General features: G+C 39.8%; 8 protein-coding genes and 1 pseudogene across 8 annotated transcripts in view; 1 reads left to right on the forward strand and 8 right to left on the reverse strand.

Annotated features, from left to right (window-relative positions):
- LOC113011768 (uncharacterized) overlaps positions 1–1,725 on the reverse strand; it is a 4,188-nt gene extending 2,463 nt beyond the window's left edge. Inside the window, exons 1-3 of the mRNA XM_026151503.1 lie at positions 1,683–1,725; positions 1,262–1,606; positions 839–1,171 (exon numbers count right to left, since the gene is read on the reverse strand). Coding sequence (XP_026007288.1) covers positions 839–1,171; positions 1,262–1,606; positions 1,683–1,725 — 721 coding nt within the window. The remainder of the gene's footprint in view (positions 1–838; positions 1,172–1,261; positions 1,607–1,682) is intronic.
- Positions 1,726–14,702: 12,977 nt separating this feature from the next.
- LOC113018472 (uncharacterized) lies at positions 14,703–15,567 on the forward strand. The gene is made up of 3 exons (XM_026161540.1): positions 14,703–14,745; positions 14,822–15,166; positions 15,257–15,567. The coding sequence occupies exons 1-3, from the start codon at positions 14,703–14,705 to the stop codon at positions 15,550–15,552; spliced, it is 684 nt and encodes a 227-aa protein (XP_026017325.1). The 3' UTR covers positions 15,553–15,567.
- A 4,030-nt stretch (positions 15,568–19,597) lies between these two features.
- Positions 19,598–20,510, reverse strand: LOC113011792 (uncharacterized). Its single transcript, XM_026151543.1, has 3 exons — positions 20,468–20,510; positions 20,047–20,391; positions 19,598–19,956 (listed from the first exon to the last, which is right to left on the reverse strand). Exons 1-3 carry the CDS (start codon positions 20,508–20,510, stop codon positions 19,598–19,600), a joined length of 747 nt encoding a protein of 248 aa, XP_026007328.1.
- A 7,813-nt stretch (positions 20,511–28,323) lies between these two features.
- On the reverse strand, positions 28,324–29,917 carry LOC113018464 (uncharacterized). The gene is made up of 6 exons (XM_026161528.1): positions 29,859–29,917; positions 29,438–29,782; positions 29,021–29,347; positions 28,724–28,831; positions 28,593–28,624; positions 28,324–28,497 (listed from the first exon to the last, which is right to left on the reverse strand). The coding sequence occupies exons 1-6, from the start codon at positions 29,899–29,901 to the stop codon at positions 28,402–28,404; spliced, it is 951 nt and encodes a 316-aa protein (XP_026017313.1). The 5' UTR covers positions 29,902–29,917; the 3' UTR covers positions 28,324–28,401.
- A 2,437-nt stretch (positions 29,918–32,354) lies between these two features.
- Positions 32,355–36,061, reverse strand: LOC113018481 (uncharacterized; the record flags this gene model as incomplete). Its single annotated transcript, XM_026161553.1, has 3 exons — positions 32,355–32,458; positions 33,713–34,391; positions 36,032–36,061. Coding segments are annotated over 3 exons (813 nt in total), but the record flags the coding sequence as incomplete, so codon positions are not given.
- Positions 36,062–37,351: 1,290 nt separating this feature from the next.
- Positions 37,352–38,905, reverse strand: LOC113018445 (immunoglobulin kappa light chain-like). Its single transcript, XM_026161513.1, has 4 exons — positions 38,801–38,905; positions 37,977–38,678; positions 37,607–37,650; positions 37,352–37,497 (listed from the first exon to the last, which is right to left on the reverse strand). Exons 1-4 carry the CDS (start codon positions 38,898–38,900, stop codon positions 37,381–37,383), a joined length of 963 nt encoding a protein of 320 aa, XP_026017298.1. The 5' UTR covers positions 38,901–38,905; the 3' UTR covers positions 37,352–37,380.
- A 6,812-nt stretch (positions 38,906–45,717) lies between these two features.
- Positions 45,718–47,641, reverse strand: LOC113018419 (immunoglobulin kappa light chain-like). Its single transcript, XM_026161487.1, has 5 exons — positions 47,376–47,641; positions 46,557–47,258; positions 46,337–46,459; positions 46,200–46,243; positions 45,718–46,113 (listed from the first exon to the last, which is right to left on the reverse strand). Exons 1-5 carry the CDS (start codon positions 47,473–47,475, stop codon positions 46,018–46,020), a joined length of 1,065 nt encoding a protein of 354 aa, XP_026017272.1. The 5' UTR covers positions 47,476–47,641; the 3' UTR covers positions 45,718–46,017.
- A 425-nt stretch (positions 47,642–48,066) lies between these two features.
- On the reverse strand, positions 48,067–50,241 carry LOC113018428 (uncharacterized; annotated as a pseudogene).
- A 5,297-nt stretch (positions 50,242–55,538) lies between these two features.
- On the reverse strand, positions 55,539–57,816 carry LOC113018436 (uncharacterized). Its single transcript, XM_026161505.1, has 5 exons — positions 57,715–57,816; positions 56,935–57,627; positions 56,722–56,847; positions 56,593–56,636; positions 55,539–56,468 (listed from the first exon to the last, which is right to left on the reverse strand). Exons 1-5 carry the CDS (start codon positions 57,767–57,769, stop codon positions 56,349–56,351), a joined length of 1,038 nt encoding a protein of 345 aa, XP_026017290.1. The 5' UTR covers positions 57,770–57,816; the 3' UTR covers positions 55,539–56,348.
- Positions 57,817–69,796: the final 11,980 nt, after the last annotated feature.

Here is a 69,796-nt window from a genome sequence, read left to right on the forward strand (position 1 = left end):
TGCTCTTTGATGACTGGGATAGGCCATCATGGGGCTGATGGATGGATTAAGACAAACTCTCACCTGATCGCCTTCATCGGCCGCTTCTGTGAAAAACAAAAGCATTAAAAGATACCAATAGTTAGTAGTTACTGCAGAATAACAGAATGTGGATATCGTCCTGCATAAAGTTTTACACACCTGCAGATTTTTTCATTCTTGTCTTGCAAAATGTCACTGCAAGGAGGAGCGTCACAGTTCCAAGACCCATGTTTGACAGCATCAGTGCAATAACGGTCAGACTCAGTGATATGCTTTCAGTGTCTGCTGTAAACATGATACATGATTTAACATTTAAAATTTGATTTAGAGAAAACTAATTGTGACAAATTGGATTTTTGTAAGTTTAGCTACTTACTCTGACCACAGGCATTTCTTTTTCTACACAAATGAGCCAAATTCAAACAGCAGAGAAACAGATAAAAATGAATAAATAAATAAATTAAACACCATATTTAGAATTCCCTTTATAACGTTCTCTGTGATAACCTGGTGGCAAGTGAAAACCTTATCTCATCTCTGATCTCTTCAAAGCTACCACATTTCTTTGACGAACACTTATCTCGGAGAGGAGGATCTGCCACTTGACTGAGCGGTTTGTGGGGTTTGGGGTTATTTTTAAAGGGTTTAATTTGATCTGACATTCTGATAAAAAGGACAAATCTGGCAAAGTTTCACAGACTTGTTGTCTTTGGATCTAATCTACTGGAAACTACACTTTAAAGAAACACATTTAAAAACCGTTGAACCTTAAAGTGGAAGCCTTAAAAAGTTGAAAAAAGCACTGCAAGTGTCTTACCATTATTGATTGTTGTCCCATTTCCAAGCAGTATTTGTCCACATGCATTGACAGCACAGTAGTAGACCCCAGCGTCATCCAGGCTCCTGACGACAAAGTTGTACACGCAGGTAGTTCGTCCTCTGTCAGTTCTCTGGGAGATGTTGTTCTTATTGTCAGAGCAATAAATCATCTCTGGAGCAGAACCATCCGAGTTTTTCAGCCACATGAAACTAGTGAGTTCTGCTGTGCATTGAGCAGAGTGAACAGAACAGCTGAGAGTCACAGAGTCTCCGGACCTCACTGACTTTGATTCTGGCTGCTGGACGACAGAGTCGCTGATTGTCTTTGCACCTTGGAAAACAAACCATTTGGACTGTGATTGTTAGCATTGTGTTCATATTCAGTTGAAATTATGTGAAATGCAAACATGTCCAAACATACCTGTCAACATCAGAAATGTTCCTGACCCAAACTGAACCTCACTTATGTGTAAGACTCCACAGAAGTATGTTCCAACATCTTCCCATGATGTTTTATTTATGGTCAGATGATTGTTAGTCATGTCAAATTTAACTGAAGAACGGTTAACAAATTCTTCACTGAACTCTCTCACATTATACTGAGAATTAGTTTTTACCACCAGCTGTAGTTTCCTCCCTGTAGTCACCTTGTACCACACGGTTTTCTTTGATGCGCTCTTTATGAAGCATTTAATAGTAGCTGAGTCGCCAATCTTCACTGTTTTCAAAGATTCAGGCTGAGAGATGTCACTTAACTGTGCTGCACCTGAAATAATTCAGACAGACTCAGTTTCACACAAATGAAGATCAAAAGTTTACACAAGTAAATTTCTTTTACTTACATAATGAGCAGATCAGGAAAACGTTCACAAAGAACATCTTCATCTTGTCTCCTTCTTCAGTACAGCAGTCCACACCTAATGAAGCAGCAGTATACTTCTCAGATTTAAAAACGCCAGCTTGTCCTACATTTTGCCACATCTGACAGGTCTGATTGGTTCATCACCATCACACTGCAGAACATGATTGGCTCTGTCGAGTAACGTGGCGTAATGAGAGAGATTGAGGTCCCCCTGGCCGCCCCCTGCCTTCAAAGCTGAGGGGGTTAAAGGACTTGGCATTCAGCCTTGTGTGTTAAAAAAGATCAGAGTGCTAAAACAGAGCTTTTTCCTACAGTTTTTTGATCATCTTCATTCGTAATCAAAGACAAATCACAAATGTAAGTGATCAATGTGCAGAGAAATGCAGTTTGAGTTTTGGAAATGTCTCTTCTAATGTTTAGAGTTTTGTGTGTAGACATGAGCCATAATCAACCTTTTGTATTCATCTGTTGGACTGAGAAGATAAGAACTGTGTCACCAACCCATCATTATACTTTTGAACGAGTGTCAAACACAGGTTGATGGTTCATGTGGTTTTTCCGGGATTGTATTGAGTAAATTGTGCTTGAAAAACACAGTTTTAAAGAGAAAAAGTATTTGGATTAAAAGTGAATTTACTAATGAAATCTAAAATGAATGAAACTTGAAGTGAAGAATGATACGGTGTGGTGGAAGATCAGTTGACCTGATTGATTGACTATATATTAGAGAGAGAGAGAGATGTGGCGAGTCAGCACTTGACAAAGTCTAAACTGGGATGGATGGAGGTGTTGTGGGTCAGTTCTCAGCGGTCCTGTGAGATTAACAGCAAAGAGGTAGCAGACTGCCCACAATCTGGACTTCCTGTGATGTCAATAATCCAGTCATTCATAACACAAAGAAAATCCAGGCATATCTTGAGTATTTTTGAGTATTTTTACTGAGCACATTACATACTCCAGCTGTTGTTTGTGTATACTGAGGTGTAATAAAGCATTTGATTTTTTTCCCCATGTTTTTTACACTTAATGTTTCAGTTTGTACTTAACTGTACTGCACCTGAAATGCGATCCACATTCGTACGTATATACGCAGCTAATCAAGTGGTTGACAGGCTATGACAGCGTCCTTATGTGCCGACACCAGTGTTTTAGCTAGCAAAGCGGTGTAGCTGATGTGGAGTGAAGCCGCGTTAATGACGACGTGTACAACCATTGGAGATGTGAGCAGGACAGACGGAAATTGAAGGAAAAATTGTGGACTTTATACCAGTTTTTAAATTGTGTTGATAGACCACGTAAAACCAGAGTTATGATAAAAATATGCAATGTTTTGTTTTCTTCCTGAATACTATCGTTGTTTATATTTACTGCAGGAAGAAACGGTAAAAATGGCGTTTTATAAGGAAAATGCTCGAAAGCGCTCTCCACCCGTGAGCAAAAACAAAAACAAAAAAACCCGACCCTTTCCTATTGGTGGAAAAATGTACCATGTTGACCAATCAAAAAATGATATGGCAACATGGCATTTAGTTGTTTAGGAAGGGGGAAGTTTTAGGAGTGATGGCGGTGTTTTGAGATGTGAGAGATTTGCGACGTTTAGCGCAAATCTTGTGTAGTTAGTGTGTAGTGTAGTCAATAGTTTTGTTGTGTGTGTCAGAACAATGAGGCGACTGCTGAATGTTACAGGTGTTACAGGAGTGATACATCTCCTGCTGTCAGGCCTGCAGGTATCAGGCTGTTGTTCTCCTTTATCTCATAGTGGACAGAAATTATTTTTGGAGTGGCACAAATAATTTGTGTGGCAGCAAATTTGATGCAGAACACCTGATTGTTCTGTAAATAGTTTGAAATGTTTATTTAAAAATGCCTTGGCTGCATTTTCAGGTAAACAGCTGCAAAACACTTTGTTTGCATAACTCAGTTACTTTTTTGAAGAAGTAACTATAGAATTAATTGCCCAACATTGGTCACTATATACTGTATTTTGCAGACAGTTACAGGAATCTCTCCCAGACCACAGACTCATAATACAATTCATATATATATATATATATATATATATATATATATATATATATATATATATATATATATATATATATATTAGGGGTGCAACGATACACAAAATTCACGGTTCGGTTCAATACTTTGGTGTCACGGTTCGATATTTTTTCGATACAAAAAAAAATGTTCATGCCTTTTTAATTTGTCATTTATTAAAATTATAAATATATATTTTAACTCAAAAGGTACAGTTTTTAAATTTAATGTTGCTGACACAACAAAGTAATAAAAAATAAATAAATCTATCTGATCGAGAAATCACTCATGTTTGGAAAAGAGAGTTTATTACAGAGAAATGGCTCTTTCCAAAATAAAAGCTATACTATACGCTTCTTCTGGGCTATATTCTCAGCAGCATATTAAACATATCAGGTCCCCATAAGGAGAATCATGTGCTAACGGCTGTCTAAATGACTCGGGTAAAGTTTGTAGCATGCGTGCTTGTTGTTTTTGTCTGCTTCCACTTGTCTTCGCACTAGGATGATGTCAGAGTAAATGTGCAGTCATATTCGTTTTGTTCCCTCTAGTGCTGTCAGCGTTAATCTCGTTGAAATGACGTTAACGCCACAACACAGCAAATCTCTGTTAACGAGCTACCGCGGATCGCCCCATTCGTGGGGCTGGACGGCGTCAACACGTTAATGAGCTAACTGCGCTAACGCAGTAGTTCCCACCAATGTAATTGAGCATTGCATGGCACATCCAACATACTGTTTTACTTTTGTCCATGACCCGCTTACCTTCAGGGTCATACGTCACATGAAAACCAAAATAATTCCAAACGCCAGATCTGAATGAGGGTGGGGGAGGTTCAATTTGCCATGTTGGAAGGAGAGCTTAACTTCTGTCTCGCTAGCTTGCCCTGCGCTCAGTGAATCTGCGTTCGACTACTGCGCCTAGGCTGCACTGTCGAGCGCAGATCCACTGAGCGCTCAACACAGACAGCATCATCAGAAGAAAAGTTGATAAAATAAATTAAAAATTTTGTATTGTTCGATACATATGCGTACCGAACCGAAAGCACTGTATCGAACGGTTCAATATCGATACGAGTATCGTTGCACCCCTAATATATATATATATATATATATATATATATATATATATATATATATATATATATATATATATATCCTATTTCAGGTCAGTTCCTCTCGCACTCAACGATCCTTCTCCTATCGCACTTGGGGCTATGTACCCAATCTGTTAATGCAGCACTACAGACAATACCTACAACCACGATTACCGACACTAAGAAGCTGATCTACAATATGGCAGCAGTGATCAGTGAGATGCTTGGCTACAAGTTGAACAGCCACAAGGGGCAGTACCCTCCATGGAGAAGGAGGCTAGAGGGCAAGATCAAAGTAGCACGGAGGGAGGTTAGCCAACTAACGGAGTTGCAGAAAGGTGCGACAAAGAAGGTGCATAAGAAATACAGCAAGCTGTCCATACCTGAGGCCTTGGAAACTGCCAAGCAAAGACTCACAGCCTTGGCCAGCCACTTGAGGAGGTACACCAGGGAGATAGAAGGCAGGGGAATAAACCAGCTGTTCTCCACAGAACCAGCAAAGGTGTACTCTCAGTGGCAAGGGAACAATAATAATAAGAGAACAGCACCACCAAGGCTGGAGACGGAGCAATACTGGAAGAGCATATGGGAGAAGGACGCAACCCATAACGGCAATGCTCAGTGGCTAGTGGATCTGAGGGCAGACCACAGCGACCTCCCTGAACAGGGTCCAGTAACCATCACAGTGGCAGATATCCAAGAAAGGGTCTCCAGTATGAAGAGTTGGACAGCACCAGGGCCTGACATGGTTCACGCCTACTGGCTGAAGAAGCTGACTGCACTCCACGAGCGTCTGGCAGCACAAATGAACCAGCTGCTAGTTAACGAGAGACACCCGGAATGGCTAACCGAAGGTCGGACGGTCCTGATCCCCAAGGACCCCAAGAAGGGACCGGTCCCCTCCAACTACCGACCAATAACCTGCCTCAGTACTACATGGAAGCTCCTGTCAGGCATCATATCGGCTAAGATGAACAGGCACATGGATCAATACATGAGTGGGACACAGAAAGGAATTGGCAAAAATACCACAGGCGCAAAACACCAGCTACTGATAGACAGAACAGTCAGCCGAGACTGCAAGACCAGACTGACCAACCTGTGCACTGCCTGGATTGATTACAAGAAGGCCTATGACTCAATGTCCCACAGCTGGATACTGGAATGCCTAGAATTGTACAAGATCAATGGGACCCTAAGAGCCTTCATCAGGAACTCAATGGGGATGTGGCGTACAACACTAGAGGCCAACTCCAAGCCCATAGCACAAGTCACCATCAAGTGTGGGATCTACCAAGGAGATGCTCTGTCCCCACTGCTGTTCTGCATAGGCCTGAACCCCCTCAGTGAGATCATTAACAAGACTGGCTACGGATACCGACTACGGAACGGAGCAGTTGTCAGCCACCTCCTGTACATGGATGACATCAAGCTGTATGCCAAGAGTGAACGAGACATCAGTTCACTGATCCACACTACCAGGCTATACAGCAATGACATTGGAATGTCGTTCGGACTGGAGAAGTGTAGTCGGATGGTAACAAAGAGAGGGAAGGTAGTCAGAACTGAGGGGATTGAACTACCAGAAGGCAACATTGCAGACATAGAGGACAGTTACAAGTACCTGGGGATCCCGCAGGAAAATGGGAACCATGAAGAGGCCGCTAGCAAGGCTGCAACCACCAAGTACCTGCAGAGGGTCAGGCAAGTCCTGAGGAGTCAGCTGAATGGTAAGAACAAGATCCGGTCCATCAACACGTACGCCCTGCCCGTGATTGCTAAGAACTACAGGTTGATGTTTAACGTACTGTGCGCGTCTAAAGCAAGAGGCTTTTGATAAGAACTCAGGTTGATGTTTAGCGCCCCGTGAGGACATCTCGGTGCGTTAACGCAGGAGACGTTTGTTATGGATTAATAGAATCGGTGTTTCATCCGTGGCGGTGTTTGATCCGTCTTAGTTATTAAAAAAAAAAAAAGTGGCGGTGTTTGATCCGTTTTAGTTATTAGAAAAAGTGGCGGTGTTTGATCCGTTTTAGTTATTAGAAAAGTGGCGGTGTGTGATCCGTCCCCGTGCATTAAAGCAGGAAATGTGTGTTACTATTAGTTAGAAAGCGGGGTTTAAGGTTTTGTGGCGGCTGAGGGCCGTGTATATGTTCTGAGTTTGGCAACTCAACCCATCTTCGGACGCGTCGTTGGGTCCTGTGGGACAGGAGCCAGGTTGGTAACCTGGGCACTGGGGACGCCTTAAATAACTAAAGCTAGGTGTTGGATCCTAGTCGTGGTTGATAACGTGCATGAGAGTGGGGGCGAGTGGCTTTGTTTAGTGAGAGAATGACTGCTTGGCTAGGCCCATTAATTGCAGTGTGTGTTGACTGTGTAGTGTGTGTGAAAGCGCCGTTAGAGTCGGTGTCTCGTCTGAAGTACGGGAGTCAATTAAAGTAACAAAAGAATTCGTGTCTAAAAGTGTGTGTTTGTGGTGTGCAGAAATCGCGGCAGGGGGGCCGTGTCGCGAATTGTTACAAACTATGAAGTCAATTGGGGGTTTAATTTGGTTTTATATTTTTTAGGGGAAAAGAAACCGCGGTATCAAGTCCGTGGCGCAGTTTGAATAATTTGTGAGGTGCGCGAGCGGACGGCACCCCGCTCTGTGTGCCGCTTAGAGCGTTCTCCTGAATCAGCAGAAGTGTCTCGCAGAAAGTTTGAATGGGACTGCGAGAAGCATGAGGTGTGTGTGAGCCAGCCTCGAGAGGCGGGATCACAGGTGGAACGAACGAAGAGTAAAATGTGCGTGTGTGTGAGAGAGAAAGAAAAGGTGGGGGCTAGTGACCAGCCTGTGAGTGTGTGTGAATTCCTTGATGACAAAAAGGGAGACAAAGTAGATTAGTTGATTTTTGTGAAATAATAAATAGTCAAGAAATCGTAGTGATCAAATAGGAGAAAGTGAACTGAAAATAAAGAAAGAAAATAAACAGTGGATTAGTGTTAAAGTAATGATAAACAAATTGATAAAATTAACAGTGACATTTAAAGGTGACCAAGTACTCAAGGATGAATGGAGAATTTGATTGCTGACTGTATGAGAGCTGTTGGGGTGAAAGGAAGATGAGGTTGGAGGAGTGAGTTAACAGGTTAATGTGTGGGTGTAAAACAATGGGGTAATAAAAAAAAAAGAAAATGATGAAAACAAAGAAAATAAAAAGTGTGGAAGTGTGAGTGGGAAATTGTCTCCAATTGGGGGAAGCAGTGACGCTACAGGTCACCTTCTTCCCCTGCTGGACACAAAAGAAAACATAATTTGGAGTGTGGTGGATGAAAATAATTAACAACAACATCAAGAAGATTTTTGTGTTTGCAGTTAAGAACAAAAATAAATTTCATTTTTGGGGTTTAAAGTCAGTAGAGTTCAAAACAAAATAAGCAGAGATGTGTTGCTTTAGGAGTGATGAAAACATATGCAGTCACAGTGATTAATGAAAGTCTCTCAGTCTGTCGATTACAGGTGGGGAACGGACCTGGATCAATTCTCCACGGGCAGCAGTCGGAAGAAAATTATAGGTTAAAATCATTAAAAAATAGAACCGCCCGGCCAGAATTTTTTGGCTGAATTGTTTTGCAGCTTCCCGTCCTCATCCTGAACAAGCAGGCTCCAAGGAAGCTAATCTCTCCCTGAAGACACCGAGTGCATTTCCAGAAGCACGAGCATGAACATCAACAGTGGACAGAAGTCCAAGAGACAATACCAGAGTCCTGAGCAGAGAGGTCCAGCAGCGCTGTGGGCAAACGGCATCAGAAAGAGAAGAACCACCATCTGGATTGGATGGATGGAGATGCGTTTCCAGCAAGCTGGAACCTCGCTTCAGGAGGATCAGAGATCATCTTCAGCATAGCAGACATCACACAGAGAGCTGTGCTACTGAGCTTCCAGGAGATCAAGAGGAGACTTCCCACAGCAAAATCTTAAATAAAATGAGAGACTCAACGTTGACGCTGAGGAAGACAACTAAGGTGTACGACGTGCTCTGCCTTAAATCTTCAGCAGCGTTGGAACATGAAAACTCGAGGGATGGAGAGAGCGTGCCAAGCTCTAAAAGTGACAGCGAAGAGGAAGTCCAGTGATGGAATTGTGATTCTGTGTGAGGCACAAATACTAGGAGACTGGGAAATAGTTGACACCATTTTTCCCAAGGATGAAGATCACCTGAAGTGTCTCACTTTGCCATGCAGATTTGATGCTCTGCAGGGAAGCCTTCTGTGAGGGAGAGATGTAAACAGACGAGCCTTTTATCTACAGTTAAATCATGTCAACTTCTCTAGGCTGGTTGAGGGGGAATTGGAGAGAAAAGGTAGTGTTAGGTGTGACTGTTGTTATTTTAACTGTGATTTTTTATAAGTGAATTGCCCAGAGACAGACCTGAATCCATTCCAGCGACTCCACTATCACAGGCCACGGTGAAGCGAACCAAACGTAGTGAAACAGGTAAATCAGATGAGCGTTTTGATTATTATGGCAGTGCAGAGTTGGACTACGTTAAAGGGTCCAAAATCTCGCGTACAAAAACGGATGGCGTTAGATATGTTGTTGGGATAAAAAGGGGGCGTTTGTGCGATGTTTGGGGATATGTATGGTATTTTTATTTCAAATAACACAGTTCCTGACGGCTCTGTGATCTGAGTTCTGGAAGGCCTAAAGACGTCCACCGCAATGTAGGAGCATTCGGGATTAGATGACCCGCTGGAAGCGTCGATGACCTCTGTCTTTGGGCAATGGAAAGGTTTTATTATGTTAATTATGGTTTCTTTGTCTGTTTTTATTGCAGTATTAGTGACATGTTGGTGTTGTTGTGTGCCTTGTATCAGAGCTTTGCTTGTAAGACTCATCAATCGTGCTGTGGGAGACTCTGATACAAAGGCACACACCATGATGCCACTTTTGGGAAATGGGGAGTCACAGTATGGAAACATTTTGGTGAAAGATTTAGTTTAGTTTTATCTGCCATAGAGCAGATAAAAAAGGGGGACTTGTAGAATATTTAGCTGGTTTAGAGTTTAGAAATGTGTTAACATAGAATGTAGAGACACTGCCCTCAATATAATAAAGGCTGACTGTGTCGTGAACTTAGGAGTAGATTGTACCCCTCCCCCACTTGAACTGTGAAAGTAGAACAAAGAGAGAGTTTTATGACCTCTAGGGAGTACCTACACCCACAGTGTTTTAACTGTTACGCACACACATCCACACGCACACTCACTCGTGAGCACTCACACATACACACAGGTATGCGCACACAGTCACACACGAGCACTCACATAGACACAAGGGAGCGCGCACAGGTAGGCATTCATGTGCTCGTGCACATAGACACAGACAAAGAGTTTGCAGCACACCGTGGGGGTTTTATGATAGGGGATAGATTATAAAGCTAGCTGCAACGAACAAAGGGTTGAAGATTTTAGGAGAGGGACAACACCGGCCTCGTCTTCCCTTCTAGAAGTGCATGCTTAAATGAAGATGAAGAAAGATGAATAAAGTTTTGTGAAAATGACTACTGAGTTCCGGTGCCATCTCTGGAAGATTCGACGAAGAAAAGAACCGGGGAGAAACTGATATCGTAACAATACCTCAGGCAGCAGAAACCCAAGAAAGAGGAGGGAGACGAGGAACCATCATGGAAGGACAGGCCCCTGCACGGTATGTACCACCGGCAGATAGAGGAGGTGGCTGATATCCAGAAATCCTACCAGTGGCTGGACAAAGCTGGACTGAAAGACAGAGGCACTAATCATGGCAGCACAAGAACAAGCTCTGAGTACAAGATCCATAGAGGCTGGGGTCTATCACACCAGGCAAGACCCCAGGTGCAGGCTGTGTAAAGATGCCCCAGAGACAATCCAGCACATAACAGCAGGGTGCAAGATGCTAGCAGGCAAGGCATACATGGAACGCCATAACCAGGTGGCCGCCATAGTGTACAGGAACATCTGTGCCGAGTATAACCTGGAAGTCCCGAGGTCAAAATGGGAGATGCCCCCAAGGGTGGTGGAGAATGACCGAGCTAAGATCCTGTGGGACTTCCAGATACAGACGGACAAAATGGTGGTGGCTAACCAACCGGACATAGTGGTGGTAGACAAACAGAAGAAGACGGCCGTAGTGATCGATGTAGCGGTTCCGAATGACAGGAATATCAGGAAGAAGGAACACGAGAAGCTGGAGAAATACCAAGGGCTCAGAGAAGAGCTCGAGAGGATGTGGAGGGTGAAGGTAACGGTGGTCTCCGTGGTAATCGGAGCACTAGGTGCGGTGACTCCCAAGCTAGGCGAGTGGCTCCAGCAGATCCCGGGAACAACATCGGAGATCTCTGTCCAGAAGAGCGCAGTCCTGGGAACAGCTAAGATACTGCGCAGGACCCTCAAGCTCCCAGGCCTCTGGTAGAGGACCCGAGTTTGAAGGATAAACCGCCTGCAGGGGCGTGCTGGGTGTTTTATATATGAAGAAAGACAGTTGGGTTTTCAAAATTGGAGTTTCATGTAAGTGGGCTAAAGCAGTTAATTAAAAGTAGTCTAACATAAATGTAAATGCTGTAATTTGATTATTTTAATAAACCATGTAACTTGGATGGATTCGATGCTGCCGTGACCACAGCGTACACGTCTAATGTTGCTCACAGTGGTCCAAGAGACCGCTCAGGGAGTTTGTGTGTTTGCTCAGACACATGAAAAATTAGAGGGAACATTTCTGAACATTGCCCCCCACCCCCCAATTTCCTGATTTCTAATGTTTTTATTTTGTCAAATTTAAATTTACGAGATCATGAGACGAATTTAAATGTTTGACTTATGTTTAACATAACATAAGTAAAGATTACATGCAATTTCTAAATGATCGTGTTTATTATCAGGGCAAAAAACCCTACATGACCCTGTGTGAAAAGGTGATTACCCCTAAACCTAATAACTGTTTGGGGAACCCTTAACAGCAACAACTGTATTTATGTGATAACTGGCTGTCATGGTCCTGAGGCTGACTCAGTGTTTGTTTTTTGAATTATTAGTATTGTTTGTGTCTGTGAATATCTGGTTGTATTTTAGTGATTTTTTTCTTTGTTTCTTTGCCTGTCCTGTGTTACATGTTTCTCGTCTAGTCTCCTCCGTGCCTCCTGGTAAAGTCTGTGTCTCCATGCCTATTTTGTGTTTCCTGTTTTACTTTGGTAGTCTTGCGTCCTGGAGAGACCAAACAGCCACTTCACAAGCGCATGGCACAACATAGAAGAGCCACCTCCACGGGACAAGACTCAGCAGTCCATCTGCATCTAAAGGACACAGGACACTCTTTCGAGGACGCCAATGTTCACATTTTGGACAGAGAAGACAGATGGTTTGAAAGAAGCCATTTATGTCCACTGTGAGCGACCATCTTTGAACAGAGGTGGTGGCTTACGACACCAACTGTCATCTGACATCGAGAAATCACATGATAGGGTGGGGCCAGGTTTCACAATGAGCTCACCCGAAACCCTGGCTGATTGTGACCCACACCTGTTTTCACACCTTGGCTCATGTGATTAGGTCGAGGATCATCAGGGGGTCCTTTGTCCCTCTTTGGGGGGAAACTCCCACTGGGTTTAAATCTGGAACTCTCCACCATTTGACCTTAGAACTGAAGAAGCTTCTCGGATGAGAGGTGAAACGTCTTCAAGTAACATGAAGAAGTCCAGACGCTTTTCTTTCCAAGCTCCTTAGACTACGATGACCTGGATGACTGAGAACCTTCACAGACATCTTGTGTCCTGTGTTCAGTGGTGTGTTTTGCTTCCCCATCGTCTCATTAAGTCAGATTGGTCCCAGCTGTGTTTCCCATTCCCTTTTTACTTCCTTGTGTATTTTAGCCCTGTGTTTTCCTCTGCCCTTTGTCATGTCGTACCCTCACAGTGCTGTGTTTTTCCCTTTGTGTTCCTGGCCAATTCTACTCTGAGTTTCTTGTTTTTGGTCATGTGTCAAGTTTAGTTTCATTTTTGATGTTACAGTTTTTTCCCAGCAAATAAAGCTAGAATAGAGCTGTTGAGTTCACCTGTTTGTGTTCGAGTCCTGCACTCCGGTCCTATATTCTATATTGTCTAATGTTGAAAATTTTTTGATGATCTGAAACATTTAAGTGTGAAGAACATAAAACATTAAAAACTTCTTATTTAATTAACCCACTCCGTGCTAATGATGATTGTGTTCATATCTTTGAGGGAGAGAGAGGTTGGTGGTGATAGGGACTTCCAGCACTGAAGATGTGTTCCACTTTAATGCTCTGTGTTCATTGATATAATGGGAAAAGAAGGACTTCTTGATAGATCCCACAACTTCTCAAAGTTTTAATCCACAGGGAAGGCCTTGGAAGTCTAGAGAAGCTGCAATCCACCTGGAAATGATCCAAGCCACTGAATTGCTAACCTCACAGGCTGTTGGAGACCGACCCAGAACACCTCCAGGCATCCCAATTTATGCTGTCTATTCTTGTGTAAAGCAGAAGAGTGGACAAGCTTTTGGTCTCAGTGTAGAAACACAGGACCTTATGAGGATCTCTTTGAACCCCCAAAACCAAATTAAAATTATTTCAAATTTTCTGATGTTTGTGTGTTTAGCTCAGAACGTGAGTGGAGTGTGTATACAGTGGTTTGAAAAAGTGCCCGCCCCCTTCCCTTACACAGCACTGTAAAAGACTGGTTGCCAGCGAACGCTCGACTGCAGTTGTTGTTGTTGTTAAGGGTGGCCCAACCAGTTATTAGGTTCATTAGGTTATTAGGGGCAAAGGCGTTTTCACACAGGAGCATGTAGGTTTTCTGTTCTTATAAATAAACACCTTCATTTGGAAAAGGCATTTTTTGAAGTTTGTGTTATCTAAAGTTTTTGATGATCTGAAACATTTAAGTGTGACAAACATAAAAAAACCCATAAAAAATAAAAGAAACCACAGATGGAGTATGTAATTAGCTAAAAGTACTCAAGATATGCCTGGATTTGCTTTGTGTCATGAATGACTGGATTACTGACATAACAGCAAATCCAGATTGTGGGCAGTCTCCTGCCTCTGAGCATCTCTGCTGAACTTCTGAGATCTAATTGTCTGAACTGTTAACCTCTTAACATCGACAGTTCTGTTACATTTGAACATTCAGTCATATATGAATAAGCTTTGCTTTATATTTCATTCATTTTATATTTCATTAGAGCATTCACCTTAGCATATTCCTTTAATCTAAATACTTTCTCTTTTTAAAATTGTGTTTGCCAATCAGAGTTTACTCAATACAATCTCCTTTTTAACGAAATCATGAACTTGAAATGTCAGATATTCAGAGATCAGAATATACAGTGTGCAGTCTCATGTAGTGTCTCTCTCCTCTTTCTTCATATTCATATTCAGCACATGAATACAAAAGATTAATTATGGCTCATGTCTACACAGAAAACTCTAAACATTAGACATATGCACTACTTAAACTGCATTTCTCTGCATGATCACTTACGTTTTTGATTTATTGTTGATTAAAAAGAAAGATGATTGCCATACTAGTAGATCAGGAAAGGCTCTGTTTTAGCACTCTGAACTTTAAAAAAAATGTTTTTAACACATAAGGCTGAATGCCAAGTCCTTTAACCCCCTCAGCTTTGATGGCAGGGGGCGGCCAGGGGGACCTCAATCTCTCTCTACGCCACGTTACTCGAGAGAGCCAATCATGTTCTGCAGTGTGATGGTGATGAACCAATCAGACCTGTCAGATGTGGCAAAATGTAGGACAAGCTGGTGTTTTTAAATCTGAGAAGTATACTGCTGCTTCATTAGGTGTGGACTTCTGTACTGAAGAAGGAGACAAGATGAAGATGTTCTTTGTGACCATTTTCCTGATCTGCTCTTTATGTAAGTAAAACAAATTTACTTGTGTAAACTTTTGATCTTCATTTGTGTGAAACTGAGTCTGTCTGAATTATTTCAGGTGCAGCACAGTTAAGTGACGTCTCTCAGCCTGAATCTTTGAAAACAGTGAAGATTGGCGACTCAGCTACTATTAAATGCTTCATAAAGAGCGCATCAAAGAAAACCGTGTGGTACAAGGTGACTACAGGGAGGAAACTACAGCTGGTGGTAAAAACTAATTCTCAGTATAATGTGAGAGAGTTCAGTGATGAATTTGTTAACCGTTCTTCAGTTAAATTTGACATGACTAACAATCATCTGACCATAAATAAAACATCATGGGAAGATGTTGGAACATACTTCTGTGGAGTCTTACACATAAGTGAGGTTCAGTTTGGGTCAGGAACATTTCTGATGTTGACAGGTATGTTTGGACATGTTTGCATTTCAAATAATTTCAATTGAATGTGAACACAGTGCTAACAATCTCACTCCAAATGGTTTGTTTTCCAAGGTGCAAAGACAATCAGCGACTCTGTCGTCCAGCAGCCAGAATCAAAGTCAGTGAGGTCCGGAGACTCTGTGACTCTCAGCTGTTCTCTTCACTCTGCTCAATGCACAGCAGAACTCACTAGTTTCATGTGGCTGAAAAACTCGGATGGTTCTGCTCCAGAGATGATTTATTGCTCTGACAATAAGAACAACATCTCCCAGAGAACTGACAGAGGACGAACTACCTGCGTGTACAACTTTGTCGTCAGGAGCCGGGATGATGCTGGGGTCTACTACTGTGCTGTCAATGCATGTTGACAAATACTGCTTGGAAATGGGACAACAATCAATAATGGTAAGACACTAGCAGTGCATTTTTAAACTTTTTAAGGCAGGGATAGCTCAGTAGATAGAGTGGTGGCCCCATGATCGGAAGGTCGGGGGTTCGACTCCACTGAACAGCTACCCTGAGGTACCCCTGAGCAAGGTACCGTCCCTACACACTGCTCCCCGGGCGCTGCATTGGTGGCTGCCCACTGCTTCACTGGGTGAATGGGTTAAATGCAGAGGAACTATTTCCTTATGGGGACTAACACGCACACTTTACTTTACACTTTAAGGTTCAACGGTTTTTAAATGTGTTTCTTTAAAGTGTAGTTTCCAGTAGATTAGATCCAAAGACAACAAGTCTGTGAAACTTTGCCAGATTTGTCCTTTTTATCAGAATGTCAGATCTAATTAAACCCTCTAAAAATACCAATATCCCCAAATACAAATTCTGTTTAGAAATGGGACCAAGATTGGTTTTAAGTGTAAGTAACTTTGCAGTAGAAAATCATGCGTTTATAATTTCCAAAATGCACGTATGATGATTAACTTTTTAAGATCTGTTTTGCTTTTTATTTTATACATTAGAAGTTGCTTTGAACTGAACATCTTATGCCTCCTTCTGGTGGTGGTCAGAGGGCCCGGTGGCCCGGTGGCGCCAGTGTCCGGCAGCCTCACCTCTGTCAGTGCGCCCCAGGGTGGCTGTGGCTACAATGTAGCTTGCCATCACCAGTGTGTGAATGTGTGTGTGAATGGGTGGATGACTGGATATGTAAAGCGCTTTGGGGTCCTTAGGGACTAGTAAAGCGCTATATAAATACAGGCCATTCCTTCTGTCTGCATTTGTAGACGGCATCAATTATCATGAGACACCAATACCATGCATCATCATCATCATCATCATGGGTGTTTATCTGGTTTTCGCTGTGTTCATGATCAGTAAGAGAAACCGCTACCACTGTACAGTAACCGATGCTGTTGATCTCTATACTGTGTGTTCCACTGAGCATAACACCAATCACTTTGCCTGCTTTTCAGAGTTTAGCTCAGGACTTTCACCTCTGTCCAAGGTATGTGCTGTTTAGTTGAATATTTATATAATCATTACACCATCCTAAGTGGCTCATAATTTTGATTTCATTCACATTATTGTACTTTTTCTCAGGTTCGATGTGAAGAAAACCTCGAAATCAAGAGATCAAATGAACAGAGAGATGGTATCTGGAGTGAATGTGTGTACTCCAGGGTGAAGCTACACTGAACTGAAGCCGTTCCGACTTTGATGCCACATGTCTAGACATGAACTTATTACTGTAGCTTTGAAATGTTTAGGCTGTTCTCTAGCTCTTTCTAACATTATCCTGCTCGATCGGTTTAAAGCCTGCTCTTTTTTTCTTTGTTTTGTTCTAAATAAAATTTTTGTTATCTATTCTGTAAGACAGAGGAATGTGAGATGAAAGCTGACATGTTGATGTAATCTCTTGCTCACTTTCTTTCTCTTTCTGTCATTTTTATATGACAGACCAGTTTTTTTTTTATCAATAATAAGCACAAACCTTGACTTTTAAAGTAAAGCATTTTCATCTTTTCATGCATCGTATCTCAATTTTTTACTGTTAGCACGGAGGGGGTAAATTGGGTGTTTTTAAACTTTTGGTCTGCATCTGTGGCCTTGTGAAGTCTTTCTTCTCTTTGGGGTTGTCTTTTGATCAATTATTAATTAATTCATGTTCAAACTTAAATTTGAGTTCTCATATGGGAATATTTTCAGTTTTGTTAACTAAAATTTTCAAGCTTTTATGTTACAAAACATTGATCAGCAATAACTGCAGGCTGTATCTTTCTTCTTGCTCAACCTGAACTACTTCCAGTTGATATTTTCTGCAGGCAAGTACGTACAAAATGCTTTACAGAAAGGTTCAAAATTATGATTCCCTGACAATTACAGAAGCCCTGAGCAAATTTAAAGTTCATGTCAGCAGGTAGTAAACAAATGAGCTTCTATTATGGCTGGTCTCCTGGTGGAAACACACGTTTTCCTATATCCTGCTTAAGGGTATACCTCTCATGGCTGTACACACTACATCACTGGATCTCATTACTGTCAAAAACCAGCCAAGGACTGGTCAGGGATACAAACACAGTCCTATCACTGCCATCTTAACCTTCTGTATCTGTTCATGACTCTGTTTAACTTAAAATATTATATTGATTATAGAAGAAGGGTGTTATCGTTGGTGAGTGTAGGGTTTTTCCAAACATGAACATTTTTATTGTAAAACATTTTACAGAAAAGATGCACACTTAAAACATTCATATTAATCTGAAGAGAAAAGAAGGGAGGAATCTACATTTTAATATATTGTCATGTATGATATAAGTCACAACACATTTCTCTGAATTAAAATATTTTTTTTGTTACACTAGTCAGTGTAATTTCTTAACCAATAGCCTTGCTGCCAAATACAAACCTACAGCAAACATCACATAGCAAAGTGTTCTGCAGGACAATTTGTGAAATGGAAAGTATTTCAGTCCAAACATAAAAGTATATCAAAACAGTACATTTGGTTTTCACAGTGCAAAGCAGAGTAAATAACTGAAGACTTATACATGCCATTAGTGAGAAGCTGGTTGTTAAATGTGACAGTCCATGAAAAGCATGCTGGTTTTAAAATCCGAAGGATACAAAAATATGAATTTAGCTTACAAAGAGGTGAAGTTGAGGAAATGTTCTAAACTTCTTTGATTATAGTTTGAATGCTTGTATGCACCACTGAACAGAGATATACTACCTATGAGGGTTGCAAGACATTCGTAATTTGTCATAGCTTGGTCGTATTCCCATGATGAAACTTTGATGTTCTGTTGTCAAGGTTTGAGTGTAGAGTAAATTACAGCGTCTCCATTGGCTTTTACTGTAGGTTGTCTGGGCCTGATACTATTGTGAGCCAAACACACAGATGTATAGACGACTGTATCACCAGTCTGTGAAAAAAGGAATTTCCAATAAATAAATATATAATAAATATAGTCATGTCCTGACGAACAAATTAAAATATGTGAAATAATCTATTGCTGTTTGATGACTGGGATAGGCTGCCATGAGGTGGATGGACTAAGACAAACTCTCACCTGACCGCTTTCATCGGCCGCTTCTGTGGAAAAACAAGCATTAAAAGATACCAATAGTTAGTAGTTACTGCAGAATAACAGAATGTGGATATCATCCTGCATAAAGTTTTACACACCTGCAGATTTCTTCATTCTTGTCTTGCAAAATGTCACTACAAGGAGGAGCGTCACAGTTCCAAGAACCATGTTTGACAGCATCAGTGCAATAACGGTCGGACTCAGTGATATGCCTTCAGTGTCTGCTGTAAACATGATACATGATTTAACATTTAATAAACACACATTTACTGATTTAGACAACACTAATTGCGATTAACTGGATTTAATGTAGAATTTGGCTACTTACTTTTACCACAAGCATTTTGTTTTCTGCACAAATGGGTCAACAAAGTCAGACAGCAGTGAAACAGATAAAGATAAATGAAGTATATGGTATATTTAGATTTTTGTTTTTTTTACCACTTGCTGTGATAACCTGGTGCAAAGTGAAAACCTTATCTCATCTCTGATCTCTTCAAAGCTACCAGATTTTCTTGACAAACACTTACATGAAGAAGATGATCTGCCACTTGACTTGAATGGGTGGTTTGTGGGTTTTTTATTTTTAATGCGTTTAATTAGATCTGACTTTCTGTGGACACCGTACGTACTTCACATTGCCTCAGTTAAAAATAAATAAATTTAAAAAACTGAACTGATCGGTTTTTCACCCTCCCATTTATATATGTTAAGGTAAATACTTTAAAAAATATTTTTTACAAATAATCAGGTGGCAAAATAGTTTTTGTAAATTTGGACTTTCTGTTTCAGTGAAGGTTTTCTAGCTTTTTAACAATTTGTCAACTGCACTTTGAAGAAAAATATTTCAATACCTTTGAACTTTAAAGTGAAAGTAAAAACTTTAAAAATGCACTGCTAGTGTCTTACCATTATTGATTGTTGTCCCATTTCCAAGCAGTATTTGTCCACATGTATTGACAGCACAGTAGTAGACCCCAGCGTCATCACGGTTCCTGACGACAAAGTTGTACTCGCAGGTAGTTCGTCCTCTGTCAGTTCTCTGGGAGATGTTGTTCTTATTGTCAGAGCAATAAATCATCTCTGGAGCAGAACCATCCGAGTTTTTCAGCCACATGAAACTAGTGAGTTCTGCTGTGCATTGAGCAGAGTGAACAGAACAGCTGAGAGTCACAGAGTCTCCGGACCTCACTGACTTTGATTCTGGCTGCTGGACGACAGAGTCGCTGATTGTCTTTGCACCTTGGAAAACAAACCATTTGGACTGTGATTGTTAGCATTGTGTTCATATTCAGTTGAAATTATGTGAAATGCAAACATGTCCAAACATACCTGTCAACATCAGAAATGTTCCTGACCCAAACTGAACCTCACTTATGTGTAAGACTCCACAGAAGTATGTTCCAACATCTTCCCATGATGTTTTATTTATGGTCAGATGATTGTTAGTCATGTCAAATTTAACTGAAGAACGGTTAACAAATTCTTCACTGAACTCTCTCACATTATAGTAAGAATCAGCTTTTACCACCAGCTGTAGTTTCCTCCCTGTAGTCACCTTGTACCACACGATTTTCTTTGATGCGCTCTTTATGAAGCATTTAATAGTAGCTGAGTCGCCAATCTTCACTGTTTTCAAAGATTCAGGCTGAGAGACGTCACTTAACTGTGCTGCACCTGAAATAATTCAGACAGACTCAGTTTCACACAAATGAAGATCAAAAGTTTACACAAGTCAATTTCTTTTACTTACATAAAGAGCAGATCAGGAAAACGTTCACAAAGGACATCTTCATCTTGTCTCCTTCTTCAGTACAGCAGTCAACACATAATTAAGCAGCAGTATACTTCTCAGATTTAAAAACGCCAGCTTGTCCTACATTTTGCCACATCTGACAGGTCTGATTGGTTCATCACCATCACACTGCAGAACATGATTGGCTCTGTCGAGTAAAGTGGCGTAATGAGAGAGATTTAGGTCCCCTTGGCCGTCCCCTGCCATCAAAGCTGAGGGGGTAAAAGGACTTGACATTCAGCCTTCTGAATAGAATAGAATAAACCTTTATTATCCCATCAAATTTGTTGAAAATTGTGTTGTGTAAACATCAGAGAGCTACAACAGAGCTTTTTCCTCCAGTTTGTTGATCATCTTTATTCTTAGTTAAAGACAAATAAAAAATGTAAGTGATCAATATGCAGAGAAATGCAGTTTAAGTTGTGGAAATGTCTGTTCTAATGTTTAGAGTTTTGTGTGTAGACATGAGCCATAATCAATCTTTTGTATTCATGTGCTGGACTGAGAAGATAAGTGCTGTGTTGCCAATCTGTCATTATACTTGTGAACAGGGTTAAACACAAAATTATGGTTGTGCTCAATAGTAATCAGAAAATATTTGGTTAAAGATAATTATGTTTAAGTTGACAATTTTATATTGTGAAAAACTAATTATTATTTTAAGGACAGGCTGTGCTGAAAGCCTGTGTACAAAATGCCTTCAGACATGTTTGTGTGTGTGTGTGTGTGTGTGTGTGTGTGTGTGTGTGTGTGTGTGTGTGAGAGAGAGAGAGAGAGAGAGAGAGAGAGAGAGAGACTAAATGAGAGTGCACACAGGACATTCTGATCTCCGAATGTCTCAACTTTAAAGTGTATGATTTAGTAAAAAGGGGATTATATTGAGTAAATTGTCACTGAGAAACAGTTTTCAAGAGAAAACGTATTTGGATTAAAAAGGATTACGATAAAGTGAATGTTAAAAATGAAAAGTGAAGCTTATTCAGATATGATTGAATGTTCAAAAGTAACTGAACTGTCCATATTAAAAGACATAATAATAATAAAAAATTTTATTTAAGAAAGCATCTTTCAAAAAACTCAAGGACACTGTACACAAGCAATAACAAATAGATAAACAAATAAATAGGGAAATAGAGAGAGAATGATAAGTTGTGGCTGAGGATCAGTTGACCTGATTGGTTGACTAGATATTAGAGAGAGAGAGGTGGGGCGAGGCTAAACCTGGATGTATGGAGGTGTTGTGGGTCTGTTCCCAGTGGTCCTGTAAGATTAACAATTTAGACGATTGGATCGAGAAGAGATGCTCAGAGAGTGCAGACTACATTCTGGACTTGCTCTGATGCCAATTAGCCAGTCATCCATAACACAAAGCAAATCCAGGCATATTTTGAATATTTTTATGGAGCTACATATTCCAGCTGTGGTTTGTATTTACACAGAGCTGTGACAAAGCATTTGGCCACTACCAGATTTCCTGTTATTTTATATATGTCACACTTTATGTTTCAGTTTTTACTTAACCGTGCCGCACCTGAAATAATTCAGGCAGGATACACTCAGCTTCACACAAATGAAGCAGAATACAGTCACACATAGCAAACCTAGGAGCTCCGCCTTACTTTGAAATCTATTTAACATGCACCATGACAGGACGAATTATTAATTAATTCATGTTTAAACTTAACTTAGAGTTTTTATATGGGAATATTTGCACTTCTGTTAAATTAAACTTTTATGTTTCTTTTGTTTAGGAGCAACAGAAAAACAGGAGCACTAGGAGTCCAGAAACAACAAAAACAAAAAAACTAGGCACAAGAGTCAGGGCCAGCTGCGTGAAAAGTGGCAGCACCGACACAGTTCAGCGGGCCGACTGCGTCGAAAGCCACTGTAGCATAGGTGAAGCAGATCCCGACTCAAGCCACATGGAAACCCGCAACGGTGACACAGGTGTGGATGCCGACTGCTTGGAAAGCGCCAACAGTGAGACTGTCCAGGGCACTGGCCGTGAGGACAGTGGCAGCAGTGATGTTACGTAAATGAAGCAGGTCTGGAGGCTGACCGTGGTGGCAACACAGTTCAGGAGGCAGCCCATGACGATCCTAAGCTGATGGCCAGGAAAGTGGCCAGCGACGGTGAGGTGCAGGCCGTGCTGGACGTGCATGTGCAGGCTTGTCTGGACGAGGACGTGGTCATGGCCGTGGGCTCATGGACAGCTTGGCTAACAGCTGGTATGTAGGACCAGACGAGACGGGACCAGAAGAGGCAGGACCAGACGGTAGCATGGTGTTTGCAGGTGGTGGCACGGAAGCCGTGTATGGTGGCGCTGACGGTGGTGCTGATGGCTGGATGGGCTCGCCTGAGCTCCAAGCAGGAACAGAAAACAACTGGGTGGACTCTCCAGAGCCCCCAGTCAACACTGATGGTGGCGTAGAAGTCACGGATGGCTGAACCGACTTCTTGGAGTCCCCACCAGAGACAGAGAGCTGGAGTAGCTCTCCAGAGCCTCCAGCCGGAACAAATGGTTGGACAGACTCTTTGGAATCCACAGCAGAGACAGATGGCTGGTGAGGCTCACCAGAGCCCCCAGCAGAAACAGAAACAGGGCCAGCAGACACAGGGCAAGCAGGTGCAGAGACCCCTGGCTGAGACAAAGCTGGCTGGAGCTGTGCAGGGCATTTGCTCTCCTCAGGCAATGACAGCAAAATGAAGTCCTCAGCTGGCTGAATAAGCTCAGTAGAGCTTCCGGCAGAGGATGGAGGTGGCTGGAGTGGCTCACCAGAGCCAGCGAGAACAGGCAGTGGGCCACAAAGTGCAGAGGCCCCTGCCTGAGGCGAAGCAGAGCCAGCAGGTGTGGAGAACCCTCCCTGAGCTGGCGGCTTAGGAGGTGGATGAGCAGAAGACTGAGCTAGCAACTGAACTGATGACTCAGGTTGTAACAGAGTAGATGTCTGAACTGGTAACAGCGCTGTTGATTGACTCTTAGCTGCTCTTCTCTGGGGAAGTAAATACTGGATAAATACTTATATTTAAGTTTTTATTGTTTCACAAAAGGTTAGAAATGGAATGTCCACAGTTTAGAGTTTATTTGCAGATGTTTTTTTAAATAAGCTTGGCAGAGGCAAAGAAAAAGCAAAAATAGAAAGAATAAAGAAAAGAATAATGAAATCACGTCAATTCTACTTAATTAACTCTGAGCTAATGATGAGTTTGCAGTGAGGTGGAACACATCTTCAGTGCTGAAAGTCCCTATCTCACCACCAACCTCTCTCACTCCAAAAATAGGAACATAGTGCAGATCAATTAAATGCATCACACTTATATCAGAATATATCAGTTCTCCCTGAGCTGCATCTTCTTAATCTAAATTGCGATGCTGTTGTAGAAACCTACAGTGTATCCAGAAAGTATACAGCGCTTCACTTATTCCACATTTTGCCATTACAGCCTTATTCCAAAATTGATTAAATAAAATGTTCACCTCAAATTTCTACACACCTTACCTCATAAGGACTTGTTGGTGAGGAAGTCTTCCCCCTCACAACGACCAGACTCTGTGTCTGACCTCGGCTGATGTGAGGAAAACTCTTCACAGAGTTAACCCAGGGAAAGCTGCTGGTCCAAATAACATCCCTTGGAGAGTACTCCGAGAACGTGCAGACCAGCTGACAGATATCTTCACTGACATCTTCTACCTCTCCCTGAGCACTGCTGTCATCCCAACGTGTCTCAAGACCACCATCATCATTCCTGTCTCAAAGAAGTCTTCAGTGTCCTGCCTCAATGACTACCTTCCAGTTGCACTCACACCCATCATGATGAAATGCTTCAAGAGTCTCCTGATGAGTCACGTTAAGACCAGGCTGCCACCCACACTGGACCCACTGCAGTTCACCTGTCGCCTCAACCGGTCAACAGATGACACCATCGCCACCACTCTACATCTTGCCCTCACCCACCTGGACAATAAAGACACATATGTACAAATGCTGTCCATTGATTTCAGTTCAGCATTCAACAAAATCATTCCTCAGCACCTGATTGGAAAACTGAGCCTGCTGGGCCTGATCACCTCCCTCTGCAACTGGAGTCTGGATCTGTAACAGCATCTCCAACACAGCCACACTGAGCACTGGAGCCTCTCAGGGCTGTGTGCTCAGCCCACTGCTGTTCACTCTGCTGACTCACCACTGTGTAGCAGTGCACAGTTTGAACCACATCATCAATTTTGCTGATGACACGACTGTGGTGGGTCTCATCAGCAAGAACGAGTCAGCATACAGAGACGAGGTGAAACTGCTAACAGACCGGTGTAGAGTCAACAACCTGTCTGTAAATGTGGACAAAACAAAGGAGATGACACTCTTCACCCTGCTGTCTTCTGGAAAGAGGCACCAGAGCATTCATGCCCTCACTGCCAGACTGCGAAACAGCTTCTTCCCCCAGGCAGTGGAGTGTCTAGAAAATTTTTGTTGGTGGGGGCAGATAGGGGCACAGATTTGGAGAAGGGTGGCAGATGTAATTGGCAGATAATGTTAAAAACAATTCTACCAACCGTTAACCATAATTCAATAACCCTGTAAACCTAATAACCGAATGCGCTTTTAACTCCTATTAGAATGAGATTTTAACTACTATGGTGCAAAGTTTTTAGATACTGCGTTGATAAAGTACAAGAGATACAATCAGTCAGTGTTTATTCAGCAAGTAAATACTTTCTATGCTGCCTTATGGTAAACTTTGGTAATATTGATGTATAAAGAACAACACTGGCTGATGATGACATACAGTCAGCTGGCATGGTGACACTGCCAGTATAACCTGCAGGGCTGGACTGGGACAAAAAAAATTGGGCATTTTCACTACAGACCAGCCCACCAGGTATTAAAGCCATAAAGCCTTTGAATGAAAACAAATGCTGTTGTGACAGTGATGTACACTGTCTTTTTGGTATATGGATGATTTCTATACATTTTACGTTAGATAAAAACTTTGTTCGCAAGATTCAGATAATTATTTAATAAAAGCTAGGTATTTGAATTGAGAATAAAAAAAGAAAAGTATTTCTTGGTGCCCCCCTTTCCCTGTTAATGCCCTACCTGGCCCCCTGGCAACACTTTGCCGCCCCTGCACAGTTACCAGCTGTCAGCTACTTAGAAAAGATCCTGGTGTTATTTGTCTCTCAGAAACAGTTAATAACTTCCCTTCAAGTCATTCATGTTAACTAAAAGGTAAATCTGTTTCTCCATCACAGCTCTGATGATTCAGTAAGGACATCTCCTGGTTTCATCTTCACGTTTCCCTCTCACCACATATCCAAACCGACATCATGACCAGCAGCTTTACAGCTGTGGCTCCAGCAAACATCAGCTGATACTAGAAATTAATATTAAATAAATTCTAACAACAGCTGATCAAGCTTAAACGTGCTGCTGTTGTTTACCACAACATCCGCTGGTTTCCTGTTTCTGGCGCAAAGTGGGCGATAAACAAACAAGAGAGAAAAGCCGATCAGCTGATCACTGATCAGTTTCATGATTGAAGTAGCAATAGAAGAGGCAGCTGTAAAGACAGGATAACTCCAGCTTTGTGTCTTTTTCCATTCTAGCTAAAGTCCGGGACAAACTGCGTCTCTTCTCAGCTCAATACGGAACACGTAAATTTTTCTCTGAATGAGGGACCATTCCATTTTTTAAGGAGCTGTTGGCAACTCTACTAACTAACCTTATGAATGAAATAAAGTTCACTATCAGTAACATCATAGCAACCGAACAGCTGTATAGAAACTCGTCATGCTAGCTCACGCAGTATGAGTTATTGTAACTGACTGTAAAAAGTCAGCACAACGAAAATAAACTGCACCTAAACTTGGTTTATATCTGACCCAGATAGACTGCAGGTCGTAACTTCTTACCTGAAGTTCACCTGACACTTGGACCGGCGGCTGCCTCGGCGCTCTCCTCCTGCTTCACCTTCCCTCATCCACCTGTTGCCTCTGTGGAAGCTCCGCCATAGCCACCACCAAACAACTGAGTTATTTTTACACATCGGCCAGCATCTTGCCAATCCACCACCTCTCATTGTTCATGCCGTTACAAAAAAAGTCATCAGCCCACCATGCAAACGTCTGATGGCTAGTCCAGCTATGTTAACTTGTTAATCTTTCGCCGAAAAAATGTTTTCTGCGGTGCCATCTTTCGTGCTTGGCTCTCCTACCTTTGCTAACATGATGCTCATAGTGCAGAAGCCGGTGCTGTATTCACTTACCCTCGGATATCTGAGCTTCACTGTGAAACCATAATCGTACATTTGATATTTCATTAAATTTTATTGTTTTAGCTTCGGGGTGGCACCTGGGGTGGCCAGTCTGGTTGAGCCTGTACCCCCCCAGGCCACCCCGCTGGACACGCCACTGCCCCCAGGCTACACACACACACGTATCGTTCTGTTCTGTCTGGTGTTGAACTTTGTTTTTTCTTGCAATTTTTGCACCTTGCACATTATGTAGTCACGTGTTTATTGTCTGTTATATGCCATATGTAGCGCCATGGTTTTGGAGGAACGTTGTCTCGTTTCATGGTGTACTTTACCACTACACATGGTTGGAATGACAATAAAACCACTTGACTTGACTTGATCACTACCAGCAGCCATGACTGTCGACATGAGGCAAGCTGGATCCATGCATGCAATGCTGAAAATCAGTCAACTCAAAAATAAATTAACTGTTAACAGTCTTTAAATTGTTTGATTTTATTGTCTGATCAACTTTTTTTTATTAACTTTTTTAGTATTTCCGCAATGATTTATAATGTTTCACAACATTTTTTGGCACATGGCTGTGTATTGTAGAACATGAATAACATTACAACAACAGACGGTGCGTTTTTGAAATTATCATTATTGTTTTAGCTTTAGACAGTTCCTTACCTTATCTGATTATAAAATCTGCTTTTAAATATTGTTTTTAAAGGGATATTTATTCTGTTGACCAAATTCAATTTTCCCCCTTTATTTCCATGCAGTACCTGAGGCAATGTTCTTTAACTAGAAATGAAAAAGCAAAAGTCACATCCTCCAGGATTTCATTGAATAATTGAATTTTATCTAACAGTGGAGTGAGTGTGATTGCTATTGTGACAAATGGGACTATTGCTGTGAACCAACAACACGAGGCTGAGAGATCTCAAACCAAGTAACTCTCAGAAGTGTCTGAATCAACAGTTTATTATAACAGTGACACTAATGGATCATTTCTGGATCATCTCTGTGATGAAGAGCCCCTTTACATCAGCCACTGAAATGAAGAAAACTCAGCACGAAACAACAGCAAAGAGTATTACTGAGTATGGATTATAATATATAGGGTCTAACTTACAATACAAAGCACCTTGAGGCATTGTCGTGATTTGGCGCTGTATAAATGGAATCAAATTGAACTGAAAGAGAAGACTTCACAAGGTCACAGATGCAACCTAACAGTTTAATAACACACAATTTATAAACTTACTGCTTACAGTAAAACAGTGAGATATGCTGCATGAAAAGCTGAAAATGCATTTTTTTAAAGGCATGATATGTGTTAATGATAAAAAAGAACTATCATATAGAAATGATGAAAAGAGAGAGAGAGAAAGCAAGCGAAAAATGTCATCAGCGTGTCAGCTTTCCTCTCACATGCCTCTGTCTTACAGAAAAGATGCTAAAATATAAGTAAAATCAGTTAACAAGAAACTTTAGACTTAGAACAAAAAAAACTGGAAAAAAAAGAGCAGGCTTTAAACCGATTGAGCAGAATAATGTTAGGAAGAGCGAGAGAACAGCCTAAACATTTCAAAGCTGCAGTAATAAGTTCATAACTAGACATGTGGCATCAAAGTCGTAACGGCTTCAGTTCAGTGTAGCTTCACCCTGGAGTACACACATTCACTCCAGATACCATCTCTCTGTTCATTTGATCTCTTGATTTCGAGGTTTTCTTCACCTCTAACCTGAGAAACAGTACAATAATGTGAATGAAATCAAAATTATGAGCCACTTAGGATGGTGTAATGATTATATAAATATTCAACTAAACAGCACATACCTTGGACAGAGGTGAAAGTCCTGAGCTAAACTCTGAAAAGCAGGCAAAGTGATTGGTGTTATGCTCAGTGGAACACACAGTATAGAGATCAACAGCATCGGTTACTGTACAGTGGTAGCGGTTTCTCTTACTGATCATGAACACAGCAAAAACCAGATAAACACCCATGATGATGATGATGATGATGCATGACAGGGTTCTCTCACGGACACAAAAACTCTCGTGATCATTGATGTCGTCTGGCAATACAGACAGGAGACATTAGAATTTCATTTCAAACCAATTTCTAATGTATGAATTGAAAAAGCAAGAAAGAGGTTATAAAAAGATAATCATCATATGTGTATTTGGGAAAGTATGAGTTTTAAACACAAGATTTTCTACTGCAAAAAAATCTTAAGTAAATTATACTCCAAAATTACTTATACCAATCTTGGTCCCATTTCCAAGCAGTATTTGTCCACATGCATTGACAGCACAGTAGTAGACCCCAGCATCATCCCGGCTCCTGACGACAAAGTTGTACATGCAGGTAGTTCGTCCTCTGTCAGTTCTCTGGGAGATGTTGTTCTTATTGTCAGAGCAATAAATCATCTCTGGAGCAGAACCATCCGAGTTTTTCAGCCACATGAAACTAGTGAGTTCTGCTGTGCATTGAGCAGAGTGAAGAGAACAGCTGAGAGTCACAGAGTCTCCGGACCTCACTGACTTTGATTCTGGCTGCTGGACGACAGAGTCGCTGATTGTTTTTGCACCTTGGAAAACAAACCATTTGGACTGTGATTGTTAGCATTGTGTTCATATTCAGTTGAAATTATGTGAAATGCAAACATGTCCAAACATACCTGTCAACATCAGAAATGTTCCTGACCCAAACTGAACCTCACTTATGTGTAAGACTCCACAGAAGTATGTTCCAACATCTTCCCATGATGTTTTATTTATGGTCAGATGATTGTTAGTCATGTCAAATTTAACTGAAGAACGGTTAACAAATTCATCACTGAACTCTCTCACATTATAGTAAGAATCAGCTTTTACCACCAGCTGTAGTTTCCTCCCTGTAGTCACCTTGTACCACACGATTTTCTTTGATGCGCTCTTTACGAAGCATTTAATAGTAGCTGAGTCGCCAATCTTCACTGTTTTCAAAGATTCAGGCTGAGAGACATCACTTAACTGTGCTGCACCTGAAATAATTCAGACAGACTCAGTTTCACACAAATGAAGATCAAAAGTTTACACAAGTCAATTTCTTTTACTTACATAAAGAGCAGATCAGGAAAACGTTCACAAAGAACATCTTCATCTTGTCTCCTTCTTCAGTACAGCAGTCCACACCTAATGAAGCAGCAGTATACTTCTCAGATTTAAAAACGCCAGCTTGTCCTACATTTTGCCACATCTGACAGGTCTGATTGGTTCATCACCATCACACTGCAGAACATGATTGGCTCTGTCGCGTAACGTGGCGTAGCGAGAGACTGAGGCCTGGCCGCCCCCTGCCATCAAAGCTGAGGGGGTAAAAGGACTTGACATTCAGCCTTATGTGTTAAAAATGTGTTAATAAAAAGTGGTAAAACAGAGCTTTTTCCTATAGTTTGGTCATCATCTTCATTCGTAATCAAGGACAAATAAAAAATGTAAGTGATCAATATGCAGAGAAATGCAGTTTAAATTGTGGAAATGTCTGTTCTAATGTTTAGAGTTTTGTGTGTAGACATGAGCCATAATCAACCTTTTGTTCGTTGGACTGAGAAGATAAGGACTGTGTCACTAACCAGTCAATATACTTTTGAACAACAAAAACAATGTTAAATGTTGTAAACGTCAAACACTCAATTGTCAGTTCATTGTCATTGTGCTGACAGTTAAATGTGCTCAATACTAATTAAAAAATAATCAGTTAACGTTAATTATGTTTAGGTTGACAATTTTAATATTGTGAAAAAAAAAGACTTTAAAGACAGGTTTAATCCAGGCTGCGCTGAAAACCTATGTAGAAAATGTCTTGAGAGATATGAGTGTGCGAATGTGTGTGTGCGTGTGTGTGTGTGTGTGTGTGTATGTGTGTGTGTGTGTGTGTGTGTGTGTGTGTGTGTGTGTGTGTGTGTGTGTGTGAGAGAGAGAGAGAGAGAGAGAGAGACAGAAACTAAATGAGAGTGCACACAGGACACTCTGATCTCTGAATGTCTCACAGTTAAAGTGCATGACTTAGTAAAAAGGGGGATTGTATTGAGTAAATTGTGACGGAGAAACAGTTTGCAAGAGAAAAAGTATTCGGATTAAAAGTGAATGTGAAGAATGGAAAGTGAAGCTTATTCAGATATGATTGAATGTTCAAATGTAACTGAATTATCTTTGATAAAAGAGAGAGAATGATAACGTGTGGCTGAGGATCTATTGACCTGGTTGATTGAGTAGATATTAGAGAGAGAGAGAGAGATGGGGCGAGTGGGCACTTGACAAAGTCTAAACTGGGATGTATGGAGGTGTTTTCGGTTTGTTCCCAGCGGTCCTGTAACATTAACAGTTTAGATCATTGGATCTCAGAATTCCAGCAGAGATGCATAGAGGGAGAGAGGACTGCCCATATTCTGGACTTGCTGCGATGTCAATAGGCCAGTCATCCATAAAAACAAAGCAAATCCAGGCATATTTTGAATATTCTTCCTGAGCTAATTACTACTACAGCTGTAGTTTGTGGCTACACGCATTCAGTGGTGTGATCAAGCATTTGTCCCCTTCCTGATTTCCTGTTTTTTTGTATGTTTGTCACACTTAACGTTTTAGACCATCAAACACATTTAAATATTAGACAAAGATAACACATATAAACAAACAAGGGACTTTCCAAATGAAGGTGTTTACTATTAGGAAGAAAAACCCTACATGGCCCTGTGTGAAAAAGTGTTCACCCCGTAAAACCTAATAACTGGTTGGGCCACGCTTAGCAACAAACAAAGCGTTTGAGGGCAATGAGTCTTTTACAGTGCGGTGGAAGGGAAGGGGGCGGGCACTTCAAACCACTGTATTCACGCTCCACTCATACTCACGTCTGATCTCAACACACAAACGTCAGAATATTCAAAATATTTTTATTATTTTGGTTGAGAGGGGGGAGGGACTAAAATTCACGATGCAAAAAAAAAGTGATCATTATTATCATGATATTAAAATACAAATGCACATAATTCTTTTATATACATAACAGACACTTTTAATAGTCTGAAATACAAATGTCATTATTGTCCATGTTAAATTGTGGTGTGAGGAAATGAATGAAATAGTAACTTATAAATGTCTTTTATAAGGGAAGTCATGCTTCAAAGAGAACCTCACAAGGTCCTGTGTTTATACACAGAGACCAAAAGCCTGTCCACTTTACTGCTTTACACTAGAATAGACACATTTACTCCAGGTGTTGTCCATCTGCATTTCTGATCTGTTCATCTTCATGTCCCTCAAAGGTTTGAAATAGAGGTAGCCTCCTCCTTGGTCACCCTGGGGATGAAAAACAGTACAACAGCTGAGTCACTTTCACATTTATTAAAAAAAACTAACAAACATGGATGGAACGTAAAACTGTGCTTTTTCTTTCAAAAGAAAATGCACTTACATTTGCTTTGAAAAAGGGGGAGTTTTTTGCTGGATAATCTGGAAAACAGAAAACTGTGTCAATATAATGTCAAATTCACCGGAGGATAAAAAACAAACATAAGGAATACTAAACCACTTGCCTGTGTATGTGCTCCTGTTTTTCTTTCTTGTCATGCACATTAAGGAAGCCAGTAAAACACTCAGGACGCTGGTGAAAGCTGAAACCCCCCTCCAGAAATACAACAAGAGAAGAGTGTCCCCTTCATCTACTGAGATAGTAACCCAACAAATAAAGTTAAAACACAGATGTTGTCTTGTCAGCAAAACTGGCTTGGTTGGTAAAATGCTAAATGGCCTGTATTTATATAGCGCTTTACTAGTCCCTAAGAACCCCAAAGCACTTTACACATTCAGTCATCCACACATTCACACACTGGTGATGGCAAGCTACATTGTAGCCACAGCCACCCTGGGGCGCACTGACAGAGGCGAGGCTGCCGGACACTGGCGCCACCAGGCCCTCTAACCACCACCAGTAGGCAACGGGTGAAGTATCTTGCCCAAGGATGCAAAGACCGAGACTGTCCAAGCCGGGGCTTAAACCGGCAACCTTACGATTACAAGGCGAACTCCCAACTCTTGAGCCACGATCACCCACTAAATAGACTGATTCTTATAGAGCACTTTTGTACTCTCCAGGAGCACTCTATACAACATGCCTCATACAGACAAGCACGTTTTTTTCTGTTTAAGTGTTTTTGAATTTCTGTAACACACTCACTCATTGATGCATCAGAGAGCAGTTTGGGGTTAGTGTGTTACATGTAGACTGAAGCAGCCAGGCAACCACTCATACACCCACCTCATACAACGCAAACTGTGCCATAGACAAACAGATGTCGACCATGTCTGGTAATACTGATGACACTATTTTTTTATTATGGGTCAATGTCTGCTGCAAGTAGCGGACAGAGATTAACAATACTGCATGGACATTTTTAAATGTATTTATAGTTAAACAATTCTACCTAATAACATGCGACCATTTAAATTTACCATTTTAAAGCGTGCTGGATAATAAGCGTATTTGTCTGTACTGTTAGAAAGGCTGTCTCCCTCCTTATGTCAGCATTATAACAGCGTTGTCTAGCCTTATTTGTGTCTTAATCAGTTAAGTTATAAAGCAAAAGGTCATTAAGCTAGGCACCTAATACGTATTTACTTGTAAATGTCTGAACAATATGTTTAAAGGTTTTCCCATGATTATTTTTATGTTGGCTGGAAAGAAAATATTTTTATTTTCCGCTGTTAGTGCAGCTTAGTGCAAGTTACTACAACTTCTGCATGAATGTCCATTTCATGCTTTGGAGAGGCAAAGTGGGAAATGCTTTAAAAAGCAAAAGGTCATTAAGATAAGCAGTTAATATGTATTTACATGGTGGACTGGCCTGCCTTTACACACTTTGACATGATAGTGAGTAGCTTGTTCAGATAATAGAACCTTTCCCAAAATTACTTACCCTCAACATTCAGCTTGGTCCCATTGCCAAACAGTAAGCGTCCACATAAAGCAACAGCACAGTAGTAGGACCCAACATGAGAGACATTCAAGTTCTTCATTGGCAGGCTGTACACACAGGTGTGTGCTTGTGCCTCAGATTTCTTCTTGCACTCATCATTCCTGCCTCCATGGGTGTATATGAGCCCTGGATGAGATTCTTCAGAGTCTTTGAACCAGTAAACCTTGTGGTCTTCATCACAGGTCCCAGTGCGGACTGTACAGTTCAGAGTCACAGAGTCTCCTGGCTGGATGGTCTCAGATAGTGATTGTAGGACAAAAGTCTGGATGTCCAAACTGGAACCTTTTACATTGAGATATGTTTCTTTGGTAAACTCTAAAATAAAAGTAAAGCTTGTTGCGCAGTAGTAAGTAGCTGAATCTGAGACACGCAGATCTGTTATTTTCAAATGATTTTTACTGATGCCAGTAACTAACGTAAAGCGTGGATTACTTTTGAATTCATTATAAAATATGCCATTTCCCTCATATCTGTAGTAGGTAGAGATGAGTCTTGGTTTTTGTCCCAGAGTTTGTTTGTACCAGTAAAGTCTTGCAGCTTCACCTTCGTAAGAACAGTGCAGAGTTACTTCATCACCAACATCAGCAGAAACAAAATCAGTCTCTTGATGAAGAGATGAGTGCGGTTCAGCTGGCTGAGCTGAAACAAGATACAAGACAACGCACACACATTTCTTTCATTGCATATATATTTAGTGCAGTGGACATCTGAAACCTAATTGAGAAATGACATCTCAAAACAGCAAAATTAGAACTCACCTATTATTCCTACGCACACACGTATCAGATAAACTACAAATATTAAATGTGTCATTATGGTAAAATAATTTTTCTGCTCTTCAAAGAGGAAATTTCATGTGACCGGCCAACCACAGAATATGTGTAATGTCCCGTAAAGGAAACATGCTCATCGCTGTCATGTTTAGCGCTTGAAAAATGAAAAACCACAGACATCCTTGGTTGTGCAACGTTGTGGACGTAAAATGGGTCGTGCTTTCTTTGAAGATTTGCTTCAGTTTCCATTTAGAGAAAGAAAACTACGACGCTCATCTGGTTTGCTTTGTTTCAGATGTGACACTGTGTGGCACTAACATTAAAGTGGTCCTGTCATTACTAATTTCAAACTCAACTCTATCTATCTTCTATTCTTTGACTCACATAAAATAGTTGGTTATTTTGACCACCTGGGATTAGTTTAAAAACGTTGTGGCGCTGCCGTGGTTTAAACTCGGCCTTCCTATTGGTCTTTCTTCCCGTGCCTAACTCATACTTTGCCTTCTGCAGCAGGCTTCTCCCTGTAATGATAAGAGCATTAAAATAACACAAACACACCACACGTTTTCCTCTAGGTTGTCCTCACACCTTAAAGTTTCTGTGCCTTGCTGCGTCAGGACACCATCACCCTATAGTCGTGGTGATGGTGGGCAGGCTGTGAGACAAAGCTGTGTGAAAGGTACAGCCACGTTGCTCGGTGATAGCATAATAGCCTGTTTTAGCTAGCTGAAATGTATTGTTTGGGGGCAAATACAATAGTGTTAAAAATGCTTATATATGAATATTCAGTCCAGTACACCTAAAACTATGTTGAGATCGTGAAATGTTGGCATAGAACTATGGCGCAAGCCTGAAAACGTCCCACAAAAACTGAGCAAACAGGTGTTTTTTAACCTTTTTTTTAAACTGTGCTGCAATGAATTACTGCACAACTAATTTTGACTGCATCTCCACACAGGATGTGCTTACGAAGATGGAATATGGGGGCGAGCAGAAGTACGTTAAAGTTCCACAAAGTGATGAATGGAGGACATGCATATTGTATTGAAGAAAAGAGTAATGAACATGCTGTCATTTGCATTGTCCAGCACACCTATGTCAGACCCTTTGATAAACAATATTCCAATGAGAGCGTGTACACTGTTCCATGTTTTAGAAAATGATTGAAAATTGCGGTTCACAGTTCAAAATAAATGTTTTTCAGAAAAACATTGGCTCTTTTTAATAAATGTGTATTTCCCAAGGAATTTCTGAAAGTTCAGAAGAGTAAAATTTAAACATTTTAGAATTAATTAGAAGAAAACTCTTATGTAGTTAAAATAAAATACTCTGTGAGACTTGATATCTAAACTCTTAACACCTAGCTAGCATTAATAAGTGTTAAATTATCAACTCCAGACAGATTTGGTATTTAACACTAAATCTGAGTTAAGATGCCAACTCTCCAAAAAGAGTTAAATTCACACTCTTTGGTGTGGACCCATATAGACACTTTAATAGTGTTGAAATCAAATCTGACAGTGTTAATTTGTGTATACTGGATTTGCTGTGTACCAGGTACTTTTTTAGTACATGCTCGCCCGGGGTTTCCAAGAGTCTGACTAAAAGCCACAGACTGAACAGCATTTATATTGTTGCGTCAACCGTTACCTTTGTGGTAGTGTTCCCATCACATATTAATTACAATGCCGGACTTGGTAATTTAGAGCAGAATGATCAAAATTTGACAGTTTCAGGCCTGAGCAGAAGAGCCGAGGAGGTGAAGCTGTCGACTGAGGCAGAACAGTGTGCATTGCAGAGGAGAAGCTGCCAGGTTAATAGATGTGGCAGATGTGGATGAGATGATAAACCCTGACTGTGGTCGTTTTATAATAATCATTTAACATTTTAAAACCAGCTGAAAGGTCAGTTTTAAAATAAAGCCATTCAGATAGTTGCAAATAAAATAAAGATGGTATAAAAACAGAACATTTATTGTGAAACAAATTCCACAAATTATTCAAAATCAATTTTGAACTTTTCATAATGTTCTTCTGCAAAAATAACATCTTCAGATGTGTTAGGTGTGGTGTTGGTATACCGTTTATTTATTCTATTCTAATTTTAATTTTACGATCTATAATAGAATGATCAAAATCAGTGATAAAACTAACAAGACCTCCAAATACTTAAGTACTTTTTTGTCAAATATTATTATACTCATACAAATATTATCATTATTATTATAAATAAGTATAAACTTGTGGAAATCAACAACTTAATGTTGGTTGCTCAGATCGACACTTTAATAGAAACTGTTTGTCTTTGACATTAACTGTAATGATATTCTGTACAACTTGATACAACTCTAACTGAACACTCAAAGCACTTTACACAACTTGCCTTATTCACACATTTACACAATGTAAATGCTTTCTATTTAACATTCACACACATTCATACTTCAGTGAATGCATTGGGGAGCAATTTGGCATTAGTATCTTGCCCAAGAGTATTTGTTACATATATTTATGTATGTAGCAAATACTGGATATTGACATAACAAATTTCATATTAAAATGATACCGTTTTAGTATGTCAATAATTTATCAGCCAATTAGGAAATATAGACTCTGTGAATAAAAAAAGAAAACAAGCATTTAATGTTCGGACATTCAGCAAATATGCGATGTTATAATCAACTTTTCAGTTGTAATTTATATTAGCAATAAATGAGAAAAAGAAGAGAAATACAGCAACCAATGTACTTTTAAACGAGTCATATTTGAGACAAAAGTACACATGATACTGCTACGCTTAAGCCCTATTACACAGAAGTAAACATGTAAAGTTTTATTATTTGACACTAGAATACAGACATTTATCCTCTGGATTCTCTCTTTTTCTTGTAGATCTGCTGGTCTTTTTTACCCTCAAAGCAGCATAATGAAGGGTTTCTTCAGGTTCACAATTCTGATAATGAAATAAATCCACAAATCACAATATGGCACATGTTATAAAATTTGAAAAATGACAGATAATTGTCATAATAACAAAATGATTTAGAATTGTATTATTCTACCTCTGTGTTTGTTATAGAGGAACCTGAAAATCTTGCATTAGACCCTGAAACAAACACACAGACACACAAATCATATTTCAACCATACTGGATGGTAATTTTATATAAACAATATATGAACAGCAACATTTACCTGTACACTGCTGTCTGCTTATACCATAAATTAAGAAAGCCAGTATAAAGATCAGGATTGTGGTGAATGCCAAGGCAGCAATTAAGAAATACACAGAGAGAAGAAAAGTCTCCTGAGCTGCAGTAACAAATATGACAATAAGATATTATGTTAGCAGCTTTTCCAATTTGTAATAACATTTTAATTGTAAACAGAACTATTCATCAGTAAAAGAAATGTGTGCTAAGCTTCTACTCACACCCAAAATCCAGCTCGGTCCCGTTTCCAAAAAGCATGTATCCACACGAGGCAACAGCACAGTAGTAGATCCCAGCATGAGAAACATCCAGGTTCTTCATTGGCAGGCTGTACACACAGGTGTTTGTGTGTGTCTTTGGTTTCCTCTCACACTCATCATTCCTGCCTCCATGGCTGTAAATGAGTCCTGAATGAGACTCTTCAGAGTCTTTGAACCAGTAAACACTGTGTTCTTCATCACAGGTCCCAGTGTGTACTGTACAGTTCAGAGTCACAGAGCCTCCTGGTTGGATGGTCTCAGATGCAGACTGCTGAATTAAAGGCCGGCTGTTCAAACCTGAACCTTTAACACTCACAGTGATTCCTTCTGCAAATTCAAAACTTACCGAAAAGCTACTCGCGCAGAAATAGGTAGCTGAGTCCGAAACTTGAAGATTTTTTATCATCAAATGGTTTTGAGCTTTTTCAGTAGACAGTGTGAAGCGTGGATTGTTCTCACATTCATCATAGAAAGTGCCATTTTTATCATACGAATAGAAGCTAGAAATGAGTCTTGGCTTCTCTCCCAGTGTTTGCTTATACCAGTAAAACCTTGCTACCACTTCACCTTCATAGAAACACTGCAAAGTTACACTCTCCCCGACATTAGTGGATATAAAAACTCTGTCTTGACGAACAGACGAGAGTTGATGACTCTTCGGAGCTGAAATGATAGAAGGAAAGAAACAAAACAAAGAAAACTGATTTAAAAAAAGTAGAACTCATGTCACTGAGTGACCTTAATCTCTAAAAGATAAAAGTTACTGAGGAAAAAACACAACTCACTCATTTCCCCAAAGAACAACAGCATCAAATAGAAAACAGATGGTGGAGATATCATCATGTTCAAATCCGTGACTTGAATGGAAAGAATCTTTCTGTTCATAGTGTCTTCAGGGGCAAGACTGTATTTGATTGGTTGATTTAAAGTCACACTGTATGCAAGGAAACAGCTTCACATTCACAGCATAGTGTCAAAACGTGATGAGAGATTCACATTGAGAACAAAGTGGCTCTTGAACTTTCCACTGAACTTCAAGTTATTGAAATTTAACTGACCACTCAGTCTTACTCGGATTGCACTTCACGGATCTCACTGATCTAAATATTATTTTTAATATCTAGTCTAGTACAGGAAAATGTAGCAACTTCAACTTAGTGTAAGTGTTGTTTGTACAACAAATAGCTCAGTGGTGAAGGACACTGCTGGCAGTACCAATTTCCTTCGCCACTGCCTGAACTTATAATCTTTACCCTTTTCTGTGTGCATGTTCTTACATGTTGTTATTGACATTTTTTTGTAACTAGTTCAAATCAAGAGAGGAGGTTCATTGGGGAAAAAATGCATATTAAACAAAAAACACCTTGGATCAAATAAGAGCATAAGGAAACTTTCAGATAAGCATGTCTGAAGTGACTTTGGATTTGCACTAGTGGCTAAAAATAATGTATTTCTATCACCATCTTTACTATATAAGAAAGTGATCAATTCGCCACTCTTACATGTAACCTACATATCAAGGAAGTGTACAGTTTCTTTATTCTATTCATAAGTAAACTGAAGGTTATTTTTAAATGCATTTAAGAGATTTAGAATTTTTTTTCAGTTATTCATTTCCTTGAAAAATGCAAAATATTTCACACTTTAACCTGCAATATTTTGTGTATCTTAAAACCAGCTTATTTTTAACAGGGTTAAAAATAAATCCATACTGGTTCCAGCAATATAAATCATATTTATCCACAGTTATTCATGATGACCAATTTTATCAATGTTTTTTTCCGATCTTTGATGCATTTGTCAAATATTATATTAATTGACATTACTCTAAAACAGTGAGTATAGTACTGCTAGATGTTAGGAGATGAGTCAAAGAAAGAAATTAGAACGAGGAACTGAAGAAGTGCCATTTGGGAAATGTCACTGTATGATCCTGTGGTTTTTTCTTTGTGCTATTTACTACACTGTAAAAAAAAAATATATAATATAAAAATATAAAAGTATTTTACTGTGTATTTTACAGTTTTGTACTGTTTTTTTTAGAATATCATTAAAATTACATAAAGAAACTGTGATTTTACATTTCAAATGTAAATTAACATAAAATCAAAAAACAATTTTCTTGTTTTTTAAATGTATTTGTCTGTACATATGCATATTTAGATTGTTAAAATACATTCACGAATGTATCATAATTTCACAAATATTTGTCCGTTATTTCAAAGATTGAAGTGTTAAATTCAAATGAAATGCTATGGAAAAATATATAACATGATTCTAACTGATGATTACATGATTGTAACTTTTGTTACATCAAATAATAATAATTATTATTATTGTTATTTAGGGCGATCGTGGCTCAAGAGTTGGCAGTTCATCTTGTAATCAGAAGGTTGCTGGTTCGAGCCCCGGCTCGGACACTCTTGGTCGTTGCGTCCTTGGTCAAGACACTTCACCTACCGCCTACTAGTGATGGCCAGAGGGGCCGATGGTGCGATATGGCAGCCTCACCTCTGTCAGTCTGTCCCAGGGCATGCAATCCATTATTATTTAAACCAACTGTTAACTGTATATTTCTGTACATTTAAGTATTATTATTCATATTGCCACATTCATTGACTTTGTTTATAGGTAATTTCATTGTTTAATCAGATTAAAATGTTCCTAATTTAATGTTTAAAAGCACTTGAAAAAGGCAAAATCCCATGTAAAATTAGGGCAACAAACTGTATTGTCATTTCTGAAAATAATCATATTTTTATGAGAAAGTTATTTTCTGTTATTTTCTGGTATTATTTTGGCGCCCCAGCTGCCGGAATATTACTGTTTTTCTAGGATTTTTTTTTTTTTACAGTGTAGTGTAGATCTGCAGAACCAGCACCCCAATGCAACATGCCTGTGTCGGCTCTCTGTTTAAAACATCCCATCCTCTGACCCTATGAGTACTAGCCAAGGCAATGCAGAGTTCAGATGGAACTGGTGTGGGTGAGAGGACTCGCCCAGTTCTCACTGCCTAGAAGTCCAGGTGTGTCTTCCCTGTTTCATCTGATAAGCCACACCGTTAGCAGGAACTCCCCTCTCAGTTGTGGTCCTTGGAATTTCTGGGCTGATTTTAGAGGCCTGGATTTGTATGGCCATGGGACTGTTATTTTTAAAGGGCTGGTGTAGGATTCATAAGATTCACATTTTTACTTTTACTTGGAGCAAGCTTGGAGGAGAGAGCACTAGAGAGCACATCGTTCAATGTTAAACAAAATAATCTAACAGGAAAGCAGGACTTTGTGGATATTCAGCCCTTCAGGAATACAGTGGGATCCCAAATCTTCACATAGTTGGGAAAGGCTGCGAGAAGCTTGGGAAGCTGCAATCCACCATGTAAGCAATGAAAGTACAAATTCTTCTCAGAAATACAATCCAAAACACCAATGATGATGATGAGCAGAGCCAAAGTCCAATTTGGAAATCCAACATCTGGGCAGCGAATGATCCCACTGGCATCTCTGCTGGAATTTCCAACTGCTCATCTTACAGAAGGCGCAGGGAACCGTTCAAGAATGTCTATGGGTGCTTTAATGTATGCTCTGTCAAGAGCCCACACACCTCTCCCCCTTATCTAGACAGACAATCATGTTGTTTACATGAAATCTTCTGCTGTCCAGCCAAACCCTATCATTCTCTCTCTATTTCCCCACTTACATGTTTTAAAACAAAGTTTAAACTTGAAAATCGTTTCATCCCTTTTTTCATCACTACTTCAATTAGATTTGTCTTTAGCACATTCTCACATGAACATTCATTTTAGCATAATTCCTTTTCAACTAAATCACAGAGGAATTCATTCTATTACTTTTTCTCCTTACAACTCTGTTTGACTTCAACCTCTCTTGATGCCACCTTTGATTTGTATTCAAAGTGTAGTCGCCTTCACTGTTCAGGGTCATTTACCTTGTTGTAGTAAAGCTGTCCCTCTGCAGCATGAAATAATTGTGTACATGGGGAAATGACAGTTTGTGCTTTAGATTATAAGGAGAGAAAAAAAGATTTCTAAAAACTGTGTTGATATGTAATACACAACATAACACACAAAAAGAAAGACGGCATGGTGAAAGATGTTTTATGCTGCATTTGAACTCACAACTATCAACATACAAGAGAGAACAGAGTGTGTCAAATCTGCCATTAAGCCAATAGACAGTACAAAATTTTGAAAATCTGAATAGAGACACAGCACACAACTGAGCCAGTCGCTTTGAAGTATGAATGGTCTGTTAGTCGGTGAAAAAGAAGTAAAATGGCAGACGACAATAACATATACTGGGACTGTTGCAAATCCCAGCCCAGTCACTTTCTATCCCACCTTCAATGAGTCTGTCAGTTTAATTTCAGTGTGCTTTACTGATCTTCGTGCAGTCACTGGTTATTGGTGGGATTGCTGCACTGCAGCAATTCGTGGATATTTGGATGTTAGTCTGTTCTTCTTATTCAATACTGACATTATTACTGTAGTGCAATATTTTTTTGGACCACTTTCTGTGAGTCAGTCAGCTTCTATTCTGTGTGCTTTACATTTATGTGCTCTTCTTCTTCCCCATCCTCATCTCACTCTGGTCCCTCAGAGAGCTACCCAAGCCTTCGTCTTTATATCTGAGATGACAGCATAGCTACAGTCTTTCAGTTGTGGTGAGAATGTTAATGGAAGCCAACATCTGGAGTTTACTTCCCAGCCAAATGCCATTCTGTTTGTAGGTATTGGCTATAGCTATTATTAATGGACTACACTTAATTGTGAACAACAACAACAATGATAATAATAGTAATAATGATGTGGGAAGTATTTGCAAATCCCAAACACAGATTTCCCACAGCTGTTTTAAATGCACAGACTAGATAACTATAAGCAAACAGTTTGTTTTCTCTAACTAATGTTGAACTAGTGATGGTAAATTTGATTCTTTTTACTGAATCGAGTTTTAATGAGTCACTCACCAAAGTGAATCGGGTTTTTTGAGTCATTTGATTCACTGAAAATCATTCATCTTAGCAGTGGGATTTACAGAGAGTGCAAAAAATTTACATTTTCACTCAAACTTAATTTGTTTCTCTTTTCATGTAAATCCCACTGCTAAGATGAATGATTCTTAAAAAAAACCCCAACTATTTTATAGAGCAAAAAAGAGCAAAAACATTTCTAAAATTAAGCAATTTCCTATCAAAATTGCTTAATAAACATTTATTTTGTTTATTTTTATTTTATTAGTATTTTCCTTAAATGTGTTAAATATATATTTTCTCATCTAAATGTCCACTGAGCTGTGAGCCAGGGGACGGTAATGCGCCTTAACATTGGTTGCCAACCAAGAAGAAGAAGACGCTGTGAGCCAGGAGGGAGGGGGTGAGTGAGTGAGTGATTTGTTCGTTCGCTCTATGATTCAGCACAGGAGGGAGGGGGTGAGCGAGTCCTGAGTGATTTGCTTATGCTTACGATTCAACACAGGAAGGGAGGGGGTTGTCACTACCCGATCCGTACCGGAAACCCGATCGATACCCCGCATGCACGAAAGGTGTCTACTTCCGGTCGTAGCATTTTACGATAGTTATGGGTTAGAGTATCTGTTAAGACATTAAGAATAATAAGTATATCTTAAAATGTTTGCAATAATGAAGCATTTCAGTACAATGTAGACAAAAAACGAAAAATAAAAAGATACTTAAGGATCGGGACTCCCCGATCCTTACTGCGCATGTGCAAAGTCGGACCGTACAAATCGGGTCTACCCGATCCATACCGCGCATGTGCAGATGTTTTCTTCTTCTTCTGTTCGTTTAATGGCAGTTTACTCCCCAGTGTACGAGGATACTGCCACCTGCTGACCGAGCGAATGAACCCTATTTTAAACTGAATTGGCGTCATTACAAACGTGTGTTAAATTTGATTTAGTGATAGTCGAGTGTGTTTATGCTTGTCTGTTTGGAGAGGATTGACTGGAATAGTGATGATGATGTCTGCTATCACTGTCAATTGTCAGTAAACACTTAATCCGGCTGATGAATCTTCACGTGACACATTGCTAAGTCAATATTATTAAGTCTATAATTAGGCGCCATTCTTCTTATTTTACGGCGCTGTTGTTCAATCAGGGGACGCTCTCTGTTGAGGAGAAAAGCATGAATTTGTTTGAGGTGTCCATTGTTTAAATGTCCCGGGCAGTCGAAAAGGAGGCAGAGCTGTTGAGAAATGCTAAGAGCTAACTGGGCGCTAACCGTATCATTCAAATATATTAAATGTCGCAATGTTGGCAAAGAGAGGAAGTGACGTAAGATTTGCGCATGCGGGGTACCGATCGGGTTTCCGGTACGGATCGGGTAGTGACAACGGTGAGTAGCTCAAATGTGCTGTTAGCATGTTAGCAGAGCGATGCTACTGTGAACCGAGGAGCTATTTTCTTGATGTGAGCATCTACTCAGGGTTTTTTCTTCCAGTTCAGAGCAGAAATGCTTTTGTTAAGAAACTGGCTGTTGTTCCCCCCCCCCACAATTTTAATTATAAGCTAGATATATTTCTACTAAGCGAATTCGTTTGCTAACCGAAACAGGGATGAGTCAGTGAGTCAGTTGGGCTTGTGAATCATGATTCACGAGTCAGTAAAGTGATTCTCGAGTATTGAACGATTTGTTCACGAATCGAACATCACTATGTTGAACTGATATTGGTTATTATAGATGGTAGTTAAAAAGGTTTTGTTTAATAAATCACAGCATTTCTAGAATGTTCTCTCCAACTTTAGGTAAAATATAATTAAACCATTATGGTTGTTATGTTTTTATATCTTATGAAAAAACAGAACATGAAATTGTTTGAACATAAATGTTTTTCTCTAAAAATCGGCATAAATTAAAAGTACCAAAGAAAATCAGTCTTTCACCTTTCACCTTTCATCTCAGGCAGTGCTGTCATACAGCTCCTCTCCTGTCAATCTTTTACATTTCTACCATCATTTGTCCATAGTCAGATTTGTTGATGAAATCTCCGCTATATTCATAGTGATACATTCAAAATTGACTGTAATGACTGAGGTCAGCAGCTTTTTTCTTGTGGTTTGTGCATGTTCATTGTGCAAAAACCGCTTGTCATTCAAGGTAAACTCATGGGACACCAGCATGCTAGGCAAGCTGGGAATGGCTCTGTTTCCAGTGTTTTTCGATCCATGATCTGTGCTTTGTGTTGCATTAGCATTAGCAACTGAGGCATCATCATAACAGATGAGTTTCTTCTTGCCAATCACCTTGGCCAACATGTCTGATGTAAAGAAGCTGGAGGGTAAAAAAGTTGTTAGTACCTCCTTTAGTATGTTTGCAAAGGAAGCTGAGCGTGATGGAGAGGGGATGGCTGGTCTGACTGTGTCCAGTTTAATAAAACAGACACGTTAGATTAGCATCTATGAGAATGTCTGAATGTAAAGTGTTTAACAAGCTTAATTTTTTATTTTGTCCCCTGTAGATTTTATCCATCACACACTGTTCAAACCATTTCATTCAGCTGATTTTGTTGTTATTTATATATTTTAATAAACTCAAAATCCAGGTCTGTGTTTCTGAGCTCATGAAAGCGGTCAGTGGTGGTCCACCTGTAATCATCATGCTTAGCTTTCTGTAAAAGTCACCACACACTAGGATTAATCATACATTTATTCATGTCAGACAGGGTATTTATACATTTTAATTGATCTGTAGCTCAAAATCTGTTGTATACATTTATGAGTCTTGTGAAGGCCTAGAATATAAACAGCATGTAAGGCAGCTCTGAAGGCAAAAAGTTGTCTCCAACTGACTGTATATCAGAAATCCACTTGTGTTCATTTTTTTTTTGAAAGGTTTGTTTAATAATTTTTTGACGCAAAACTCTACAGTCATCACAGATGTTTGAAAACTTTACCATGATATACTTTAAAATGAGAAAGCATGATCTCTTGTTCTGTTAAACACAGATGAAACATTAGTTTTACTAATTTACACTGAAGTAAACACATTCACTCCAGGTGTCATCCCCCTGTCTTCCTGTGTTGTTGATCTTGTTCGCCCTTAAAACACTTTCGTAGCCCTGGTAAAGAAAAGATGAAAATCACAAATGTGGTTAGTGGGGGAAAAACAACAACACAATTTCCCATCAATCCAAGAAGACATTACCATTTCATTTGTCATGGTGAGATCTGAAAATCTTCTGTGAGATTCTGGAAAGCCAAAGAATAGATTTGATATCAAAGTAACATGAAATTCAGTGTATATGCACCTTGTATATATGCATACATTACAGCACAAGTTACCTGTGCAGAGACAGTGTTTTATCTTCTTCAAACTCATTGAGGAAATTAGAAATACAATCAGGATTGTATTGAATGCGACTGCTCCATGTAAGACATACGCCAAGAGAAGAGAGTCCAGCTTGTCTACATATTCAAACAGCAGGAGACATTACGGAGTTTTCAACTTTGTTAAAATATTGACTTCAAAGTGGGAGTAAAAACTTTTCTTAACTGTACTTACCCTCAAAGTCCAGCTTGGTCCCGTTTCCAAAAAGCATGTATCCACACGAGGCAACAGCACAGTAGTAGATCCCAGCATGAGAAACATCCAGGTTCTTCATTGGCAGGCTGTAGACACAGGTGTTTGTGTGTGTCTTTGGTTTCCTCTCACACTCATCATTCCTGCCTCCATGGCTGTAAATGAGTCCTGAATGAGACTCTTCAGAGTTTCTGAACCAGTAAACACTGTGTTCTTCATCACAGGTCCCAGTGTGTACTGTACAGTTCAGAGTCACAGAGCCTCCTGGTTGGATGGTCTTAGATGCAGACTGCTGAATTAAAGGCCGGCTGTTCAAACCTGAACCTTTAACACTCACAGTGATTCCTTCTGCAAATTCAAGACTTACCGAAAAGCTACTCGCGCAGAAATAGGTAGCTGAGTCCGAAACCTGAAGATTTTTTATCGTCAAATGGTTTTGAGCTTTTTCAGTAGACAGTGTGAAGCGTGGATTGTTCTCACATTCATCATAGAAAGTGCCATTTTTATCATACGAATAGAAGCTAGAAATGAGTCTTGGCTTCTCGCCTAGTGTTTGCTTATACCAGTAAAACCTTGCTACCACTTCACCTTCATAGAAACACTGCAAAGTTACACTCTCCCCGACATTAGTGGATATAAAAACTCTGTCTTGACGAACAGATGAGAGTTGATGACTCTTCTGAGCTGAAATGATAGAAGGAAAAAAGCAAAGACAACTGATTTAGAAACACGTAGGAACATCACTGACAGTGACCTTAATCTCTAAAAGATAAACGTTACAGAGGAAAAAACACAACTCACCCATTTCCCCAAAGAACAAAAGCATCAAATAGAAAACAGATGGTGGAGATATCATCATGTTCAAATCCGTGACTTGAATGGAAAGAATCTTTCTGTTCATAGTGTCTTCAGGGGCAAGACTGTATTTGATTGGCTGATTTAAAGTCACACTGTATGCAAAGAAAGAGCTTCACATTCACAGCATAGTGTCAAAACGTGATGAGAGATACACATTGAGAACAAAGTGTGTGACCTGAGCGGCGCATAGTGCATGAAGGTTGCTAATGCTCTACATAATCAAGAAGAGTTTCAATCCTCGTCTAGCATGAATGCTGACAGAACAAATGCGTACTGGGAGTTTTGTGGCATGTATTTCCATGGATGAGCAGCTCCTGCAGCAATGTTTAGTTGGCCCCATATTTGAATCCATATAGTGCATATAAAGCAATATCAAGTCCTAAATCTGAATGTTAATATGGTAAAAGTAATGAGAAAGATTGTAGAAGATTACAGTTCTAAAACACAATGTCAAAAATTTATTACATTCATGCTCTCAAACATTGTGTTTAGCAGCTTTATGAAAACAGTGTTAAATGGAAATATTTTTTTGTTAACTGTATTTTTACATTTCTTTTAATAATTCCACTTTTGAAATGTAAACAAAAACATCAAACAAGCAAAAACAGAGCAGAACAAAACTGCTCACCAGGCTTAATAGAATAAAATGCACATGTTCAATAGCTGATCACATACGACATACACCAACGCCAGTATAATCAGTGCCCAATGTAACCATGTAAAAAAAAAAAATCCTAAATTTGGGAAGGTTCTATTTTCATCTATGTAAAAATACAGGTCATGTATAACAGTAATACCTTCAACTCATCCATGAACTTTTGTAGTGAAAAATTATCATCCTTTTTAAATATATTTTCCAATGCAAATGGATTTAAGTCATGACTATGAAACACTGCCCGATGCAGATTCTCTGCACACATAACAGTAATTTATATTAGATTTTCTTAGTGTACAGAATGCGATCAGTCGATCTGGGCTCCTGCTGCTATGACATTTACTGCTCTTTGTGAATATACATAACTGAATTTCACAAGATGTAAGCAGATGTTTCATGAGATGTTGTGGCTGATTTGTATCCTCTACACTGACACTTTTTATACTGTCTTTTTTTTTTAGAAATTATAACGGAATAAGGGTGGAATTAAGTGAATGACTCTAAGCATCATCAGTTAAAAGTCATATTAACCTTCACTACACTTGATGTGATCTAACTCTGACCTCCAGTCCAGCTTCAAAACTCTTACCTATGTTAAAAGCAAAAACTGTTTTGTATTTGGTAGAGACTGATACAGAGCTGGACTGCTCATCTTATGAACAGACAAACAAACAACAAACGCTTTAAAGACATCTAAAGTATTGATATAGATAAGAAACACGTCCACTTCTACTGCTTTATGCTTGAGTAGACACATTCAGCCTTGCTGTTGTTTCTCAGTCTTCTTGGTCTGTCAGCCTTGTGGTGCTTCAAAGCGGCATAATGGATGTTTTCTTCATTTTGAGCGACCTGATTATAAAATATCAAATGCAAAATTATTTAAAATTGCTCAAAATAAATAAAAATGAAAACAAACTGAGTCCAAAATGTTCCAGTTATGTTAACATTTTAATGTTAACCCCCAAAAAATTACCTGTGCGACTGCTGAAGAAACAGGAGAAATTCTTGAACGAGACTCTGAAGAAAAACAAATAAAATGTTCTTACTGTAAAGCTCTGTCAGTACTGAGTAGTTAATGTCAATAACAATAAAGGTTGCAGTACCTGCGTGTTTGGTGCTGTTTCTCTTGTGGGTCACATACAATATGAAAGCCATTAAAACATTTAGAAGTGTGGTGAATGCCAACGCTCCACTCAAGAAATACACAAAGACACAACAGTTCCTCTCATCTGTGGACAGACACCACAAAATATTATAGATCCTGTAGCTTGCTGCTATGTAAGATTGTAATATATAAACAAAACAGTTACTCACACTCCAGCTTGGTCCCGTTTCCAAACAGTATGTGTCCACATGAGGCGACAGCACAGTAGTAGGTCCCAGCATGAGACATATTCAGGCTCTTCATTGGCTGTAGACACAGGTGTGTGTCTGTGTGTTGGGTTTCCTCTCACACTGATCATTCCTGCCTCCATGGGTGTAAATGATTCTTGGGAAAGACTCTTCAGAGTCTCTGAACCAGTAAACACTGTGTTCTTCATCACAGGTCCCAGTGTGTACTGTACAGTTCAGAGTCACAGAGCCTCCTGGTTGGATGGTCTCAGATGCTGACTGCTGCACTAAAGTTGGGATGTTCGACCCTGAACCTTTTACATCAATAACAGTACCTTCTGCAAATGCAAACATGTACCCATAGCTGCTTGCACAATAGTAAGTAGCAGAGTCTGAAATGTCCAGATCTTCTATCTTTAAGTCAATTTTTCCTTTTTCAGAATTCACAGTGAACCGTGGATCACTCTTGAATTCATCATTAAAAATGGCTTGATTGTCCACTGTGATAGTGCAAATGAGCTTTGACTCCTTTCCCAAATGTAACTTATACCAGTAAAGCCTTGCCACATCGTTACCTTCATAGAAACAGCGCAGAGTCACATCGTCCCCAGTATTAGCTGATACAAAATGTCTTTCTTGATGAACAGACAAGGAGAATTTGAGGTCATTTGTGTGAGCTGAAATAAAATGAAAGAACGTAAATGAACATTTGAGACACATGAAAGGATGGTAAAAGTTTTATACTGCAGTTTTAAAAAACTCACCTGTTTCCCCCAAGAACAAACATGTCAGATAGAAGACAAACTGCGCAGATGCCATCGTGTTCAGACTCTGGTGCTGAATGAAAAGATTCTTGAACCTGTCTTTGCTTTTCAAAGAAGACTGTGTTTGATTGGTCAACCACAAATGACACATCATGTCTTATTTAGGGAGTTTGATCACGTGTCAACTGACGTCTATATGTTAAGCTCAGTGTCTGGACTGTTAGGAAACAACATAAATGATCGCAAAAGACTAGTTGGGTAAGGGAAGACCAATCTAGTCTTCCCTAGTAATCTAAAACCCATGTTCTAGATGACCTTTGTTTCCATTATACCACCCTATTCCATGTTTTTTGCAGAATACTTTTAGTAAGTGTCATTTCCTTTTTGAAATATGGTGTTCAATACCGGCTGCTTTTCATAGTATAAACTTTGGTATATACAAGTCTGCAATTTGTATGAATCTACATAGACATGCATATAAATCGCAAGATGACCACTTGGTAGTTGGCAAACATCAAGTGGTCTTTTTCTAGCAGCTTTTTCTTCATTCAAGGTAAAACATTTTCACAGTGGAGACTCGAGCTTAAAAGTTACTTACTCCATATGTTGTTAGCTTGGCAGTCTATGCAACAGGCTTACTAAGTAACTAATTACTTAGTTACTTTTTAAAAACATGATTTACAACCTGAATAAATAAAGAATAAAGAAATAGATCTTTCAGCCCAATTCTACTTTTTCTGCATAATCCATCATGCAAAATGTAATCAGATGGAAAAGTCTCTTTTTAAAATTTGCTTTATTAGTTTTAATCTTTTGACTTTATGTATCAAGCAAACATTAAATTATATGCAACATTCACTGACTGGAAGAAATTTGTTTAACATTTAAACCTTTTTTCTGCACTTTCCAGCACATAAAATAAAATATATATTTTTTTGCATTTACACTCACTCTTTCAAATAGATGCAAGTAAAACACAGCAGAAAATAAATAAAATCAAAGACTAGCGGTCCTTTTGCTCTATTTTCACCTGTAAAGCAGGAGTGAGGTAGGCGGAGGTTTGCCCTGGTGCAGGTGTGCCGCAGCGGTCAGTGGAAGAGTCCACGAGTTTCTCTGTGAATTTCCCATTACGTGGTCGCGTACTCGGTGCTTGCTTGGAAGTTTAGGGGGTTTTTTTCGTCGTAAAGAGAAGTTTTCTTCCCACGCACAACGGACTCTAATGTTTTTGCCACTTTTTATGGAATCAAACTCAAAGTAAGGTCAGTACTTCCACGCTTGAAACGCTTTTTGTCGAATCTGTTGAAACGCATAGCGCTTTGTTAAAAGCCGAGAAAAGCACCATATTTGATAGCTTGCTGTGAGACCTCACACCGGGCACATCTACTGCGGGTGTGCTCCTGTTATCGGACCCGGAGTTAGCAACATCCCCCAAGAACCCGAAAAGGAGAGTCCTGGCCCCTAGCCCTGCCAGTGTAGCAGAAATGATGACGGATGATGATGGCAGCAGCAGCCGTTCTTCTCTGGGCAAGTACCTTAATGTTGTTCGTGTGTAATTTACGTTGAGTAGGCTAACCATGTTATTAAATTAATGCATGTAAGGTGAACTAGCAAACACCGTCGTAGTTACATGCGGCTGTCTGTTTGATGGCAGATACTCCCTTCACCCTTTTTTTCCAAACTGACGGCCTGTCATAATGTCTTCAGTTTTTGTGTTTGTTGTAGGGCTGTCAACCTTAACGCTTTAACACCGTCATCACGATTAATGCGATTAAACTATTTAAGGCAATCAACCCATCTGGAGTGCAAAATGGACAAACTTTGGACGAACTGCCCAAAATGCGTTGTCAGAGGAATTTCGGGGATTTTGAGTCATTCTACGCTCCATATGGATTAATTGAGTTAACATTTTTAATCGTGTTAATAGTGTTGATGGCGTTAACGCTGACAGCCCTAGTTTGTTGGTTTGTTTTTATTTTGTTTTATTTTAGTTATTAGATGCCACTCCAGCCAGCCAGAGAATCCCCCGCTGCCCCGCCCCTCTCCTACCTGTGCAGCAAGCAGCAGGTGCACCTCACAAACAGAGGGCGCCCTTACTCCTCGCAAATGGATAATAGAAATACAATCAGTGCCTATGCAATCCGCAAAATGCACTTGCATGCTATCGGGGCAGCATAGGTGCGAGTAACTTTTTTTTCGCCGATGCCATGATGCCACGTTGCCATCCTGGGCAACCGCCCATGTCGCCCATATCAAGAACCGCCACTGTTTACACTGTTCCTGCAGCAGGGGATGGGAAAGGTCTACACCTCTTCTCGCTCTCCCTTTTCAAGACACTTTAAATCCTTAAAGCGTGGGTCAAGCACAGTAGGTATCTTGAGCCACTGACAGTTGAGTGTAGCTACACGTTAGGGTAGGTCCTCTGTGAAGGCGGTCTTAAATTTGACCATATAGTTCGAGTCTTCATCGAAGACCTCCATGGTGTGATCCAGGTGGCAGAAAGCAGGTAAAACCACTGAACATGAGACATATGTCTCACCTCCAAGACGCTCAGTCAAAGCCTGCAGTAGACAGTTCAAGAAAGTAATTATTAATACTCTGGGTCGACGGACATGCCGGCGCGTCAACATCACATGACCAATTTAAAATGACACAGCAACAAGATGCAGAGCAGCTCCTGGTCCCTGCCACCCTGGCAGCTGTGCCTCCATGATTTTAAAGTGGGTTTCAGCAGGTGCAGGAGCACTAAGAGTGGATTCAAACTGCTCACATACTAAGTTGTTTTGGAATCTCCAGTAGTTTTTAGTCATGTAAAGACTGTGATCAACTGACCTGTGCTGCTGCACTTTTCCTGCTGTTCATTGATTAAGCCATCTAAATTCAACAAAATATAAAGATATAACAGTTATGTAAGCTTTGTGGCTGATTTCCAGCCCCTGGACACTATAAGGACAGTATAACAGGCAGAATTTGGTGAGTGAATTTTATCAGCTTCATTATATTAAATATGTATTGATGTCTGCTATGCTTGATGTAACCTCACAGCGACCATCAACACCACCCTGTTCTGTACAAGCTGAGTATAGTGCATGTCTGTAAACCTCACTACAGTACAGTAATTTAAACTTGCCTGCATAGCTGTCAACCTTTGAACAACACCAAATTAGTGTACTACAGGTTGCTTCAGAAGTTATCTGCAAACGTGTTTCTTCCTAACAGGCAAGACAGACAACAGCTCATGGCCCAAGGCCAGTGTGTGGACCTGAGGACTGACAAACATTAAACTACAGCTGTGACAATGTGCAAAAATTAACCAGCAAGAAAATATAATGTGTTCAACTCAGCTAGCTGCGGTGCAAAAGACTGTGTTGTGCAATAGAAGTGGCGTTGACTTGTTAAGATAAGATAAGATAAGATAAGATAACCTTTATTAGTCCCACACGTGGGAAATTTGTTTTGTCACAGCAGGAAGTGGACAGTGCAAAAGTTATGACGCAAAAGTTACAAGCTGAAAAGGCATATAAGCTAGCAGACAGTGTATGAATGTTTTCTAATCAGTCAACAGGATCTTTGGCATTGTTCATGAAATAATCTCTGTCATTTACAATAATATTTTACCTGCTGCTTTATAAGATTGTGGTTGGTATTTATGTTTCAGTTTAAGGTTAGAACCCGCACAGGTCTGGAGAAGTTTACAGAAAAAAATGCAGCAATGAAGATCCCAGTGACACAATGGCTTATATAAAAGTAACCACCAGGAAGAATATTTCAAACGAACAGGTTAGAAACCTCAGATATATTATGAGGCTGTTATCAGTAGCCCAGTTAATGAGGCAACAGGACTATACTTTTAACAACAAATAAGGTTCAGATGTGGGGAATTATTTGATAGCTGTTAAAGGCCTAAATCTATATGAATCAATGAAACAAGAAGAATGTGCAAGAAGACAATCCTCTGAGACAGGACTGCATCGGATAATAATAACCTGAATAAGAAACCGGACTGGAGCCTCAACAATGATGCTCTTTACAGGAAGGGTCAGAGCAGACTTTTTTTTTTTACATTTTTTACAGTGTTGTATGTTGGAGCAGCAGTTTATCAGCAGCTGAGAGGAAGAGGTTGGATAAACTCATCAGGAAGGCCAGCTCTGTTCTGGGATGCACCCTGGACCCAGTACAGGTGGTGGGAGACAGAAGGACTCTGGCCAAAATAACATCTCTGATGGACAGAGTCTCCCACCCCATGCATGTAAATGTTGCTGAACTGCAGAGCTGCTTCAGTGACAGACTGCTACATCCTAGATGCATGAAGGAGCATTTCTGCAGGTCCTTCCTCCCTGCAGCTGTCAGACTGTACAATCTGAACTGCTCCCAACAAACATAGAGGTTTACATCAGCGCTGTAACTTGAACTATTTTATCAACTGATTCACACTACAACCTGGATTTGCTTCTTCTCTGTATTTAATTTAATTTAATTTAATAACGGGACAGTACTCTGTCTTCGGTAACCATTGCCCTTGATGTAAATATGTAAAAAAATGTGTATGTTTCTGTTCTGTGTCTTGTGTACTGTTTGTTTGTATATGTCTTTCTGGCTGCTGTTACATCCAAATTTCCCCTTGTGGGACAATTAAAGGATTATTCTATTCTATCTGGGGTCTTAGTCAAGGAGGTGATCAAGAACCCAATGGTCACTCTGACAGAGCTCCAGCATTGCTCTGTGGAGAAAGGAGAACCTTCCAGAAAAACAACCATTTCTGCCAGCTCATTGCTTAGACTATGCTGTAATTATATAATATAAAGTTTTCATAATTTCACAGAAATTAAAAAAAGAAGACTTTCATAGCGGGAGGTGGAAAAATAAAATGTTATGATTATTAATTATTGTGGTTTTGAAAATGTCTATGGGGGATCTTCTAAGAAAAACCTATGTTTTTTGACCCTCCATATAAATATAAAGCTGAGCTGTATTAGAGGTCAGTAAGCCTGGAAAAAAATAAGTAAATAAATGACGCTTAAATCAAGTGAAAGCAGTGTCAATTGTAAAGGATTGAAGCATTCTGCTTGGCTGGATGGTGAGAAATATATACAAATATATACAAAATTACACTTCTAAAGCATAATGTAAAAAACAACAAAACAGTTTTCTTTTTCTAAATTCACACTCTCAAACTTAGGAAGCATCTTTGCTTAAAATTTGTGGTTAGCAGCTTTATGAAAAGAGTTTGAAAGGATTTTTTTTTTCCTTAACTGTATTTTAAAATTTTTTTATTTGAATTTTTTATAATTTCCTTGAAAAAGTAAATAAAGACAAAAGACAAGGAAAAAACAGAGCAGAACAAAACAGCTCATCGGGTTTAATATTGCCTTTATGCAAATTATACATTACTATGTGATCAGCTATTGAACGTCTCATTAAAGAGACAACCCAGAAATCAGCAGATAGTCACGTAGAGAAAATCTATAGTCATTTGTAATACTCACACATCTAATTTCAAACTAGTCCATCCACTCCACAGATGAAGCAATTGCTCCCAATGCCATTTGTGAACACATACAAATCCAGTATAATCAGTGTCCGATGCCCAATGTTACCATGGGGAAAAACCCCTAAACATTATTATATAAATACAATAAAGTGTGTCATCTATTTTCCAGGCTGGTAGAAATATGAGTCGTGTATAGTAGCCATTTTGGAAAAGCCTGTGTTATTTATTAGCTTTTGTAGTGACAAATTATGAGCGTTTTCAAATATTGTCATGGAACTGAAGTCATGAATATGAGACAGCCCAATGCAGATTCTCTGCACAGCATAGTTAACATTGTGTCATGTACTTTCCTTGTTTTACGTCTAAGAGAATAGACAGTTTTAATCACTCATCACTACAACTGCTACAGTAAAAAGTTTTCATTAAAAAAAAATGAATTTAAAGGTAAATATGGCTTCACTTCTGTGTATTCAACCTCAAAATGCACTGCAAACTTTTGAATCCTGCCCAGATTTAAAACTCTTACCTATGTTAAAAGCAAAAACTGTTTTGTATTTGGTAAAAATGTAACTAAGGTTAATACAGAGCTTGCCTGCTCATAATATGTACAGACAAACAGAAAGCAAATGTTTTCAAGACATCGAAAGTATTGATATAGATAAGAAACACATCCACTTCTATTGCTTTATGCTTGAGTAGACACATTCAGCCTTGCTGTTGTTTCTCAGTCTTCTTGGTCTGTCAGCCTTGTGGTGCCTCAAAGCGGCATAATGGATGTTTTCTTCATTTTGAGCAACCTGATTATAAAATATCAAATGCAAAATTATTTAAAATTGCTCAAAATAAATAAAAATGAAAACAAACTGAATCCAAAATGTTCTGGTTATGTTAACATTTTAATGTTAACCCCCAAAAAATTACCTGTGCGACTGCTGAAGAAACAGGAGAAATTCTTGAACGAGACTCTGAAAAGAACAAATAAAATGTTCTTACTGTAAAGCTCTGTCAGTAATGATTAGATAATGTCAATAACAATAAAGGTTGCAGTACCAGCGTGTTTAGTGCTGTTTCTCTTGTGGGTCACATACAATATGAAAGCCATTAAAACATTTAGAAGTGTGGTGAATGCCAACGCTCCACTCAAGAAATACACAAAGACACAACAGTTCCTCTCATCTGTGGACAGACACCACAAAATATTATAGATCCTGTAGTTTGCTGCTATGTAATATTGTAATATATATTAAAAAAACAGTTACTCACACTCCAGCTTGGTCCCGTTTCCAAACAGTATGTGTCCACATGAAGCCACAGCACAGTAGTAGGTCCCAGCATGAGGCAGGCTCTTCATTGGCAGGTTGTAGACACAGGTGTGTGTTTGTGTGTTGGGTTTCCTCTCACACTGATCATTCCTGCCTCCATGGGTGTAAATGATTCTTGGGAAAGAATCTTCAGAGTCTCTGAACCAGTAAACACTGTGTTCTTCATCACAGGTCCCAGTGTGTACTGTACAGTTCAGAGTCACAGAGCCTCCTGGTTGGATGGTCTCAGATGCTGACTGCTGCACTAAAGTTGGGATGTTCGACCCTGAACCTTTTACATCAATGACAGTACCTTCTGCAAATGCAAACATGTACCCATAGCTGCTTGCACAATAGTAAGTAGCAGAGTCTGAAATGTCCAGATCTTCTATCTTTAAGTCAATGTTTCCTTTTTCAGAATTCACTGTGAATCGTGGATCACTCTTGAATTCATCATTAAATATGGCTTGATTGTCCACTGTGATAGTGCAAATGAGCTTTGATTCCTTTCCCAAATGTAACTTATACCAGTAAAGCCTTGCCACATCGTTACCTTCATAGAAACAGCGCAGAGTCACATCGTCCCCAGTATTAGCTGATACAAAATGTCTTTCTTGATGAAGAGACAAGGAGAATTTGAGGTCATTTGTGTGAGCTGAAATAAAATGAAAGAACGTAAATGAACATTTGAGACACATGAAAGGATGGTAAAAGTTTTATACTGCAGTTTTAAAAAACTCACCTGTTTCCCCCAAGAACAAACATGTCAGATAGAAGACAAACTGCGCAGATGCCATCGTGTTCAGACTCTGGTGCTGAATGAAAAGATTCTTGAACCTGTCTTTGCTTTTCAAAGAAGACTGTGTTTGATTGGCCAACCACAAATGACACAGCATGTCCTATTTAGGGAGTTTGATCATGTGTCAACTGACGTCTATATGTTAAGCTCAGTGTCTGGACTGTTAGGAAACAACATAAATGATGGTAAAAGAAGGTATATAGCTCAGTAAGGGACAGCAGGTTACTGCATTTTCGAGGACCTGTGTTTCTTGTTAACCATTTCATTACATATTTTTTTGCAGCATACTTTTACTAAGCTTCATTTTCTTTTTTAGATATGATGTTCAGTATTGGCTGTTTTTATATTAGAACCTTTAAATTAAACAATCAACGTGTCATTAAAGTTTAGACTTTCAACAGGTGCAAGGCCAGGTGCATCTTCTGATGGGCTAACTCTGGCTAACCCTCTGTCTTGTTTTGTCACAATCAGTGTTGGTCAAGTTACTTGAAAAAAGTAATCAGTAACTAATTACTGATTACTCCCCCCAAATGTAATCCTGTTACTTTACTGATTACTTATTTTTAAAAGGAATTAATTACCTAGTTACTTTTTAAAAACATGATTTACAACCTGAATAGGTGATAAAGCGATAGATCTTTCAGCCCAATTCTACTTTTTCTGCACAATTCATCACATAAAATGTATTCAAATGGAAAAAGTCTCTTTTTAAAACTTGTTTTATTAGTTTTAATCTTTTAACTTCATGCATCAAGCAAAAATTTAATTATATGCAACATTCTCTGACTGGAAGAAATTTGTTTAATATTTAAACCTATTTTCTGTACATTCCAGCACATAACATAAAATAGGTTTTTGTGTTTACACTTTTTCAAATAAATGCAAGTAAAACACAGCAGAAAATAAATAAAATCAAAGACTCAGCGGTCCTGTTGCTCTATTTTCACCGGCGGAGTATATTAGGCGGAGGTTTGCCCTGGTGCAGGTGTGCCGCAGCGGTCAGTGGAAGAATCCGCAAGTTTGTCTGTGAATTTCCCATTCCGTGCTAGCGTACTTGCTTGGAAGTTACGGGGTTTTTCGCTGTAAAAAGAAGTTTTCTTCCCTCGCAGTGAACAGCTGACGCTAATGTAGGGCTGCTCGATTATGGCAAAAATGATAATCACGATTATTTTCACTGAAATTGAGATCTCGATTATTTGACGATATTTATTTAACCCTTTAAGACCTACTATAGAACCAAGTCCGCCAGAGCTTATATTATTTTTTTACATGTTGTAGTGCCATTTGTGGGAGCATTTCAAGTTGCTATACAACTGTTATAGCCCATATTTTAATACTATGTATGCATTAAGTCCATAGTAACTACATTAATTGCAAAAAAGTGCAATAAACTACAAAAAAATTGAAAATCGTTTTTGGTTTTTTTTACATATATTTCTACTTGGAGAAATTTAAGAGGTTTATCCCTCAAAACTTTAAATACAAAAAAGTTGCAAAAAATAATTTACAACAACAGGAAATTTATTTTGAGTGTCTTCATAGTTTTATTTTGGAGATACACCAATTTTTATATACTGCAGGAAAAACGAAAAAACAATCATATGATGCAAATTTGCAAAGAAAACAGCAGGTGCATCAAAATAAACTATTTCCAGCAGTGCAATTCGAGTTCTAAGCATCCCAGAAACTATTCAGAAAACTCAAACATGACCAGTATAGGCTTTTAAGGCCTACAAATAAAAAACTACATTTTCCGCGAAAATGACGTCACTTCCGGTTTCGGCCAGGAAATGGCGGACATGCGATCTTTCGCGCTGACGTCTGTTTCACTGTGGGAAGTGTTACGAACAGCTGATCGGATCGGCAAAGCGTGTTTCTGGAATATTATGTTTTTGTTCCTGCAAGCACTTTTTATGCAATTTTTGCAAAGCTTTATATGGAAGGAAACCGTGACCGAGGACAAGCTGATGGCATAAGATGTAAGTACAACTCCTCCGGTTTCATATGCAAAACAAATTATTGCGCTAGCTTACACGGTTCAGGTTCTACAGGGATTTAATAATAGTTACACAAAACGGAGCGTACTGCTCTGACCGGCTTTAAAGGGTTAACAATGACTTTAAAAAATAATATAAAATAGTGTGCAACACCACTGAAGTTTTTTTTACCTCTCTTTTCAACCAACGGCAGTCACTCTCCTCTCCAAATAACTTCTGCTTAGCTTTCCGAGCTTCCCTCGGGTCCTCTTAATCAGCGGTCTCCAACCTTTTTTGCGCCACGGACCGGTTTATGCCCGACAATATTTTCACGGACCGGCCTTTAAGGTGTCGCGGATAAATGAGGGAGGGGCTAATAATCGGCTCAGTCATTTTTAATGATCGTTGAAAGCCCAGATCGTAATCGTGATTAAAATTCGATTAATTGAGCAGCCCTACGCTAATGTTTTTGTCACTTTTTACGGAATCAAACTCAGTACTTCCACGCTTTAAAAGTTGCACTATCATACTCTCTCCCACACTCGATATATTGTCCATTGTTGATCTGCACACAGCTGTTGCCACGAACGTCGCACTCGCTTACATCACTGTCATGAGACACTCTCACAAGAAAATCACGGTATTAGTAACATAGTAACGCAGCGTGCTTACGGGAAAGTAACGGTAATCCAATTACCTTTTCTAATCCCTTAATATCCTCGTTACTTGAAAAAAGTAATCAGATCACAGTAACATGTTACTGTACTCTGCCCATCTCTTGTCACAATAAGCAATAACATAATTAAAGGTTACATATTAATAATCCTAATCATTAAATCTCAAAACAAGCGGTATGCATCAACAAGTGCTCATACAACAAGTGGTATAAACTTCTGATCTAAAAGTTTATGTGTTACATAAAATTAGAATGTATGGGTTAAATGCAGTATAACCACTTCACACCTTCTCATAGAATATGTTACTGTGTTAAGTGTACGCATCTTGTCAGTCTGTGTGTTTCCTGTTTTTATTTTGATAGTCTTTGTCCTCTGTCAGTGGAGTCTGCTTTGCTTCCTGCGTCTCTTTACATCTGATTAGTCCCCACCATGTTTCCACCTGTTCCCCATCCTCTCGTTATCCTGCCTGTGTAGTTTAGTCCTCAGTCTGTTGTCGCGTCGTACACTCTGTCCGTGCTGTGTTTTCCCCCCTCGTGTTCCAGGAAATATCCTTGCTCTCACTTCGGGTTTGTTTTTCTCAGGTTTCCCTGATTACTCTGTGGTGTATTTCAGTCCTCCGTCATTCATAGCCTGTTCTCACGTCATTAATCTTCATACCCTCTTTTTGTGCTGTGTTTCAAGTCTGTGCTTCCTTGTGTCTAGTTTCCAGTGCCAGTTTAGTTTATGTTTCACACTTGAGGTTTTGGTTTATTTTTTTAAGTGTTTATTTCCATGAAGAACATCATCCGGCAATAAAGCTGCACCCTAAGTTCTATCCTTTGTTACCGAGTCGTGTATTTGGGTCGAATCTCCTGCCTGCCACACAACACACCCTGACAACAGCCAAGAAGAAACATATCAGAAGGCAAATCGTGCAGATGTCATTTTACTCAAACTGCTGTGCTATATGAAGAAATCCTTAATACTTTTTTCGCTTTAAAACTAAGACTGACTGGATAACTAGAATTGACACGATATGCTTTTTATAAAAAAAAACTTGATGATGCCCTTCTGATACTGTTAAGCTCAGACAGACAGGCATAATTCTGTTTGGATATTTGAGCGCTCACACATAATATAGTTTATTTACATTGGTTAGTATCCATGCACCTTTTTTTCAAGCCTTTTTGTCATAGTCCTCAAATGTTTGAGGTTGAGGACAAGAGCTGTATAAACTATGACCACAACTGTGTGTTTGTGTGTGTGTAAGTCATAGCTAGTGCTGTCAAAATTAATGCGTTAACACAGATTAAGCCGTCATCATGAAAAATGTTAACACTATTAACGCATTTAGAGTGCAGAATGACTCGAAATCCCTCAAGTGTTTATGTCAACGCGTTTTGGACAGTTTGTCCAAGTAGAGTTACCTATGCACATGCGCAAATGGGCAGCTGATCTGGTAAATGGCCTGTATTTGTATAGCACTTTACTAGTCGCTAAGGACCCCAAAGCACTTTACACATCCAGTCATCCACCCATTCACACACTGGTGATGGCAAGCTACATTGTAGCCACAGCCACCCTGGGGGTGCACTGACAGAGGAGAGGCTGCCGGTCACTAATGCCACCGGGCCCCCTGAACACCACCGGTAAGCAACGGGTGAAGGATCTTACCCAAGGAGACAACGACGGAGACTGTCCAAGCCGGGGCTCGAACCGGCAACCTTCCGATTACAAGGCGAACTCCCAACTCTTGAGCCACGATAGTAGTGGTAGTGACGGGCAGGTGAACCAATCAACTCAATATGGAAGATGATAAATGCACATTGGCCCTCTCGATGGGAAATTTGAGTATTAAAAAAAAAGACTGAACGGTCGACCGGTTTAAAGTATTACGCACATTGTGTAAGAAGGATTTTTCTTTTCACCAAAGCACTTCCAGCTTAAAATATCCCATTGATGCGAAGCATACTTTAGTCGGGCATGCTGCTAGGACTTTGGCTAAGGCGTCACCCAGCTTGCAACAAACCACTCACGGAGCATTGGGGGCTCAATAAGTACCTCAGACATGTTGACTGATACAATTGCCAAGTGGATTGCGACAAACTGCATCCATGTTAATTTTGTTGAGAACACGCACTTTACATATCTTTGGTTCCACATTTCTAGGACTTTTCTAGGATGCTTTCTTGGACTAGAAGTGCCTCCAAGAGTGACAGAGGGAGAGCATAAATGTTTACAGAGTTTTTTGTTAATATGAATGTTCAAGATGTTCAATAAACATGTTAAGTGCGTATATTTTCCCTTTTTTCTTTAGTCTGTTTGCTCATGTAAAATGAAATGTGATTAATATAGAATAAAAATTAAATGATATTTAATCGTGATTAATCAAAATTAATCCACAGTAACCCAGTGATGGAGCTGTTAAAAAATTGTAATTGTTTGACAGCACTAATATATATTATGCCTATTACCTATTAGTATATAAGTTTTTTTAAAAGTTGTATTTCACAGGAGATAACCTGTGTTAAAAGATTAAAGAAAATTATTCAAATTCTCTTTGAATTTAAGCATACATTCTTTGTGTTTATTCTCCATGTACTGCATTATACAATGGCTTGCAAAAGTATTCGCCCCCCTTGAACTTTTTCACGTTTGGAATCATGTATGATTTTCATCCCACTTCTCACGTGTACACCACTTTGTGTTGGTCTTTCACGTGGAATTCCAATAAAATTGATTCATGTTTGTGGCTGTAATGTGACAAAATGTGGAAAAGTTCAGAAGTTCCAAATACTTTTGCAAGCCACTGTATTGCATGAATGTCAGTTACAAGCTTAAGTATAAAGTTGAAAAAGTGTAATTGCAGCCAGGCTATTGATCAAGTAATTGCAGTTATTTGCAATTAATGATAGAAAATTGTGAGATTCATTAGTTATTTTTTTTTATTTATTGTCAGCGCTAGTCATAACATACCTATATTGCCAAAGATAAAACATTTCAGATTTATGCCTGGCAATGTCACTGTGTTGCTGTGTTGAAAGAAAATAAATTTTACTGCCATTAAATCTTTACACAAGATAGTTAGCTAATCATGCGCCCATATAGAAAATGTCACGAGTTTACTCACACCTCCAGTGAAGCCCCCCCCCCCCCCCCCCCCCCACACACACACACACACACACACATCTGCCACACTAACAGAAGAAAACAAAAGAATGTTAAGGCGGTTAGCAGGTCTCAGTGAAACAAGACGATGTTTCTCCAACACCATGATGCTACATATGACATATAACAGACAATCAACACAGGACTGCATAAAGTGCAATCTGCAAAAATCGCAAAAAAACCAAAACAAAGACAGTGCAAAACCACGTGATACAGACACAACAGTGCAGTAGAAATGTGCAAAAGACTGAGTATTGTGCAAAAAGTCTTGCTTTGCGGATGCAGCCGGTGCAATAAGTGTCTGTGATGGAAGGTAGAGAGGCTCCAATGAGCTTCTCAGTGTTCTCACTTTCCATTGTAAGGTATTGCGATCAGGAACTGAATTCTTTGAAAGTCTAAAATTTGTATGAATCTGTATGGACATGCATAGTAACAGCACGATGACCACTTCACATCTGGCAAACATCAAGTAGTCTTTTTCTGGCAGCTTTCTGTGCATTCAAGGTAAAACACACAGTGGAGGCTCGTTATTAAAAGTTACTGTATATATTGTTAGCTTAGCAGTTCATGCAACAGATAATCCATTTTTTCCAATCCGCACATTTTCCATGCTCCAACAGTAATGATCCTGCCTAGTTTAATTGTGGAACATAAAGGTTCTTGAAAATCTGAGAGAAAAGAGGTAGCAGACCCAGATGGACAATATTAAAACACTTTACAAAAGCTCATTGCTTCCGATTTTAGTCATTATCATCCCAAAATTGATATAAGAGCTTCTGAGAACAGTGTGGCATAAAAATGTATTTTTAAAAATAACAGCAGTTCTGCCTCAAAATGAACCGTCTCCAGGACACAGTCCTAAAAGATGTGCAACTTCATTCTCACGCTGCCACATCTTAGAGATAAAAATAAAATCCAACTTCTCACGACAGAACAAGTCATTTAAAAGAAAGGACTTGTTAGCAATAGAGCATTAGTCATTTTAGCAGAGAAGTACAGTGAAGAAGCTGGAGCGAGGTAAGGTGGCACAAAAGCGAAGCTCCCGTGAATCTGTATTTTCATAAACCCACTGAAACCAACAAAGTAGGACAAGAAAGCCGGCTTGCTTGCTCAGCTTTTCTGTCGAAGTTTCTGAAGTGAAGTCGGGATCCTGACTTTTAGCAACAGAGGTACACTGAGGTCTGCCGCATGCTCTAACCACAGTGGAAAAACAAACTTGTTTTGATGCGTCTGGAAACTACCCATGGCAAATGTGATTGCTATTAGTGAATGGTACTCATATGTCTAATGATGTGAAAAAGCAACCTTTTCATATCAGTGACTTTAGTCTCTGACACAGTTTTGTTCTATCAAATCAAATCAGGAGTTTTTAAGAAGCTGATGGTCTTGTCTGCATGTGGTCTATAATTTGAAATATTCTCTAAGACTTTCCTGTGTCCTTCTTTCTGCCCTCCTCACCTGTTTTGTGTAGTTTGGCCCCCAACACTATTTTGTGGAGCAGAGAATTTTTTCCGAAACATTTCTAATTCTGCAGTGGAGCTGGTAGAGCTGCAAACACTTTCTTGAGTAATACAGTTGCACCCAGTTTATTTCAGAAGTTTTTTATTTCTTCTGTCAGTATCAGAAATCCTGAGGTAAATATAAACTGCAAACACACTTGTATGAATTGTTTAAGAGTTTTATTGAAAAGCAGCAATCTAAAGTCATCACATTTAGCTGAAATCTTAAAAAATAAAACTTTAGAAAAGTCATGATAAACTTTAAAAAGTGAAAATATGAGGTTCTGCTCTGTTATAAAGAAACAAAGATGAAACATTTTCAGTTTTACTGCTTGAAGCTGAAGTACACACATTCACTCCAGAAGTCACCAGTCTTGCTCTTGTTCTCCTGGTAACAACAAAGTACAAAGATTGAATTACACATTCGATGGTAAATGCAGCTCAGAGCGCTTTTTGTACAACATGCCTCACTTACCCATTCACACAAGCACCTTTTTTCGATGTTCAAGTGTTATAGTTTCTAACATTCACATATTCATAATCTGTTGTGACTTATGAAACAAAGTTGTTTTTTAACCTAAGAGTTACCTCTTTGTGTTTCATGGAGAAATTTGAAAAGCTTGGATGACATTCTGGGCAGCAGCAGCTGTTTATCTTGATGATCACACGCAAAGTGGAAATATAGTCAGAACGGTCATGAATGCAACAGCTCCTTTCAAGACAAAGGAGTCCATGTTATCTGCAGATAAAGGAGGAGAAATAAAATTGCGTTCAGCTGTATAAATTTAGAGTGGGAGTAGATGTTCTTCCTGAATGTACTTACTTTCAAAGTCCAGCTTGGTCCCGTTTCCAAACACTATGTGTCCACATGAGTCAACAGCACAGTAGTAGGTCCCAGCATGAGACAGATTCAGATGTGGGATTCATCGGGAAACTAGCGGATGATACCGTGGAGACAAAGACTATCACAACGTTTCCCAACCAGAAGCCGTGGGTGGATAAAACCATCCGCAACACTCTGAGATCCTGCACCGCTGCCTACAACACGGGACTCATGACGGGGGACATGGACCCGTACAAAGCCGCGTCATATAACGTGCGGAGGGCGGTGAAAGAGGCGAAGCAGCGCTACGGGAGGAAACTAGAGTCACAACTCCAACAGAGTGACTCTAGGAGCCTGTGGCGGGGACTAAGGACAATAACGGACTATAAAGCACCAACAACCGGTATGACGAACGCGGCCTTAACTCTGGCAGACGAGCTGAACACTTTCTATGCTCGCTTCGAGGCTGCAGCTAAGGTCTCCAACAATGCTAGTGTTAGCGGCGCTAACGGCTGCAGACAGGAAGATACTGCCAGCACCGGAAACGTGCTCGTCATCTCCGAGCATGAAGTAAGGAGAGCCTTCAAGAGAGTGAACACCAGGAAAGCAGCAGGACCAGACGGCATCCCAGGTCGTATCCTAAGAGACTGCGCATACCAGCTAGCTCCTGTGTTCACTGAGATATTCAACATCTCTTTATCTCAGTCGGTGATCCCCACATGCTTCAAAGAGTCCATCATTGTTCCTGTCCCGAAGAAACCCCACCCTGCTTCTCTCAATGACTATCGCCCTGTAGCCCTCACCTCAGTAGTGATGAAGTGCTTTGAACGCCTGGTCAGAGACTTCATCATTTCTTCACTACCAGACACACTGGACCCACTACAGTTCGCTTACCGTCCAAATCGTTCCACAGACGATGCCATCTCTCATCTCCTCCACACATCACTCACTCACTTGGACACTAGAAGGGGGAATTATGTTAAAATGCTCTTCATAGACTACAGCTCTGCATTTAACACCATAATTCCCTCCACACTCACCACCAAGCTGGAGCATCTGGGACTCAGCTCATCTATGTGTCAGTGGATCTCCAACTTCCTAACTGGCAGACCACAGGCAGTAAGGATGGGCGGACATGTCTCAGCCTCCACCACTCTCAGCACTGGAGCCCCCCAGGGGTGTGTTCTGAGCCCCCTGCTGTACTCTTTGTACACATATGACTGTGTGGCCACTACCAGCTCCACCACCATCATCAAGTTTGCTGACGACACCGTCGTGGTGGGCCTGATCTCTGATAACAACGAGACGGCCTACCTGAAGGAGATTAGGAATCTGGAGAACTGGTGCCAGAGGAACAACCTCCTTCTAAACGTCAGTAAGACAAAGGAGCTGATAGTGGACTTCAGCACTAAGCAGGAGAGGAACTACCAGACCCCCGTCATCAACGAGTGCCCAGTGGAGAGAGTGGACAGCTTCAAATACCTCGGAGTTCACATCACGCAGGACCTGTCATGGTCCTGTCACATCAACACCGTGGTGAAAAAGGCCCGACAGCGTCTCTACCACCTCAGACGCTTGAGAGACTTCCAACTGCCCTCCAAGGTGCTCAGGAACTTTTACTCGTGCACCATAGAGAGCATCCTGGCGGGAAACATCTTAACCTGGTTCGGGAACAGCACCATGCAGGACAGACGAGCTCTACAGAGGGTTGTGCGGTCAGCTGAGCGCACCATCCGCTCCGAGCTCCCTGACCTGCACTCAATCTACAGCAGGCGGTGCTGGACCAAGGCCAGGAAGATCGTGAAGGACCTCAGCCATTCCAACAACAGACTGTTCTCTCTGTTGAGGTCAGGAAAGCGATTCCGCTCCCTGAAGACCAACACAGAGAGACTGAGGAGGAGCTTCTTCCCGCAGGCGATACGGTCTCTCAATCACACCACCACACAGTACTGACCCACACATATGGTTCTTACACACACACTGGACTTTCTGGACTTTGGTTTTGCACAACACTGGTCACTATATTCTTCATTTCCGGTTAATACTTTTACAGCTGCTGTTATTGTGTATATATTTATTTAGATTTAGATTTCTTCATACATTCTTATATAGTTCCATATTGTGTATTGTGTATTTTGTTGTACAGTTATTTTATTTTCAACTTTAATTTATATATTTATCTTTATCTGATTCTTCCCAGTTAAATTTACCCTTCATTCTAATTTGTGTTGTACAATTATTTCATTTTTAACCTTAATTTATATTTTATTCCTTCCTAGTTAAATTTACCCTTTTTAATTTTTCATATTTATTTCCTTTCTTATTCATAGCCTTTTCCTTTTTTGTTTTCTTTAGGTCACGAGCAGTTGTCCAAGCATTTCACTACATATCGTACTGTGTATGACTGTGTACGTGACAAATAAAAATTTGAATTTGAATTTTTGAATTTGAGATCCTTCATTGGCAGGTTGTAGACACAGGCGTCAGGTTGTAGACACAGGCGTCAGGTTGTAGACACAGGCGTCTGCTTGTGGGTTAGTTTTCGTCCTACGATGATCATTTTTGCCTCCATAAGTGTAAATCAGTCCTGGACGAGATGTTTCTGTTTCTTTGAACCAGTAAACACTGTGTTCTTCATCACAGGTCCCAGTGTGTACCGTGCAGTTCAAAGTCACAGAGCCTCCTGGCTGGATGGTCACAACACAGTGAAGGACACTTTCCACCCCTCACATGGACTGTTTCCCTCCTTCCATCTGGCAGACGGTTTCGCAGCATCAAAACCGTAACGACCAGACACTGCAAGAACTTTCCGCCCCCAAGCACTCAGAGCCCTCAACTCACTACCACCAAAGGACCGAAAAACACAAACAGTTTTACAAACACGTCATAAAACTCACCAAAAAGACTCAAAACCAACACAAAATTCCACAAATTTACTACAAACTGGACGTGGGAACAATATGCTTATCTGCACACCTCAGTCACATAGTTACTGTCTTTGTGTATTGTACATAGATATATTTGGTAATAGTACCTTTTTAGCTCTTATTTTATTATAGTTTTATATCTCTTGGAGATAATTTGTTTTATATTCTCATAAATGCACCATGCGGAGCTTGGGGTGAAACGGCATTTCGGTACGCTGTATACTGTGTATATTTTTTTACTGACCATAAAGACCTTAAATCTTGAATCTTAAATTAATGACTGAGATTAATGACTGCTTCCTTTGTCCATCCAGTAACCATGGACACGACCAGTGTCCAGCACCAGTCTGCCCAGCTGGTTAATCCCTCTGTTGTCCCTGCTAGAATTTCCAGCAGTGAAATTCTGGGATCCAATCTTCTGAACTGCTCATCTCGCAGAAGACGAAGGGAACAGCAAAGTGTCTCCGGACGTTTCAGTTTATACTTTGTCAAGTGCCCACCTTTCTACCTTAAATATCCAGTCACTGATCTTCAACAACACTTTATAATTTTCTCTCTTTTAACATGGAAAATTTCATTACATTAGAACATTCAGTCATATATGAATAAGCTTCACATGACGATTTATCCAGTTTAGATTCCATTAGCACGTTCACTTTAGCATAATCCTTTTAATCCACATACTTTTTCTCTTTAAAACTGTTTGTCAATCACAATTTGAGACTGAATTAAGCCTGTCTTTAAAATCATTCGTAACTTTTCGCAACATTTAAAACTATTCTTTTTGTTCAAAAGTATGGGTGATGCTAGGGTTGGCGACACAGTCCTTTTCTCAGTCCCAGACATGAATAAAGTTAAACTGTGGATCATGTCTACACACCTAAAATCTAGAAATTACAGAAATAATTTCCACTACTCAATCTGCATTTCTTTGATAACATATTGAGCAGACATATATTTTTGATTTATCTTTGAT

The sequence above is a fragment of the Astatotilapia calliptera genome, chromosome 3 (assembly GCF_900246225.1).
Source record: "Astatotilapia calliptera chromosome 3, fAstCal1.2, whole genome shotgun sequence".
Lineage (NCBI taxonomy): Eukaryota > Metazoa > Chordata > Actinopteri > Cichliformes > Cichlidae > Astatotilapia > Astatotilapia calliptera.

Bases quoted from the DNA above. Each gene is read 5' to 3' on its own strand.
- LOC113018419 (XM_026161487.1), bottom strand. From the start codon at position 47,475: ATGAACAGAAAGATTCTTTCCATTCAAGTCACGGATTTGAACATGATG. The intron at 47,259-47,375 runs GTGAGTTGTGTT...CTATCATTTCAG, and splicing joins TTTGTTCTTTGGGGAAATGG to CTCAGAAGAGTCATCAACTC. The intron at 46,114-46,199 runs GTAATGTCTTCT...TTTCTTTACCAG, and splicing joins TCACCATGACAAATGAAATG to GGCTACGAAAGTGTTTTAAG.
- LOC113018472 (XM_026161540.1), top strand. From the start codon at position 14,703: ATGAAGATGTTCTTTGTGACCATTTTCCTGATCTGCTCTTTAT. The intron at 14,746-14,821 runs GTAAGTAAAACA...GAATTATTTCAG, and splicing joins TTTCCTGATCTGCTCTTTAT to GTGCAGCACAGTTAAGTGAC. The intron at 15,167-15,256 runs GTATGTTTGGAC...TTGTTTTCCAAG, and splicing joins AACATTTCTGATGTTGACAG to GTGCAAAGACAATCAGCGAC.
- LOC113018436 (XM_026161505.1), bottom strand. From the start codon at position 57,769: ATGGCATCTGCGCAGTTTGTCTTCTATCTGACATGTTTGTTCTTGGGG. The intron at 57,628-57,714 runs GTGAGTTTTTTA...ATTTTATTTCAG, and splicing joins TTTGTTCTTGGGGGAAACAG to CTCACACAAATGACCTCAAA. The intron at 56,637-56,721 runs GTACTGCAACCT...TGTTCTTTTCAG, and splicing joins AAACAGCACTAAACACGCTG to AGTCTCGTTCAAGAATTTCT.
- LOC113018464 (XM_026161528.1), bottom strand. From the start codon at position 29,901: ATGAAGATGTTCTTTGTGAACGTTTTCCTGATCTGCTCTTTAT. The intron at 29,783-29,858 runs GTAAGTAAAAGA...GAATTATTTCAG, and splicing joins TTTCCTGATCTGCTCTTTAT to GTGCAGCACAGTTAAGTGAT. The intron at 28,832-29,020 runs GTATAAGTAATT...CTGTATTGCCAG, and splicing joins TGGAAATGGGACCAAGATTG to ACGACATCAATGATCACGAG.
- LOC113011792 (XM_026151543.1), bottom strand. From the start codon at position 20,510: ATGAAGATGTCCTTTGTGAACGTTTTCCTGATCTGCTCTTTAT. The intron at 20,392-20,467 runs GTAAGTAAAAGA...GAATTATTTCAG, and splicing joins TTTCCTGATCTGCTCTTTAT to GTGCAGCACAGTTAAGTGAC. The intron at 19,957-20,046 runs GTATGTTTGGAC...TTGTTTTCCAAG, and splicing joins AACATTTCTGATGTTGACAG to GTGCAAAGACAATCAGCGAC.
- LOC113018445 (XM_026161513.1), bottom strand. From the start codon at position 38,900: ATGAACAGAAAGATTCTTTCCATTCAAGTCACGGATTTGAACATGATG. The intron at 38,679-38,800 runs GTGAGTTGTGTT...CTATCATTTCAG, and splicing joins GTTGTTCTTTGGGGAAATGA to CTCCGAAGAGTCATCAACTC. The intron at 37,498-37,606 runs GTAGAATAATAC...TTTCATTATCAG, and splicing joins CCTCTATAACAAACACAGAG to AATTGTGAACCTGAAGAAAC.